General features: G+C 37.8%; 1 protein-coding gene and 1 long non-coding RNA gene across 3 annotated transcripts; both read left to right on the forward strand.

The window, feature by feature from the left end:
- Positions 1 to 16,332: 16,332 nt before the first annotated feature.
- Positions 16,333 to 18,318, forward strand: LOC141634147 (uncharacterized). The gene is made up of 4 exons (XR_012538897.1): positions 16,333 to 16,514; positions 17,490 to 17,633; positions 17,725 to 17,901; positions 17,994 to 18,318. It is a non-coding gene; the product is annotated as an uncharacterized LOC141634147 (long non-coding RNA).
- Positions 18,319 to 21,792: 3,474 nt separating this feature from the next.
- On the forward strand, positions 21,793 to 42,528 carry LOC141627449 (serine/threonine-protein phosphatase BSL3-like). 2 transcript variants are annotated; one of them, XM_074440721.1, is made up of 21 exons: positions 21,793 to 22,359; positions 25,284 to 25,344; positions 25,459 to 25,537; positions 25,632 to 25,711; positions 25,871 to 25,965; positions 26,079 to 26,178; positions 26,531 to 26,600; positions 27,345 to 27,446; positions 27,515 to 27,596; positions 27,993 to 28,172; positions 28,779 to 29,043; positions 29,149 to 29,386; positions 29,838 to 30,008; positions 36,216 to 36,454; positions 39,088 to 39,172; positions 39,280 to 39,378; positions 39,479 to 39,678; positions 39,766 to 39,841; positions 40,884 to 41,019; positions 41,126 to 41,265; positions 41,913 to 42,528. In XM_074440721.1, exons 1-21 carry the CDS (start codon positions 22,011 to 22,013, stop codon positions 41,994 to 41,996), a joined length of 2,931 nt encoding a protein of 976 aa, XP_074296822.1. In that variant the 5' UTR covers positions 21,793 to 22,010; the 3' UTR covers positions 41,997 to 42,528. The 2 variants fall into 2 exon arrangements, with proteins under 2 accessions (XP_074296822.1, XP_074296823.1); XM_074440722.1 differs by having other exon boundaries at positions 21,819 to 22,359; positions 29,158 to 29,386.
- Positions 42,529 to 72,089: the final 29,561 nt, after the last annotated feature.

The raw sequence follows: 72,089 nt of genomic DNA on the forward strand, positions 1-72,089 counted from the left end.
GCTTTACATATAACAATTACGAATAATTTCACAGATTATATTCCACGACAATAACCATCGATTTAGCATGATATCAGTGAATCAACTCCCATTAAACTATTAGCAGTTTAACAGTCACCAAGACTAACAAGATAAAAAAATCAACAATAGGGACAAACCGCACACACAATTTCCTATTACTACACATACAATCTTATCTTAAATATATATATATATAACTGCGTTGAAACGCTGTGGATGCGCCACGTGTCAACCCAGCCTTAAATACACTTATTAATTACAGCCGAAATTAAATACAAACATAATAAATGTTGTATAAATCTCAGCAAAATATTAATTATAGTTTAATAAATTTTATTATAAAATTTTATTAAATAATTACGATAATTTGATTCTAAATTTACTAAAAAGTTATTTTGATAAAAATTTTAAAATGTAAATAATTACGTTCATTGTGAAAAATGCTTTCAATTGAGTATATTCCCTTCATTCAACTCCACTTTGCAAGTTTGCTTTTTGCACGGGTATTAAGGAGCGGATTAAAAAAACTATTAAAAGTACATAGGGAAAGAGAATGGTGAGGTTAAAAATATTTAAAAAATATAAAGGTGAGGTTTTATGGTGGATTACTGTGGGGTATGGATGATATTTTTTGTAAATATAGATTTTCAATAAGGATAGAATGATCATTTTCTTAGCCAAATTAGGAAACATGTAAAGTGGAGTTGAATGGACGAAAAAGGAATACTTGCAAAGTGGAGTTGAATGGAGGGAGTAATTTTCATTATATTAATTGAAATATTTATTTTGATATGTAGAGATGCTTAAAGTGAGTGTCTCACAATGGTTTACATTACGTAAAAAAATATTTTGAAAAAGTTATAAAACTTAGACTATTAAATCCATTAATAAAATTATATTTGGAAGAGTCACTGTATATATTAAAAACACAACTTTAAAAAAACTACTAAGAGATAAGTTTTTATAGTCTGGGAATGAAAAAAATTATATTGGACAAATTGAATATATATGAGATTTTGATAGGTTTCAATAGTATGATAACAAGTATGTGTACGAGTGCGTATGTACATAGTGATCGCGAGTGCATTTGAATAATCAAAACAAAAGTAATGATTATTAAATAATATAGTATTATAAACGACATGAAAAAATAGAAAATACGTTACATTTTTCTTTAATATCTTTAATTAAATATGTATAAGTCAAATATAAAATATTGATTATGACTAACCAAATACTCCATATTACTTTTAGTTAAATATTTTATATGTTATCTTTTAATATACTTTGAACTTAAACATCAAATAATATTTGAGAAAGTTCAACCTATTATATTTACAGGTAATAAACTCTTAAACATCATTATATATAATTGTTTAAAAAAACAAAAGGTGCAAATTTCTCATAGATATGATTGACACATATCACATGCAAGACACAATTAAAACATTTGAATAAGTTGAGTTTGATCTCTATATGTTTGATAGATAAATGTCACATGTTATACATAAAAAATTAAAATTTACATAAAATTATGTTCACATCATTTTGAATAAATATTAATTGATTTGAGACATAAAGTATCGTGAAATGATATAATTTGAGAACTTATTGTTGATTGTTGTATTATTCGAATAAATTTTATTTTGATTAATATGATATTTCACCAGTCACAAATTTATTTATAAAAACATGATCATGCATAATTAACTATCACTTATTTTGTTTTAATTAAAACTCTTATGTATTTTATTTTAAAACATTGAAGTTAAAACTAAAAATATTAAATTTGAGAAAAAATTATTTATAAGAGAAAATATTGAAGGTCATATATGAATTATATAATTTTTTTCAATTATAATCATAAAATATTAAAATAGGTCGCGCGAAGCGCGGGATACTACCTAGTATCCTAATAAAAACAAGTTGAAACTACATTCAATTACCTTTTATACAACAATTGTCCAAATTAGAGTTCTTCCAGCCCCATATCATCCCTCAAATTGCCTCCTCCTTCACCTGAAATTCGGATTTATGAGGACAAGGAGAATGAAGTTAGCGATGGAGGAAGAAGGAAATGAGAACCGACATAGTACGGAGTAATATAGAGAAGCAAATGGGAAGAAACAACAGCTAGATTCCTAGAAAGTGTGTCCCGATATGTAGGATACAACATCATTACCCCACTAAATATAGATAAGTGGTTGTTGTCCCAATATACGGAGCTTCAATGGCCTGTATGTACTATGTAGGATACATGATCATTACCCAATATAAATGTAGATACAATGGCAGGAAACCAAAATGAATTTAGGAAATTGAAATAGAAATAGAAACAGGAATAGAAACAATATATGGAGCTTTTTCATTTACTATTACGGCTTTCCAAATGGCTTCACCAAAATAACAGTATTCCACAACACAAGAGACGCATAATCAAGGAGCACGCACATTGGAAAGATAGTTTCACCAAAAGGACTCCAAGTACGGCGGTTGAATATAACCATCCACAACAAAGTGGTAACAGTATAAAAGGGCGATTTTCAGATGACCTATGTCCTGCTTTGAGAACTACTCCACACAAATGCTAAAACCCAGAATAGTACGATAGTACATAATTTAACAAATGCTAAAAACCAGAGTACGGCAGTGTATCCTAGTTTTGCACCCTCTTATAGTAAGATAGTCTTGTTCTTTAACAAGATTTGAACCTATCTCAATTCAGACCTGTCCTTTTTAGGGCTTTCTAGCTGAAAACCAGAATTAAGAGATTATTGTTTAACTTGACTTGTGGAAATTGTAGCAACTTCGCCTAACAATAATTTAACAAATGCTAAAAACTGTAATCATAAGGAAGCTAGCCAATTTGAAAGACGTAATAGTAAATGAACAAGCTCCGTATATTGGGTAAAATTGAAATAGAAAAGAGAGTGACCAAAGGAGAAAGGAAACCAACATCAATGTGGAATGAAAGAAGGTAAGGCATGTCATTGCTTGAGTCAGTCTCTACTCCATAGTAACGAGACTCCCCTTTATCCCGTCCTACTTCATCCAACGCCATCTTCCTCCGCAATACTCAATACTCAATACTCAATATTGATAGATTGATACAGAGAGAGCAATAAACAAACAACTAAGTGAACAAATCAATACCTAAACTATCGTTTGCTCCTAAAAAATTCAATCGAAATTAAAACCCTAAAAAATTAAAACGAAATTGAAGAGAAATGAATACCTAAATCGAGGAACAAATATATGAAAACGACAATATTGAGGAACAAGCGATAGATTTGACTGGAAGGAATTGTTGCCGGTCTTCTTGGGATTGCGTTTGGTGGTGGCAATGTGCGGTGAGGCGAGTAGTGGGGTGTTAACTGATAGTGGTAAATGGTAAGTGATAATAACCCACGATATATGGGTGCTAAGTAACAAAATGAATTAAAAAAAGAATAAAAAAGATAATGGAAAATCCCAAAAAAGTTAAGAAACCGGTTTATATACAACCCGGTTTGTTAGCTTATTTTAAGAGACCACTTTTACAAAATCAACGGTTTCATATGTTGAGAGACCGGTTTGAGAATTTAACAGGTTTCTTATTAATGATCTCTTTGCTATTTTTTTTTAGTAGTGTCAAATGCCCAAGTAAACCCTTCCATACTTGACGAAAAAAATTTGGAGGTCATAAAATGATTAGAGTAATCAATACCGTCGCCACCGATATTATCGTTATACATCTGCGCACGCATTTCGATAAACTAGTTAATAATAAATTATTTTAATTATTTTATACGAAAACAAAACAAGTCGGAAAGAATTAAAAAAACAAAATAAAAAAACAATACAACGAATTGGGCCATTTACGGGATTTATTAGTAATAAATAATTAATTTTTACGAAACAAAACAAGACGGAAAAAATAAGTTAAAAAAAATACGAAACTGGGCCTTGGATGAAGAAATTTTTCGTCTTAGCCTGGATTTGGACGAAAAATTCCTTCGCCCAGAATGGGCCTTGGACGAAGAAATTTTTTGTCCAAATCCAGGCCCAGACTAAAAATTTCTTCATCCAAGGCCCATTCTGGACGAAGGAATTTTTCGTCTAGGCCTAGGTTTGAACGAAAAATTTCTTCGTCCAGCCCATTTGTCATATATATATATATATATATATATATATATATATATATATATATATATATATATATATATATATATATATATATATATATATATATATATATATATAGGCAAGATCCGGTGAGTTTGCCACTTTTCGTGAGTTACCCCCGCATTTATATACCATTGGATCTAACAAGATCAAGGGCTGAGGTTAGACCCAAAAAAAAATACACACACTCATTTTTTTCTCTCTCTTCCCCTCATGCTACGTTTTCCCTGCTTCTTCATTCTTTCCCTCTTTTTTCTTATTTTCTTCATATTCTTTTTTCTCTATCCTATTTTCTTTATTCTTTCTCTCTTTTTCCTAATTTCTTCAATTTAATAACATTATTCAATCAAATCATCACAGAAACTGGAGTAATTCAAGTCGAAAACACAAATTAATTCATTATTTTCGTTCTATTTGATTTATACATGCATCAATTGTCAATTTTTGCTCAAAATTTGCAGAAACCCTAGCTCGAATCGACAAAACAAAGGTAAGAGTAGATTATATAAGTCAATATATGTTATTTTGCGAGTTATTTCAATTGCTACTCCGTTAGTATGCTTGTTTATCATACCGTTGACATTTGATTGATGATTTATTATCATAATGCTGAAAATTTGTTGGTAACCTAGATTAGCACACCAACTGTTTGTTAAAATGTCTAGTTGAATTTAGAAACTCAATTATTGTAATGAAAAAACGTGGTTATTTAAATGCAGAAACGCGGTTATTTTAATGTACAAACTCGATTATTGTAATGTACAATCTCAGTTATTGTAATGTACAAACTCACTTATTGTGGTGTAGAAACACTGGTATTTATAGTTATTGTAATGTAGAAACTCAATTATTGTAATGAATAAATTGTGTTATTGTATTGAGATGAAACTCAAATATATTCAAATTTCTTGTTCACTCGTTAGTTGTTGTAACATTACATCTCGATTATTGTATTACTTAAACCTAGTTATTCTATTATTAAAACTCAGATATTGTATCTCGTAGTTACTTCTTGGATGTTATGGTAAGTAATATTCTGTTTTTTGGTGATTTGCAGGTTGAGTCACGATATACGCGGATAATTGACGTTTAAAGGAAAAAGATGTATATACTTGGTCATTTTTTGTTAACTTTCATCTTGTTTAATTGATTAACTTAGTTATTCTAATGTAGAGAAACTCAGTTATTGTAATGTAGAAACTCTGATATTTGTAGTTATTCAAATGTACAAACTCAATTATTGTAATGTAGAAACTCAGTTATTGCAATGTAAAACTTTGATATTTGTAATTATTGTAATGCAGAAATTCGGTTATTGTAATGAGTAAATCGTGTTATTGTATTGAGATGAAACTCAAATATAATCAAATTTCTATCTTGTGTTTGTTTTCATATTGTTTAATTTAATAACTAGTTATTTTTATTCAATTAGTAATTGAGATTGGTTAATGCAATAGCAAAATCAGAAAAATGAAATAATAATATATAACAAGGTTAAAAAAACCACTTACTTTCATTATAAAACTTTCCAACCCATTACATTTAAACATCTCCAACAAAGTATATCTAAGCATCATTATCATTACATCTAAGCATTTCAAATAATACATCTAACAATGGTAACATCACAAATATTACATATATTTATCTCCGATACTACGTCTAAAAGTATTTCTTCCAACGAAAATCGCGCCTTGTCGTTGTTTTCACCATTTGTCCGCCAATATTTCTTCCCGACGAGAACCATATTTTGCCTATTGATGAAGGCTGAATCCGCAAAAAATAAAAGCTCCCTGAAAGATCTAAAAGCAAAAAAAGGAGGTAAGTTATAAATAATTATTATATAAGCCCACAACACTAACTCCAAATTGAAATAACTAAGTTAAAACAATACAATAACTAAGTTTGAATAATAGAATAACTCGGTTAAAGCAATACAATAACTATTATTAATAGAATATATTCTAACATATATAGCAAACAAGAAATAACTAGAAAATACAATAACTGAATTAGAATAATACAATAACTCGGTTAAAGTAATACAATAACTGTTATTTACAGATTAACACAATAAACAAGAAATAACTACAAAATACAATAACTGAGTTTGAATAATACAATAACTTGGTTAAAGCAATACAATAACTAACAGCAGCAGACAAAGTTCGTGGTGGTAACACTCTAAAACAAAAACCCTAAAAATTATCAAAGATACAAAATAACACAATTGAATAAGAAGAAACTTATCAAACAACTTACAAACAACATGAAAATGCACAAGATCGTTTAGAATTCTCATATCAAACTCAAAACCCTATAAATTATTGGGGAAAAAAATGAGAAAACAAGCAATTTAACAACAAAACATAAGTGCAGACGGACAAACAATGAATCAACAAAAATGAAAAGGATATTAGATAAGAACAATAATGGAAACGCACCAGTCAGATCTAGAAAAAAAATTAGTACTTACCTATAATGAAATTGAAGAGACATACGAAGATGAAGCGAAATAGACAACGAAATCTCCTTAATTGATGACAAATTTGAACGAAGATGATGAAGATTGAGTTTGTAGCCTGCAATTTGAACGAAATTGAACGAGTTTGATGAAGATGGAATTTGACAAATTTGAACGAGATGACGTACGTCGTTCTGTTTTTTTGTTCTGTCTTTTAGGGAGAGAGAGTGATTCTCTAATAATGAGGGGAATGAGAGAAAACTGAGTATTTATAGGTTGGGCAAGATTTAATCTCAGCCATCCATTTTAGATGAGATCAATGGTCTAGGTTTAGAGGGGTAACTCACCAACAATGACCCAACTCATATGATCCTACTTCTATATATATATATATATATATATATATATATATATATATATATATATATATATATATATATATATATATATATATATATTTTATCGAATCCATTTTTGACTAATTCCGTCAACAAATCTATCCTAATTCCGTCTCAAATCAAGGCATCTATCCTAATTCGGGAATCGATCGCTATTAAAACATAAACTTGAAACAAAATTAAATCGTACACTAACCTTGTTACTAGCTTCATTGTTGAAATTGTTCTCGTTCATGTTGTTAATTGCAAAACCTGCTTTTTTTTTTTTAGAAACCGTCTTTTTTTTGGAGAGATTTTAGTGAGACGGAAATTGAGTTGTGTTAATTGCAAAACCCGCTCTTCTTTTTAGAGAGATTTTAGTGAGACGGAAATTGAGTTGTGTTATAGAGGGCAAACATGGAAATTTACATTAAATATCGACGATAATTAGTAAAAGTGTCGACGATCTTTAGCACGCCCCAACTAACCTACTAAACATCGTCGCCCCAATACAAAACCACTATCTGAGAACTGGTAACTCATCTTCCCAGAAAGAAACCAACCATTAACCCCACTAATCTTATCTTTATTAATTCAGGAGCATTTCCTGCAATTCTGTGCGTCTACGTCACCAAATCAAGTTTTTAATTTCATTTCTTTTTTAGAAAAACAGTAATGGTGGGCCCGAAGCACAATTGAATGAATTTCTTTGTGCTTTCCAATCTTTATACGCTGATTGTTCATACGCTAATTACTATATTTTTAATAATTTTAATTTTAACAATATTTAGTAACTCATATAATATATACATTTATAATATACATTAATCCAGCCTACATTAATATAAATACGATTCCAATGCACCAAAAATATAAATACGATTCCGAAACTATATCGTCCCAACCAATTGAAAATGGAGGCAATTTAAAATAATATACAATCCAAAGTTCAATTACAGTAAGTTACAACAATTGGTAAAAGGAAATAATTAAAATGAGATAATATTACAATAAATGGTAAAAATTACATTTATTAAGAAGCTACGAATCCAGTATAACATATCAACAAATCTGAATAACATAATTGAAAATTATTACTAATTATAAAATTCCACATTTAAAAACAATAAATTAGGGGCGAAAATAAAAATGTGAAAATATGTTTAATCAGATGATAATAATTAAATGTAGTAAATCATAAAACATTTTTTTTTAATATATAAAAAAGAAAATGAGGTAAAAAAACCTCATTTTCCTTTGAAAAATAATAAAATTTTAATTTAGGTAATTTTATAAAAAATCTAGATAAAGAGTCAATGATCACCAAGAATTTACTCGGAGTAAAAATACGGCAAATAGTAACCGCAAACATTCCGCTATCCGAAACCGGCTATGACAGGCTACCAAGTATTTTCTTCTATAACAAGTAAATTTTATGGCCATGGTATCTTCATAATTAATTGCTTCCAAAATTTGAATTTGCAAATTAATTAAAAAAAAAGAGTACAATTCAGAGTGGGAGAAGCCGAAAAGGAACATCAGCAAGAATAAATATGGAAATCTCACATCAATTCAATCAAATCTGGAAATAGGGCATATCAGTCGTTATGATAAAAGAAAAATAATAAAATTGTACAAACACTTTATCATATTTTAAATTGGTTTTACAATAATACATTTAAATATGAAAACAATGCAAACTACAAGTTAAAAAAAAAAGTTATCAGAATAGTAAATTAAGGAAAAATATCATAAAATTGTACAAATTTCCATTAAAGAATATGTACTAAGGTATGCAACTTGAACAGATTAGAATGTCCTATTCGGAGGATGTTCGCATCTAAAAACTTGCCTTAAAAAATAATTTCTTCATAGGATATACGTCGGGTCGGGTTAGACCCATGTGGGTCCGGTAGGGTTAAACCAAGGTGGGTCGGTCGGGCCAGGTCGGACTTGCTTTGGACGAGTTAGGTCTGAACAAGTGGGTCGGTTTGGATTAGATCTATGTGGAGTGGTCAGGCCCATTTGGGCCGGGTTGGGTTAGATCAAACTAATGTGGGTCGGGTTAGGTTAGATCAGACCCCTATTAGGTTAGGGTTAGGTGAGATCCAATAGGTTCAGGTGGCTCGACTGCTTTAGGTAAGAAAGACCAAGATTAAAAATAATTTTTTTTTTTAATGATTTCAATAAAACCAAAATACAAATAAAATAACCTATTTATTAATTAAAATGTCCATATTTGATTAAAAAATTCAACAATTTACTAATCAACAGAGTCACCTTAGATTTGCTTATTGTGCATTAAATAGACAGAAAAATAAAACAAGTTGTTGGAAATAGGGGCTTTGTGAGGCTTCTCCTTTTTTCCAATTGTCCCACATTGGTGAGGAAAAGAGAGTTTCATGTGTTTATATATGTCCTCTTACCTTACACTATCACTAGTGGGTCAAGGGAGGCTTTCGTGGAAGCCTTGCGAGGTGCTTAATTCAGCTCGCACACGCGCGCGCACCGTGCCCGAGCCCGAGCCCGGCCCGGATCCGGATTCGTGATTCGGGATTTAAGATTTGGCAATCGCCTGCGGCGGGCTGTGCCTATCTTTTTGGGCCGCATCCGAGTGGAGTGCTTATGTTTTGTTGAAACAGATCTATTGAAACATTAGTGAAATAAGTCGATCTTTGTTAGTGGGTGAGTTATTCTCTCCCCTTTCTCTCGTTGGTAGCGTTTATGGAGGAGCAGTTTTGGCTCCTAAAACCGCTCTGAATACAAAGAAGACTATTCCACACCTTTTCACACGAAAAATCATACTCTCCTCTATTCTTCTCTTCTCATCTATCTTACAATTTAAGTCTTGGTTTTAATATCGTTCCAAGTCTCACGATTCAAGCCCGAGTGGGTGGAAATGCGTGGAGATTGTAGTGTTATCCTTGGGGAACTACCTGGCGCTAGGCGATCGCCACCACGGTCGTCTTAGGAGAAATAGTTTTCAAGGCGGTGGCTTCTACCACGACACTACTTACGGTTTTATTTTCGATCGCTTATAATTCATCTTCATCCGGTATTTCTATTCTCCTTCTATTTACGCATCTTTCGAATAACAATTTGAAAACTATTTGTTGTCGCAACATGTCATTATTTCAAAATTGTTCTGAATCGCGAAACTAGAGTCGTTGGATGGCCACAATTATAAGCGTTGGTCCCATAAATTATTGATGTATTTTGAGCAGTTAGAAATTGATTATGTTTTATTTAATGACCCGCCTAAACCTATCACCCCCACTGATGTTGAGACGACCCCTCCTGCTGCTAAAGATGTTAAGTCCAGTGAAGAGGATATTGCAAAATTTGTGAAGGACAACAAAACTGCTAGGTGGCATATTCTGAATAATATGACAAATACCATATTCGACTTATTTGCTGTAAATAAGTCTGCTAAATTTATTTGGGAGTCTTCAGAAACTAAGTATGGGGCTGATGATGCGGGGAAAAAGAAGTATGTTGTGGGAAAATGGTTGGGATTTCAAATGGCTGACGGGATATCTATCATGGATCAAGTCCATGTCTATGAAAACTTATGTGCTGATGTTGTCAATGAGGGTATGAAACTTGATGATATCTTTGTAGCCAATGTCCTGTTAGAGAAATTCCCTCCCTCCTGGTCTGATTACCGAAACCAACTTAAGCACAAAAAGAAAGACATGTCTCTTAAGGAACTTATAGGACATATGAGGACCGAAGAGGCTAATCGCCTTAAAGACCTTCCTGCTAGTCAATCTGAGACTGTTCCAGTTGTTGCTGCTGTTAAAGCTAATCTGGTTGAGTCTGGTGGTCCGTCTTATGCTGAGAAATATAAGGGTAAGGGTAAGGCCAAGGTTGGTCAGGGTAAGAACCAGGGTCCTGCTAAGAAGAATGGTCCAGGGAAGCATACCAAACCGGTTCCTAAGATTCAGAAAGCTGCTAAGGGTCCTATTGTCTGCTATGTTTGCGGAAAACCTGGGCACAAAGCCTACCAATGCTCTGAGAAGAAATCTGTTGAGGCCAATGTTGTTGTGACTGATGATGTTATTGCAGCTGTGGTTGTGGAAGCTAATATGGTGGGTAATATTGCTGAATGGGTCTTGGATACTGGAGCTTCGAGACACCTCTCTGTCTTTGATAGGGGTTTATTTGAGTTCGAGGAAGTTGCTGATGGGGAATGCGTCTACATGGGTAATTCTTCATCTGCAAAGATCACAGGCAAAGGCCAGATCTTTCTCAAACTCACCTCGGGGAAAACACTTGCTCTCAGTAATGTTTTATTTGTACCCTCATTGCGTCGAAACCTTGTCTTTGGTGCCTTGTTAAACAAAGCTGATTTGAAACTTGTTTTTGAGGCTGACAAGGTGGTAATGTCGCGTAATGGGGAATTTGTGGGCAAGGGTTATCTTTCTGGGGGTCTTTTTGTATTGAACACTGATTCTGCTATTAATAATATTGCATCTTCTTCTGCTTATATCGCTGAGTCTATTGATGTTTGGCATGGTAGATGAGGTCATGTGAATGTTGACTACATTAAAAAAACTTGGAGCTATGAGTTTAATTCCAAGTTTGTCGAGTCAAGAATTCTCTAAATGTGCTAGCTGTGTTGAGGCTAAGTTTACAAAGAAACCTATTAAACCTGTGACTACTAGGAACACGAGTCTTCTTGAGTTAATTCACACCGACCTAGCTGACTTCAAAAATGTTCCAAGTAGAGGTGGCAAGAATTATTATGTTACGTTTATAGATGATTGTTCTAGATACACCCGTGTCTATTTGCTTAAGACTAAAAATGAAGCAGAACAATCTTTTATAAACTTTAAGAATGAAGTTGAGAACCAACTTGACAGGAAAATTAAAAGGGTAAGGTCTGATAGAGGTGGTGAGTATAAATCCAGTTATCTAGCTGACTTTTGTGCTGCAAACGGTTTAATACATGAGACTAGTCCACCCTACTTACCCCAATCCAATGGTGTAGCTGAACGTAAAAATAGAACCTTAAAAGAAATGATGAATGCTATGCTTTTAAGTTCTGGCCTATCTGACGATATGTGGGGGGAAGCAATTCTTTCAGCTTGTCACATTCTTAACCGTGTACCTCATAAGAAAATCGACAAGACACCCTACGAGATTTGGAAGGGCTATCCTCCTAACCTGAGCTTCCTTAGGGTATGAGGGTGTTTAGCTAAAGTGGGTTTACCTGATTTTAGGAGACCTACCGTTGGACCTAAGACCTATGATTGTGTGTTTATAGGTTATGCTTAAAACAGCTCTGCTTATAGATTTATGTCTTTGAGTGACCGTTCAATATCTGAGGCTAGAGATGCCGAATTTTTTGAGCATGTTTTTCCTTTTCAGAAAACTGTTGTACCATCTCCTAATTTATCTGTTGCATCTCCTGATTTGTCTTCACATGCTAGTGCTAGCACTTTTATTGATGTTTCTGTTGAACCTAGAAGAAGTAAAAGACCTAGATGCCCAAAGAACTTTGGTGATGATTATGATACAACTATGTTGTCTGAACTTGGATACACTGTTTGTGCTAGTAATGAGTTTATTTCAGCCTTTTTAATAGAAGATGACCCAAAAACCTATAGTGAGGCAATGAAATCCATTGATGCTAATTTTTGGAAAGATGCTATTAAAAGTGAACTTGACTCTATTGTGTCAAATCAGACTTGGGAGTTGACTGATTTACCTAAAGGTAGTAAACCCATTACAAGTAAATGGATCTTTAAAAAGAAAATGAGACCTGACGGTACAATAGAGAGTTTCAAAGTTAGACTTGTAGTTAGAGGCTTTACACAAAAGAAGGGTATTGATTATTTTGATACTTACTCTCCTGTGACCAAAATTTCGACTATTAGGACTCTTGTCGCCTTAGCTGCTATTCATAACCTTGTTATACATCAGATGGATGTTAAAACTGCCTTTTTGAATGGTGAACTAAGGGAAAAGATCTATATGTCTCAACCTGAAGGTTTTGTGATCTGATTGAGGGTCAAGAGAGTAAAGTGTGTAAAGTGTGTAAACTGAACAAGTCACTTTATGGACTGAAACAAGCACCTAAACAGTGGTATGAGAAATTTAACAGCACTTTAATAAGTAATGGCTATGTGGTTAACAATTCTGATTCATGTGTTTATTCAAAAAAGATGGAATCTGATTGTGTAATTATATGCCTATATGTTGATGACATGTTAATACTTGGTAATAATTTAGAGGTCATAATTAGAACCAAATATCTTTTGTCATCACAATTTGAGATGAAGAACTTAGGAGAAGCTGATGTTATCCTAGGAGTTAAAGTCATCCGAAACCCCAATGGAATCTGTCTAAGTCAATCTCATTATGTTGAAAAAGTGTTGAGAAAGTTTAACTGCTTTAATGATGTGCCTGCTAGAACACCCTATGATCCTAGTATACCATTGTGTAAAAACTTGGGCAAGAGTGTTTCCCAAGAAGAGTGCTAAAATATTAGGTAGTGTGATGTTTTTAATGAACTGTACTCGACCAGATATTGCTTATGCAGTTAGTAGACTGAGTCGTTATACACATAACCCTAGTAATGAACACTGGAATGCTCTTCGTCGTTTACTAAAGTACCTAAAAGGAACAGTTGACTTATGTTTGCATTATAGCAAATTTCCTGCTGTGTTAGAGGGATATTGTGATGCGAACTGGGTTTCAGGTAACGATGAGATCTGTTCTACTAGTGGTTATGTCTTTACCATGGGTGGAGGTGCTATATCGTGGAAGTCCTCTAAAAAGACTTGTATCGCACGCTCTACCATGGAATCTGAGTTCATAGCTCTTGAGTTGGCAGGACAAGAGGCTGAATGGTTGAGAAACCTTTTAGGCGATATACCAAAGTGTGGGGCGGACGGCTAACACCGGTCTCCCTACACTGTGACTCGCAGGCTGCTATTGGTGTTGCAAAGAATAGTGTCTACAATTCAAAGAAGAGACACATTCGAATAAGGCACGCTGCAGTTAGACAACTCCAAGACAACGGAGTGATTGCTTTGGACTATGTGAAGTCCAAAAGCAATCTTGTTGATCCCTTTACTAAAGGGCTGGCTAGGAGACTAGTCGTTGATACGTCGAGGGGAATGGGGCTTAAGTCCTTAGGTCAAGAGTGAGACTTGACTAGGTCTAAAGCTTCTATTCCTATGGCGTTGTATGATTCATAGCCTTTATGGTGGTCCTATTGAGACGCACTTGATGGATCATACACCAGGTTGGACTTAGTCCTTAATGACTCATGTGAGAAGTGCTATTGAGAAGCACTTGAGTCACCTACGTAGGTGTAACGATCATTAGACTATGAGAAGTCTTATGAACACATCTATTAGTACCGAGGTAAACGCATAGCTCTAAAAGAGCGTGTTCACTTTCGCGGAACGATCTTAATCTGAAGGTATGATATGTGTTGTGGGGGGTATCGACCGAAGCTCACCTTGGAATTCAAATCGCAAGATATTCTCTCGCTGTAAGTAAGTTGTTTCCTCATTGCACTAAAGTATCAATTCAAATCGAAAGATATTGATACCTAAGTATCCAATCCTTCCTATACCCAGAATTCTTTTCTTCTTGTCTCTGGCGCCCCTAGTGGGGGATTGTTGGAAATAGGGGCTTTGTGAGGCTTCTCCTTTTTTCCAATTGTCCCACATTGGTGAGGAAAAGAGAGTTTCATGTGTTTATATATGTCCTCTTACCTTACACTATCACTAGTGGGTCAAGGGAGGCTTTTGTGGAAGCCTTACGAGGTGCTTAATTCAGCTCGCACACGCGCGCGCGCCGTGCCGAGCCGGCCCGGCCGGATCCGGATTCGTGATTCGGGATTTGAGATTTGCAATCGCTGCGCGGGTCGTGCCTATCTTTTTGGGCCGCATCCGAGTGGAGTGCTTCTTTTGTTGAAAGCAGATCTATTGGGTCGTTAGTGGAATAAGTCGATCTTTGTTAGTGGGTGAGTTATTCTCTCCCCTTTCTCTCGTTGATAGCGTTTATGGAGGAGCGCTTTTGGCTCCTAAAACCGCTCTTCTGTGTATAAATACAAAGCGACTATTCCACACCTTTTTCACACAGAAAATTATACTCTCCTCTATTCTTCTCTTCTCATCTATCTTACAATTTAAGTCTTTACCGGTTTTAATATCGTTCCAAGTCTCACAGTTCCGAGTGGGCGGAACTGCGTGGAGATTGTAGTGTTATCCTTGGGGAACTACCGGCACTAGCTGATCGCCACCACGGTCGTACCGGAGAAATAGTTTTCAAGGCAATGGCTTCTACCACGGCACTACTTACGGGTTTTATTTTCTGATCGCTTATAATTCATCTTCATATGGTATTTCTATTCTCCTTCTGTTTCTGCATCTTTCGAATAACACAAGTAACAAAATTTATTACAAATTATTAATCAACAATAATACCTCAGATCTGATTATTAAGAGCATTAAAATCGCCATAAAATCAAAAAAAGTGTAAAAATCACATATAATTTCAAAAGACACTAAAAAATACAACTAAATCACCTTGCATGTTATTAAGAATAAAAAAAAGGCCGAGTATAGGATTTTACCAACATGGTCTTCATCTCGATTTCCTTGCACATTTCATTTTCTTTGTATTTATCTTTATCCCTTCATCTTCATCTAACACGATCAAATACATGGTTTGAGATTTGTGAACAAATTCATGGAATAGATCTGATTATTTGTTTAAAACAAAGTGATGGCGTTTTCATGAGAGTTTGTTGAGGGATGATACAAGAGGCGGCTATTGAAGGGATGAGACAAGAGGCGGACTATGTTGGTGGAGGGATAGATCAGAAATGCGGAGTAAGTGAGAGGAGTAGAGGCGAATATTGTAGGGTTTGATTAAGAGGATGAGTGAGGCGGCTTTCATGAGGCGGAGATTGAGACGACGAGTTATAAGGAAGTAGGGTTTGTAAGTGAGCCTTTATATTTTATGCTTAAGACTTGGGTTTATGTGGGTTGACTGGTGTATGAGCTATTTTTTTATTGCTTCTATTTGTTTGTTTGACCCATCTGACACGATCCGACATTTATGTGTTTGGTTCATTTGAAGGACATCCTATCGAGCTCAGCAAAAGTGTTATAAACATGTGTTAACAGCCACTATATAACATGGGTTAACACGGGTTTACAATTATCATTATTATAAAAGAAATAGAGTATAAAATATTCATATATATCTATTAACATTTTTTTATATTAAAACATTATATTAATGTCCCTAAAAACATACCCGTGTAAATAGGTCGGTTTCAAATTAAAAAAAATCATTTTCTTGTCTTCAAGAAAAATAGGTCGTCGGTTTCATTGCAAATGTTGTGGGTTTCTCTGTGTGCAGCTTCATAGCAATTTAAAGAAGCAAACTCAAGTTCTTACAAAAGTTAACCTCTTTATCCATCACACCAATGTCGACCAAGGAGAAAATCATCAAGCCAGGTCTGATTTCGATACATCTTTTCTTCTATTTTCGATATGCATGAGGTTGATTAGTTGTAATTTGTTTGTTATGTGAGAAATTTCATCCATATTATACTTCAATTTTCTATTTTCAATAACAATCTTGACACAAAGTTCGGATTCCTTATCTTTCTTCTCCTCTTCCCAAATCCACTCACCACCCATGTCCCAAAACTTGATGATCGTTTGATAAAGCGATTAATTCTACAGCTGTCCGATAGTCCGGGGTTTTGGGGAAAACGGGTGACGGGTGTGATGCAAGCGCCTTGAGAGAGAGGAGCAGTGGAATCAAGGCATTTGGGAAACTAATCAAACGTACAAGAGCTTTCTGGGAAACAAGGGGTATCAACGAAGGGGACTGGTTGGTATTCAATTCTTGGAAGTAACTCTCGTCGGATTCCTTATCTTTCTTCTCCTCCTCATTCTGCATTTGCTACACACCTTTTTAATCATGCTATTGGCGTCCCCCATTTATTTCTGAATTCTGATAGAGAACAAGGCCGATTAGGATTTTCTAGAATTGATATTCCGGTTTGTTATTTCATCAATTGAACTCTCGTCGTCGCAGCCCTTCTATTTTTATCTTCAATCAGCTATTTATTGCCATGTCTATGAGTAAAGCCAACCCCCCTGTCTGTAATGTCATTACTCTCTATTATCAGCCAGCTTCAACTGTCCGGTCACTACTGCCCCGATATGCATTCCATTGGTATTCTTGCCAAGTGTTATTGCTCCTTGGGCCGTCTTGATTCTGCCTTATCTCTTCTGGGTAGGAACCTTAAGCTTGGCTATCTACCTAATATTGTATTGTCGTTGTCACTACCTTACTCAATGGCCTAATTGATTCTCATAAGTTGGACTACGCTCTCAAATTATTAGATAAAACCGTCAACCTTGAGATGTTGTAAATAGATTTAATTAAGAAGCTACATAATGTGGTTCCTTTTATCACAGATCTTTTTGCCATACCACCACGATGATCATTTCAGCCTTGCTGTGGTAAATATGGTTGCTAAGTGTCTCAGTCCGAGTGTTCAGTACTTGGACAAATATTCACTATGCAACTCCGAAAGTAGCTATAATATTGCTGAAACAGTGGTATGTTTTAATTTATGACTAATTAACTATACATCTTTAATCTCTGAGTTTTTAAAATATATTACGTGTTGACTTATTGTATCTTTTGAAGCATGATGAAATGAGTACCTTTCTCGAGGCAATAAACCATCCCAAAGCGAGTGAAGTCTCGAGATAGTTGAGTTTGATTGGATGGTTAATGAGAACAAGGACCCTAGAGTTTACGTTATACTCCGTATATTTTATGAAGCAATTTGATGGAAGCCCCAACCTTACTCTGTTAAAAGAGGTATCTTTTTGTTTTTCCGATGACACAATACTAATGACATTTGTTAATTACAGGAGTTGCAATAGCCATATTAATAGTATATATTTTTGTAGTCCCTCGGAAGGCGTCTATATCGGGCATCGGTTTGTGCAGGACTTTTACATGTGACATGAACAATATTAGAAGCCACGTCCTAGAGAAAGTCGTTGAATTCACTCACGGAAAGCAGAATACGATAACTGGTAGAGAAACAAAAGAAAAGTAATCGACAAGAGTTGGTAGCTGCAACAAAAAGTCACGAAGAGGAATGAAGATATGATGTCAATCAAGCGTGTCTATTTATTAAATTATTTTGCTCAAGTGTATAACGTTGTTGTTTGGTTTTATGTCATGAACACTAATGTTTTTCTTCAAACACTTCTTTATAGTTTTGTCAAATGATAGAACTAGCTTTTTTTTTTTTTAACTTAGAAGGTTGTGTTTTTAAAGTAAAACTAATAGTAATACTCCGTACTAAATATTCTAAGTTAAGATGTTGAGTGCACTACTTAATACTCCGTACAAGTTTTGGAGTTAAAAAGATCATGAAACATAAGCTGAACTGCTGAAGAAGATGCTTAGTATCTTATGTATTACGTATAAGATATATTTCTAACTCAGCAAGTCATGTGTACATATTCAACTAGACGAACTACTACAATGCTACATGACATGGAGAATAATGAAGTCATATATCAAATGCCGCAACATGAGTAAAAATAAAAGTGTCAATTTCAATTTTAAATGTATGGTTCTTTACATAGACTAAGAAGATGAAGGTTTCATACGAGGATTAAGCTTTTAATTCAATATGTTTTCATCACATATTTAATACCCGGTTTTGAAATTAAAAAACTTCAATAGTCAACAAGTACATGTAATAAGAAATGTGGTACTTCATACAAAATATTTTTTTTTTGAAAAAACGAAATCGAAATAAATTAATATCCAAATGAGATGTTGATTTGGAGTAAAAGGTTCCAAACTCCAATTGTGATGCTGAGTTAGAACTTCGATTCTCCGATTAAAGTGACCATTGATTCTCTTGCTTCTTCTTTTTGTGATAGAATCGTGTAGTATCATCCAACACTTTTGGCACACTTTCTCATCACTTGCCAACTCAGGTTTTTGATATGCTTCAGTGGTGACAGTCGTGGAACCTATTTGGTTTTTAAAGTAAATTAGTAGATTGTCTTTGATATGCTTTAGTGGTATCGTGGAACATATTTGGTTTTCAAAGTAGAAAATTAGTAGACTGTTAAGTTTGTAAAGTAAATGTTTAAGTTTTCAAAGTAAAAGTATTTCACCCGAGTGTAAAACTAATTTAACATATAAGTATATAACGCTGAGTTTTAGACCTAAAAGGTTAGTTTTTCATATAAACTAGAATGTACTAAATTTAAGTTGTCGACATAGTTTTAACGTAAAACGCTAAGTTTCAAGATTTCACAAGTTAAAACTAAGCTAAAAAATGTCCAATTCTCAACTTTGACTTTAGTTTTCTCTGTGTTTAGCCTATATTTAAGAGTGCATAACGTGTTAAATGACTTTAGAACTTAAAAAGTTCAGCTTTCTACATAAAACTATCCAATTCTTAGCTATGTTAGCCGGCAAATATTAACTCAAGAAAATAAGTAGAACATTAAGTTTTTAAAGTAAAAGTTCACATTTTCAAAGTAAAAGTATTTCACCTTGAGCTTAGAACTTAAAAGACTGAGTTTTCAGTTTAGTACATAAAAGCTAGCCAATTCTTACCCATATTAGGAGGCAAGTATTAAATCAAGAAGATAAATAGAACTTAACTTTATAAAGTAAAAGTTAAAGTTCTTACAGTAAAAGTATTTCATTCTACTCTAAAATGGATTTAACGGATAACCTTGAGTTTGAGACCTAAAAGGGAAGGTTTTCACATAAAACTAGAAAGTACTATTGTAAGCAAGTTTTCAATATAAACGACTAGGTTTCAAGATCACACAAATTACAATTAAGCTAATTAAAAGGACAAGTTCTCAACTTTAATCGTTGTGTATAAGTGTATTCACCCTATAATTAAGAGTGACATAACATGTAATTTGACTTTCGAATTTAAAAACGTCAATTTTGTACATAAAACTAGCCAACTCTGAACTATGTTACTCAGTCGTCCATTATTATATATATGAAGAAAGTAGAATGTGAAGTTTCTAAAGTAAAAGTGGTAGTTTTCAATTCAATGAAATCAATAAACAACCAATTAAACAAGCAGATTGTTAACTGAACCTATTGATTGATAGACGCCTGCTTCACTTCAACTTGGCTTTCATCATTCTTCATGGGCATTGATTGATCAACATTAACACTTTGTAGTTCCTGGACCTCACACATCGTCTTCTCCAATCTGATATTTTACCTACAAATATGCTTAATCTTCCTTTAGATGCTTCTGATCTACAAATTGGATTATTGAGTAATTCACTTGTTGCAACCAGATGATGAAAATCTCAATTTTTCCCCCCCTTCTCTCACGCGCTTAGTCGCTTATCAAAACTGCTCAAAAGTAGGAAAAGCAAGGCTCTGTTTGGCAAAACTACTCCGAAAAAGGTAATTGAAACACGAAAAGGTAATAAAAACCGAAAAACTAATCAAACTCGAAAAGGTAACTAATAAGGTAATTTGAAAAGTAGGAGTGATAAGAATCGTTTATATAAAAATGTGTTTGACAAACTAGCTGAAAATGTAGCTGATTTTGGTAAAATGACGTAAAAGGATATGAAAATTATTTAATATTATAGAATAAAGGGGTACAAAATGAAAAATAAGTCTACTTGATGTAGCATTTCATTTCAGGTACCTTATTTGACAAAATAAGCTACTTGCCAAACACCTGCAAAAAAATCAGGTAGCTGAAATTTTGGTCAAATAAACTACTTTGGTCAAATAAGTTACCTGAAGTGTCGTGCCAAACGGACGGCTCCGTTTGGCAAGGCATTTCAGGTACCTGATTTGGTCAAAGTAACTTATTTAACCAAAATTTCAGGTACCTTATTTTTTTTGTAGGCGTTTGGCAAATAGCTTATTTAACTAAATAAGCTACCTGAAATGAAATGCTACCTAGGGTAACATTTGAGATTTCAGGTACCTGATTTGGTTTGATTTTCCGTTTTTACCCTTTAAATCTATACTATTAAATAATTATCATATCATTTTACGTCATTTCATCAAAATCAGTTACCTTTTCAGTTAGTTTGCCAAACATTTTTTTATATAATCAGCTACCTTATCAGTTCATAATTTTCAGCTACCTATATCAGTTACATTTTCAGGTTTCAGTTACCTTTTCAGTTTTTAGCTACCTTTTCAGTTAATTTACCAAAGAGAGCCTATTCCTCTATTTCTATTCTACTAAAACATTGTTAGTGAAGGGTACGAAATAAATCAGATTTATTTTCGATCAAAAGTACTATGTAAAATCCTCGGTTTTCCTCTTCCTCTATCCCATAGGTAGAGCGTTTGAATCAATAGAGAACCTTTTATTCTGCATGAATCGATTACATTCCAATTCCTTCCCGATACCTCCCAAGGAAAATCCCGAATTGGATCATCCAAAATTGACGGGTTAGTGTGAGCTTATCCATGCGGTTATGCACTCTTCGAATAGGAATCCATTCTCTTATTGGGCCCGTCCTATATTATAGAACGGTCATATAGGAGAGTATTATTATTATTATTATTATTATTATTATTTTTTTTTTTTTTTTTTTTATTATAAAATGCGCGCAGCTTTCATTATAATAAAAATAATAATAATAATAATAATTCACAAAACTAAGTCTAGTAAAAATGTAAGCGGCCACCCGAGCTCCCGCATCCTGAGATATCGAGAATTAGGGAACTAATCAAATCAAATTAGGGAACTAATCAACCAACGATCTAACCTAGGGTTTCTGGAATCTTTTCTACATTAAATTATTCAAAAATTTGGTAATGAATTTGATAGTAAATCAGTGAATTTACACTGATTCGAAATGCATGATTATCAAATCGGCGATCTTCCGGGGTAATTTAAGTTTTCGAAATTTGTTTATAGTTTTAATATAACAGGAATCTTGAAGATGGAGGTTGATTCTTCATCTTCATCAATGGAGAACGAGAAAGATTCTACTTCGACTACGACTACGACAATGACGACAAATTCGTTGTCGTCTTCTCCGGCGGTGGGGGAGGTGGTGTTGGGGCCGAGGTGTGCGCCGCCGTATACGGTGGTGAATGCGGTGATAGAGAAGGAGGAGGATGGTCCAGGGCCGCGGTGTGGGCATACATTGACGGCGGTACCGGCAGTTGGTGAGCAAGGGAGTAGTGGTTATATTGGACCAAGGTTGATTCTTTTCGGTGGCGCTACCGCTCTTGAAGGGAATTCTGCGGCTGCTGGTACTCCGTCGTCTGCTGGAAGTGCTGGCATTAGTACGTTACTTGCTTATGTGATCGTATTTCTGCTTTTTTGGTTGGATTTTGGGTTGTAGGTTTAAATGCTATTCAAAACCCTAATTTTGATGTGTAGTTTGTGGAAGGAAATCAAAGTTAGGGTTAGTTTATGTATTGGATTTGTTTTGTGAATGATGCAACATTTCTACTTGTTAGGAATAACGCAACTAGTTTATAGAAGAGTAATTCTACTGGGTTTCGGGTTTGGTTAGATAGTAAAGTTGAATGAATATACGTTTAGTTGCTGTTCAAAACCCTAGTTTTAATGTGTAGTTTGTAGAAGAGGAAATCAAAGTTTGGGTTGGTTTGTGTTTATGTTTTGGATTTATTTTGTGACTCATGCAGGGTTTCCACTAGTCAGGAATAAGGCCGCGTTGTCATTGAGTGGTTAATTGCTATTCTTGTTGCTGTACAGGATCTTTGATGTAAATAAGGAAGTTACATAAACTAGTTCTTTGGGTAATCTAGTGTTCAGTTCAGTTTAGATCTTAGGAACCGGACGGAATTGTCAGTTCTAGCTATTATGATGTTTCTACTCTTGGATGAATTTAGAAGTGTTGGCATGAGTACGTTATACTTGCTCATTTTTCGTATTTCTTGTTTTTGCTATGATTTTCGTTTTGATGTTTAGTTTGTAGAAGAGGAAATGGTGGTTAGGGTTGGTTTTTGTCTTGTGACTGATGCTGGGTTTCTACTACTCAGGAGTAAGGCTGTGTTGTCGGGATATCAAGTGGTTTATTGCTATTCTTGTTGCTACACAGGAATTTTGGTATAAATAAGGAAGTTGCATAAATGTTATTTAGTTCTTTGAGTAATCTAGCCTGCACACTTTAGATCTTAGGAACTGGGCGGAATTGATAGTCGTAACTATTATGTTGTTACGGCTCTTGGATGAATTTAGAAGTGGTGGTATTAGTACATTACTTGCTTATTTGCTCACATTTCTGTTTTCCCCCCTTCTGCTAGGATTTTGGTTTGTTGTAGGTTTAAATGCTGTTGAAAACCCTAGTTTTGATGTGTAGTTTGTAGAAGAGGAAATCGAAATTAGGGTTGGTCTGTGACTCTGTGTTTTGGAATTGTTTTGTGACTGATGCAAGCTTTCTACTAGTCAAGATCAAGGCTTTGCTGTCGGATATTCACTGGGTTATTGCTATTCTTGTTGATGTACACGAATTTTGGTGTAAATAAGGAAGTTGCATTAATGTTATTATTTATTGGAGTAATCTAGTGTTCAGTTTAGATCTTAGGAACTGAACGGAGTTGGTAAATATAAGTATTATGATGTTTCAACTCTTTGATGATTTAGAAGTGCTAGCATTAGTTACTTGCTCATTTGTTAACATTTCTGCTTTTTGCTAGGATTTTTTGTTTGTTGTAGGTTTAGTTACTGTTCAAAACCCTAATTTTAATGTTTACTTTGTAGAAGAGGATATCAAAGTTAGGGTTGGTTTGTGTTTTGGTTTTGTTTTGTGAATGATGCAGGTTTTCTAATAGTAGGAGTAAGGCTTTGTTGTCGTATATGGACTGTTTTTTGTTATTCTCGTGGGTACAGAAAATCAAATAGCGAAGTTGCTTAAATATGTGTTTAGTTCTTCACCTCTTCTAGTAATCTTGTGGGTTTTTGTTTCTAAAAATTGAGTAAATCGACTGTGGTTTTGTTATTCTTGCTAGTGTACTGGGGTTTTATTATTCTTACTGCTGTATAGAGGTTTTGGTTGCGATAATGAAGTTGCTTAAATATGTGTTTAGTTCTATGCGTAATCTTGCGGTGAGGTCAACATCTATGTTAGGGACTGGACGAAAGTGGTAGTTTTTGCTATTGTGACGCTTTGACTCTTTGAATGAATTAATTAGAGGTCACGGGTTTAAGTCCTTGAAGCAGCCTCTTGCCAAAATGACAAGGGAAGGCTTGCCCCTATTACACCCTTGTGGTGGGACCCTTCGCCGGACCCTCGCCTTGCGCCATCGTGCACCGGGCAGCCCTTTTTATGCACCAAAGATTGTGATTCTTTTTCCAAAATTGAGTATTTTAGCACTTAGGGTGTTCTACTGATGAGGATTTTAGAGTCTATTGACCAGTGGTTGCAGATCCACTCCTTAACTAATCTGGTTGTAATATTTATGCCGTGGCGCTGGTAAGGGTTTAATAACCCTATTATCTTTCGTTTGTGTGTAAAGTTTGCATTTTTGATATGTGTGTGCTTTTCTTTTGTTGGTATAGTCTTGTGTTGAACTCTTGATCTGTCTAACAGCCAACACAGTCTGAGTGAGGGAATGGGCCTCCAGTTTGGAGGCGCCATCTCAGCCCAGAATTACATATATTGTATGGTGCCTGTAGCTGACAGTAATGTGTTGCGTAGCACAATGGTCATTGGTGCTCGTCGCGAATGATCCATCCTGGGATTGACTAGCTACTTTCTGCGCTGCTTTTATTCCCACCCATGTGTTTGATGTTTATCTCTGTCGTGTTAGAGTATTTTGATAATTTTTCTGTTAAATATTGTTTTTTAGTTTCACAATGTGTGCTAAAATTTTAAAAAAATAGGGAGGTGAATTAGTTGTAATAATACCCATATAGGCCTTTTATGAAATAATGACACATACATAATTAATCAATAAAATTCTATCGATAAAATTATGTGCATTTTGAGAATATCAGTCTCAATATGGGCGAGAATTTTATTTTTTTTAACTCGTAATATGTAGTGGTTGGATGTGTAGCTTAAAACTAAATTAGGACGTCTAGTTATTCTAGCATCGGTACTTTTACGTATTTTAGGGCCTAGTTTCCACATTTTAGCACAGGGCCTTCTGAAAGTGTAAGACAACCCTGGTCGACCTTAACATCAGAAGTTGTTATTGAGAGTCTATTGTGATTGAAATTGCATTTCTTTCTATTGCAGGGCTTGCAGGTGCTACAGCTGATATTCACTGTTATGATGTGTTAACAAATAGATGGTCTAGGTAAGCTAAGTTCCCTAAATTCTCTTTTAAAATAATCTTCGTTGACTGCTGGTTGTTTGATTATTTATTGGAAAAGAAAATAAGATAAGAGCGATCGTATGAACCAATCTGTAGGATTACTCCAATCGGGGAGCCTCCCACACCAAGAGCAGCTCATGTTGCCACTGCTGTTGGTACCATGGTGGTTATTCAGGTTGGTAATTGTAGCAGCTTGAATCAATATGATGATGTCTGCTAGTCACTGATACAGTCGATGTGTGAATACTGACTGCGACAGCATCTAACAGGGTGGGATTGGTCCTGCTGGTTTGTCTGCTGAGGACCTACATGTTCTTGACCTTACACAGCAAAAACCACGATGGCATAGGTTTGCTGCCTTCGGTATTTACTATTAATTTTATTTTTCTAAGGGGATAAACATTTTTACTTTTTCGTTGTGGGTTAGGTGGTTGATATGGGGAGTTTATGCTTGTTGGCCGGGACATGTTGGTATCTTATATAACTAACATTGTTATCACTTAAATAGGGTGGTTGTTCAATGCCCTGGGCCTGGTCCACGTTATGGGCATGTAATGGCCCTTGTGGGACAAAGATACCTTATGTGCATTGGCGGTAATGATGGTGAGTTTATTAACTATTGTTTGTTTTTCTTTGAGGTATTTGTTTAATGTGCTCTATGTCAAGTGATCGCTGTAACCTGATACGGATGGATGTCAAAATGGTTGGTTCTGTAGGAAAGCGGCCTCTGGCTGATGTTTGGGCACTGGATACTGCAGCAAAACCTTATGAATGGAGGAAATTGGAACCTGAAGGTGAAGGCCCACCTCCATTCATGTAAGATTCCTCTGCATTCTGATGAAATGTTCTGTTATTGTTTTTATTATTCATCTCTTTTCATCAGGCTGGTACATTTCTTAAGAATTGCGGAAATATTTTTTCAGTCCTAATTTAATAGTTGCTGATAGATTGCTTCACATTTTCTTACTTCTTTCAGAGAGGGCAACTCTGCGGCTCTGTTTTCTTAGGTTTATTTATCTGTTGTTCAATCCGTATCATTTTACTTTTATGATGCTGAGCTGTACAGAGTTACTGCGATACTCTCTTGTTTTGTCTAACTATTCGTTGCTGTTTACTTTGGTCTGTGGAGACTTCTGTGTTGACATGGGTCTGTTCTTACATTGGTCAGGTATGCAACCGCAAGTGCACGTTCTGATGGTCTTCTTCTACTCTGCGGAGGGAGGGACGCAAACAGTGTGGTGAGCTACTTCAGAGCTGGTTTATGTTTCTTCTTATCACCACTCTTTGGCATAGTATTAAATTAAATCTACAGCCCGACTCCGAAACCTAACCGTTTTATAAAGTATTTGAAGATCACATCGACCACATCTTGTCGCTTTTTAAGGCGATATTGGCTTCATTTAGCGGGATTAGGCTGCAACTGGCGACCGCAACAGAAAGTTCATATGATCTCTTTTTTTTTTTCCACAGTGAAGATCAAAACATGTGATTCTCGAATATATGGAGTAATAATAATTTATGCAAGGATGTGATGTTTGCATATGACATTATGACCTCCTGTCTTCTATTTTACCAGTTTCTCTTAAAGGCTTACACTAGGCTAGCTGTAAATATTGCAAATTTTACTCAACTTGAAGAGACAACCTTTTTTACATGAATTTCTTTTCTTGCATATAATCACATCACATGTCGTGTTGTTTTATCCGACACATTAGGCTTTGCTATTGTTTTATAAGTCCTTCTGAAATTGGTAAATGCTTATAAATGGTTGTGGATCTTTTATAATTATGTGAGGGTGAAAGCTGTATTTATGCGTTTTCGATGTGTTTGTGTCAAACGCTATTTTGGCTGGTTTGGGTAAATCATGTTTCGTAAAACACTAGTTGAATATTTCAATTGAGGCATCATACTTCTTAAAGTGTTGAGTTTTGTGCTTGATTTATATCTTAATGTTGATTTTTTGTTTCCATGTTTTTGTACAGCCATTGGCAAGTGCATATGGTCTTGCTAAGCATAGAGATGGCAGGTGGGAATGGGCAATAGCTCCTGGAGTTTCACCGTCGTCTAGATATCAACATGCTGCGGTGGGTTTCATCTTCAGCAGAGGATCTAATTATGTACGCACCCAGTTTTTAACGACAGTTATTTACAGGTATTTGTCAATGCACGGCTGCATGTTTCCGGTGGTGCACTTGGTGGAGGGCGTATAGTGGAAGATTCATCCAGCGTAGCAGGTACATTTTATCGTAGTTGCTAGTTTACTCTGGTTTAAAATTATTGTGTTGCTTTTGATGAGTGAGAGTTGTTAGGTCTCAATCGTGTTATTTATTTATGAGTGGTTATGTCTAAAGGATTAAAGCGGGTAAGTTCTAAACCATATGTTGTTTGTGAACCTTTCACACTAGTACTGGTTTAAGCTGTGGAAGAGATAAAGCATTGTCCACTTTGTCTTATTTGCCGAAATTACTTGATTTGGCAATTGTCCATGTTTCTGTTAGAAATTATGAACTGCGTTGTCGTCCATGTGTCTTCTGTGCTTTCATCAACAGATTGTTTTCTCTACCCGTTCAATTTTGGTACTGTTTTGTTCTCATTAAAACAGGTGCATTTTTTTTCCATTTCCATTGCAGTATTGGATACCGCAGCGGGAGTTTGGTGTGATACAAAATCAGTGGTCACTACCCCAAGGACGGGTCGTTACAGTGCTGATGCTTCTGGTGGAGACGCTTCAGTTGAGTTAACAAGGCGGTGCAGACACGCAGCTGCTGCAGTAGGCGACTTGATATTCATTTATGGCGGTTTACGTGGTGGTGAGACATTATTTATTTAACTATACGCATCAGGATCAAACAGACAGAGAAGTTACTGATTGTGCTGGATTGTACATTTTATCGAGCTGAACTTGAATTTTCGTTCTTGATCGCTAAACTTGTAGATTTTACTAAATTTACTCCAATATTGGGACCTATATGAAAATGTATGTTGAGGTTGTAAGTGTTACAGAATCGATATATATCAGCTTTTTTATAGCGAGATATTGTAGTGATAGGCTGTGTTACCGAATTCTCCAAGAACCCGGTGAATTGCAAATGTATTCCAGCATATTCTATAATGATGCTAACTTGATGTCTAGATATCAAACACTATTTAAGAGCGTATCCTGCATCGGATGTGGCTTATTGTATCTTATCAGTTAACCATGGCGATAAGTTGGAATTACAACCTGAACTAAACTGAATAAAACCGAACTAAAATATTAATCTATGAATAGAACTGATAAGAAAGTAACAGCATAAGATTAGAATGAAAACAATTCATGTGAAAAGGTCTTGGAAAGTTTATACCCTTTTGTGAGGTGGGATGGTGGAAGCTGCATGCCTTGAATGTTTAAGTGACTTAAAGATTGATTGATGCAGGGGTGCTTCTTGATGGTTTACTAGTAGCTGAAGATCTTGCAGCTGCTGAAACCACAACTGCAGCTTCACATGCGGCAGCGGCAGCGGCAGCTGCTTCCAACACACCACCAGGAAGATATAGTTTTGCTGACGACAGAACAACAGAGAGTGATTCCGAAGCAGTTCCTGATGGTGCGGTTGTGCTTGGGAACCCTGTTGCTCCTCCAGTAAATGGTGATATGTACACTGATATAAGCCATGAAAATGCCATGATGCAAGGAACACGGTAAGCTTCTTGTCAAATATACATCGATAAGTCCGCATTACATCAGTGTTGCAATGTTTATACTTGCAAATTAAGAGAAAAACTGACAATAAGAAGTACTTGAAGGAGGCTCAGCAAAGGGGTTGAGTATTTGGTTGAAGCATCAGCAGCAGAGGCAGAGGCTATCATTTCTACATTAGCTGCTGCTAAAGCTCGGCAAGTTAATGGTGAAGTAGAAGTGCCTAATAGGGACCGTGGTTTTGAGGCCGAATCTAGTGGGAAGCAAATACCAAGTATGATCAAGCCTGATGCTTCTGCACAGCTCAGTACCCCGCCTCCTGGGGTCCGGCTCCATCACCGAGCTGTTAGTAGAATCTTCTGCTTAGCATTAAATAATGTATTCTGGGTCAAATGCAGCAGTCTGTAGCATTTGGCATATAAACGTTACTTAGCATTTAAAGAGAAAAACTCTTGTTAGTCTTCTTGACCATTGGTTTATGGTCAGATTGTGAGGTCTCAAAGATCAAGACAAAATGGTAAGGTTTAGAAAAAAAGAGAGGGTAGTTGTGATCCACAAGTTTTAAACCCGTACTAGTCTGACAAATACCTTCATGGCAAGAATATGGTAGCTTCCTACACATGTTCTTTATGGAGTTCAATAGTTGAACTAGATTATTTAAGGAGTTGGTACTTAACAACAACAAAGCCCTTGGTCCCAATATAGTTTGGGGTCGGCTGTCGAATAATTTTTTTTTTCCAATTTCGGCAGAGCTGTGTGCATGACTTACTGTTTTATATTCTTCTTGCATTTGCAGGTTGTTGTAGCTGCAGAAACCGGTGGTGCGTTAGGTGGCATGGCCAGATCATTTTCTATTGACCAGTTTGAGAATGAAGGTCGGCGTGTCAGTTATGGAACACCAGAAAATGCTACGGCAGCTAGGAAACTGTTAGATCGGCAGATGTCGATCAATAGCATTCCGAAAAAGGTTTGTAGATCTTATCATGATGTTGTAGTGTCGAAAATGTATTTCAGCAATTACCTACCACTAGGCACTAGTCTTAAGCCCGTGCAAACTTGCACAGGTTTACTTATTTAAAATTTAAATTCAAATATAGTTTTAAAAAAATATATACATATAGTATTTTTGTACCATATACTCTCTTACTTCAAATGAATTTCATACGTTTGATTCAAAATATATCTCACATATATTAAAAAAATGTATGAAATTCATTTGAATTGATAAGACTAATAGGGAAAAATATAGCTAACAATTTCCGTCACTTAAAATTCTCTTTTCTATGTTTGATTAATTTGATCATATTAATATTCACGTTATTCGTAATTGATTCGAATTGTAATAATGTATGAATTTCGTTAATTATGTATTCTTAATTATTTAGATAATTTAATTTTAATTATAATAATATATTAGTTTTCTTAGTTATGTCTTTGTTACTTTATTAAGTTAATAAATCAGTTTTTTTGTTTTATTAATGTATCTGATTTTTATTTTTAAATTTGTAAATTATTTTTTTATTTGTCACTCCATATTTTATCATAACATCGGTAAGGGTTAATTAATCCGATAATGTTAATCATATAAATTTATGATTCAAGTTATCAATACTACAACAACAACAACAACAACAACAACAACAACAACAGAGCCTTAATCCCAAAATAATTTGGGGTCGGCTGACATGAATCATCCTTTAGAACCGTCCATGGGTGAACGCACCCCTCAAAATGCGAATAGAAAAGGGAAAAATGGAAAACAAAAGGGAGAGCGAAATGTAATACAAAGTCCAGGTAAACTTACAGGTTTTAAAATCGAATTCCGGATTTCTTTTATAAAAATTTAAAATTTAAATCGAGAATAAAGATTAAAACGATTTTGAAAACTGAAAATGAATTAAGGATCCGGAATGCCTTAAAAGTAAACCAAGTAAAATATATAAGAAAGTGGTTGATATAAAAGGTGTAATAAAGGAAAGAAGGACAAATAATTTTTTTTAAAAATTAAATAAAAACACTAAATATGTAAAAAAAAAACATCAAATACTAAAAATCCACATGTATCATTTCCCTCCATTATGCCCTCTCCGTCACCATACTCTCTCTCAAGCCCCATAAATCACTCTCAACCATGTCTGTCTCGGTCTCCCTCGACCCCTAGGGACCTTTTCTGTTCTCCAAGTCTCCGGCCTCGGTGCGTCCATAGGTCTCCTTCTCACATGGCCAAACCATCTTAGTCGATTTTCCATCATCTTGTCCTCTATTGGCGCCACTTTTACCTTTTCCCTAATCACCTCATTCCTTAATCTATCTTTCCTTGTATGTCCGCACATCCACTTCAACATACGCATCTCCACAACACTCATCTTTTGAATGTGACAATGTTTCATGGCCTAACACTCGAAACCGTAAAGTAAGGGAGGCCTAACTGCCGTGCGATAAAATTTTTCGTTTAATCTTTGGGGCATATCTTTATCGCATAAAACCCTGAAGCACTCTATTCCATTTCAACCATACCGCTTTAATTCTGTGAGCCACATCTCCGTCTAACTCCCCATCTTTTTGAATAATAGATCCTAGATATCTGAAAAAATATGACCCCTTAACAACATTCCCATCGAAAATAATACTCCCCGCCTCAGTCGATCTCGACCCCATCGACTCCCGCCAGACACCTCAAATACTCGGTCTTACTCCTGCTCAACCTAAACCCACGAGTCTCTAAATTATGCCTCCACAATTCCAACTTTCTCTCCACCCCCTCTTTCGTCTCATCAATCAACACAATATCATTCGCAAACATCATACACCAACTTGCACTAGCCCCCTCATACATGTCCTTTATGAGGTCAATATGTTTTCGAGACACACCCTTTCTCGCCAAAGCCCACCAAAGTACTTCTCTTGGTACCCTATCATATGCCTTTTCCAAATCAATAAAACCATATGCAAGTCCTTCTTCTTGTCCCGATGGTGTTCCATCAACTGTCTTATGATAAAAATCGCATCCATAGTCGATCTCCCGGGCATAAATCCAAATTGGTTATCCGAGATGTCTACACATCTCTTAAGCCTTTGCTCGATTATCCACTTCCATAACTTCATCGTATGACTCATAAGTTTAAATCCTCGATAATTGGAATACTCTTGAACATCACCTTTGTTCTTGTACAAAGGGACAAGAGTGTTTCTCCTCCAAGCTAATGGCATCTTGTTGCTCCTCCAAATCTTGTTGAAGAGCATGGTTACCCATTCGATTCCTTTCTCCCCAAAGCACCTCCAAACTTCTATGGGTATACTATACGGTCCCTCTGCTTTCTTTGACCCCATCTTCCTTAACGCCTTTCTAACTTCACTCTTTTGTATTCTACGCACAAATTCCCGATTAACCATGCTTTGTGTTACTTCTACATCCCCAAAACGTTGCTCCTAATATCCATTGAATAAAGTATCAAAGTAAGAACTCCATCTAGCCTTTATTTCGTTATCCTGAACCAGAACCTTGTCGTCCATATCTTTCACACATCTAACTCTCCCAATATCCGTCTTTCGGTCTCTTATGCGAGCCAGTTTATAGATATCCTTCTCTCCTTCTCTTGTGTCCAACCTCGCATACACTTCTTTGTTAACTTTTGTCCTCGCATCCCGTACTGCCTTTTTAGCGGCTCGTCTAGCCTCCTTGTACTTTTCAAAGTTCTCATGCATTTCCCAAAAACCTTATAGCATTCATGTTTTGTCTTTATTGCTTGTCTCACCTCATCGTTCCACCAAGATGTGTCCTTACTTGATGGTCTATTTCCTTTAGATTCTCCTAACACCTCCCTCGCCAAATCCTTTACAACATGCTCCAATTTATCCCACGTTGCATCAATATCTTTCTCCTTGCAATCCGACCAAATATCACTACTTCCGATCTTATCCAAAAACGCTTGTTGGTTTTTCCCTTGTAGCTTCCACCACTTGATTCGTGCCTCACCGATTATCTTTCTCTTCCTCAAGTCTCTCTTACCCCGAAAATCAAGCACCACTAGTCTATGTTGTGTTGCCGCACTTTCCCCGGCAATGACCTTGTAATCGGTGTACTCTTTCCTCCACACATTCCTTACCAAAAGGAAGTCAATTTGACTAGCATTTCCTCCACTCCTATAAGTCACCAAATGAGAATGTCTTTTCTCGAACAAAGTGTTCATTATACCCAAGTCATATGCCAAAGCAAAATCTAATACTTCCTCCCAGTCACTATAATGTTCCCTCTTTCCCAAAACGGATTATTCAAGTAATGTTCCCCTTTCTATTTTTAGAAACTTTCACTCTTATTTTATTCATTTCTCTCTCCTATCACCAAACCCCACACAACTCTTTTACTCCTATTTTATTACTTTCCTTTATGTTTTGGCCCCACAATTCTTTATTTAACTACTAATAATTCATCCCTCTCTCCTACCACCAACCCCACACAACTCTTTTACTTATATTGTAATACTTTTCCTTAAGTATCGTGCCCATATCAAAGGGGAACATTATAACGACCGGGAGGGAGTATGTCACTTCCTGCTTCATTTCTCTCCTCGAACCCAAACCCCCATGAATGCCACCACCAATGATCAATTTCTCTCCAATAGGGACTCGTTCTACAACCTCTTCCAGATCTTCCTAGAAGGCTCGTCGAAAAGAAGCATCCAATCCTACTTGAGGTGTGTAAGCACTTATAACAGTCAAGCACCTCATCCCCGACTACAAGCTTAATGCTCATAATCCTGTCACTCTTTCTCGATACTTCTACCACATCATCGATGTAATCTTTATCAATGACATTACCCACTCCATTACGACTTTTGTCTTTACCCGTGTACCAAAGTTTATAACCCCAAGGCGCTATCACCCTTGCTTTATCTCCGACACACTTCGTCTCTTGTAGACACATTATATGCACTATCCTCCTTTTCATAACCTCCCCTACCTCGGCTAATCTCCCTGTTAAAGAGCCAACATTCCAAGTACCAAAACGTAAACTACTACCCTTCCTAAAGTCATGCCCTGATTTCTTTACCCACTCTTGACCATGCTTCCTGGATCCAAACCTATTTGACACCACACCCATACTTCGAGGTGGCGCGCCGCTTTCGGGCGACGACCTAACAACCCTTCCATAATTTTCACTACACCCGGGTCTAGAAGATGTAGCGCACCCTTGCCTATTTGACACCACCCCCATGTGTAAAGATGGCGCGTCGCTTCGGACGATGACCTAGCAACCCTCACATACTTTTCACTACACCCGGGTCTAAAAAGTACGCGCTTCGGAGGAGACGCCTCAACGATGTTCAAATTCCGATTAATGTCCATAAAATGTGACTAAGTTTTTATGCTGGCTGCCACAGACCTACGCAACCCTCCTCCTTTATCCGGGCGGGACCGGCAGTGAATGCCCGAAAACACTCACATGTGGAGTTATTCAAGTTATCAATGAGATAAAAATTTGGTCATTTATACTGAATTAATTAACCTAAGAGGAGTGAAGTTCAATTGAGTCCACCATATTTTTTGAGTCCTCTTCTCAAGCCACACATTACCTATGTAACTTTTGACTTTTAATGATTTACTGAGTGTAACTTTAATGCTTTACGAGTGTAACTTTGATTTATGAGTGTAACTTTGATGCTTTACAACTGTAACTTTGATTTATGAGTGCAACTTCGATTTACGAGGGTAACTTTGATTATGAGCGTAACTATGGTATTTTATGAGTGTAACTTTGGCCTTTTACGAGTGTAACTTTATACCACACTCTCCCCCGCAACCACCAACCACCACCACCAACTTGCCAGCCATCCACGACCCAACCACTACCACCTTGCTGGCCCCACCAATCACCACACCCAACCACCGGAGCACCACTAGCCCCACACCCCCTCTATCTCCAAACCCACCTTCTTCCGTTCTCCTTTCTCGCCTAACCACCACCACCCCCCCAACCACCACAACTAACCCACCCACCTCACCTTTGCCCCAAAACCGCAGCAACCACCACCACCACCACGAGCCAACAACCAGCAACGACAACCGCGGACGAGCGACGGATTTTAGAGGAAAGCCGGGATTTTCAAAATTTGAATTTTGAAAAGAGGATGGCGCGGGACAAGTGACGAAGAGAGGACGGCGACGTGTGAGTGGTGGCCGACGAGGGGATGTATGAGGTGAGTGGTGGTTGGTGGTCGCTCGCCTACGGGCTAGGGGAAGACGAAAGGATGAAGAAGAAGAAAAGGGAAGAGGAGGAATAAGAAAGGAGAGAGAAAGGCGGTGGTGGGGAGGTCGCTTGACGTAAGTACACGTGAAGAGGCCGGCGTCGGAGGTGTTGGTGTGGTGGTGATTGTGGTGGTAGTGGTGACGGTGGTGGGTGGTGTTGTGTGTATGGTGGGAGGAAGAGAGAGAGAGGTGAGAGAATGGGTGAGGGAGAATGTGAATGATTTAGGGAGTAATTTTTTTCTTTTAAGCATTTATTTTGGTCCACAAAAGTTCCTCTAATCTAAGCCCTCCATTCCTCCTCCTAGATCTAATCCTAACCCTTCATTCTCTTCTTCCAATATGAGGACTCATGGACTCAATGGTTTGGGGTGGACTCAATTGATCTCTTCTCAAACTAGGATACAATATATCATATCATTTATTAACAACAATCCTATCATATACTCCTAAACAAATTAATTGCTCAAAGAAAAGAACGTGGGTTAGGCTCTTTTCCTAATGGTATGTTTTTTCCTTAATTTATGATAGCCTATCATAATCCCTTAAAAGATTTAGCTTTTATAGATAGAGGATGAATCCTGTATTTGGCGTACATCTTATCATCTTATTGACAGCACACTGCATCTTGAATTTCCTTTTGGTTCATTTCACGCAGAATGAACCTGACTTTTGATTTTTTTTGAAAGCTCTATGCTGCTTGGAATTTATTCAATATTTACAGTTTTGTTCTATGCTTGGACATTGCTCCTCTTTGCAAATTTTTGACGTCCATATGCTTGGAATTTCAGTTTTATTCTTACTTTGCAGTTCGAACACTGTAACACGATGGGCACTATAATACTCCCTATATATTTGGTTGTGCCTTGAGATTGTATTGGATTTTACTCTCCAAAAGTTTCAGATATCATACCATTGCCTTTTGTCGTAGGTTATTGCACATCTTTTGAAGCCTCGTGGCTGGAAGCCTTCTGTTTGCCGCCAATTTTTCATGGACTGCAATGATATAGCAGAACTCTGTGATAGTTCTGAACGGATTTTCGCTAGTGAACCAAGTGTCATTCAACTGCGGGCTCCTATAAAAATCTTTGGTGATTTACATGGACAATTTGGGGATCTTATGCGACTTTTTGATGAATATGGGGCTCCATCTACAGCTGGAGATATATCGTAAGTGATGACTTTGCTTTTGCGTCTCACTGTATCCGGTTGAAATGTAGTTTTGTAAAACAAGAAGCGGCCTTGTTAAGAACAAACTCAGTGGTTGTGACAAAATTCTATGACCTCTTAAAACTGTAAAAAAAAGTGTAACAATTCAACAAAATCAAGTTGAACAAGATATTGAAATCTACCTGGTGTGTCCTCATATAGCTATATTTAATTATAATTAGGATAAATTGATAACTTATACCTCCTATAATACACTTTTTTAAATTTTATACCTAGAATAAATTTTTTTCAAAACTTATACCAAATATCTCTATTTCTTTTATACTTCATACCAAATTTCGGAAATTGACGATTCTACCCTTATTATTAACCAATCACCACCCATTCCCAACCAAATTAGTCCCCTTTCCCAGATTAGCCCAACTCCCCCCGAACCATCTCCTCCCTCCAACAACACCACCATTGGTGCCTCCATCACCGCACACCACCATCCTATCCCACCTTCCATCACCATTAACATCAAACACCACCATTTTCATCCCTCTTATCAATCTCCACCACTGCTAAAACCACGACCATCTTCCATTACCACCACTCATAATCATTGCCACCATCAACCACAACCGCCATCGACCACCTCACCTTACACCAGACCGTATAAAACCAACAAAATAATTAAAATAAAACATAATAACCTGAGGAAATTTACGAAGAGGAGAGTTATTAAACTTGCAATGGTTACCAAATTTATAAAACGAATTGTAAATGTAATCGTTTTTGAATGAGAATTTGATTGTGGTGGAGTTGAATTAGGGAACAAAAATTGTGTTTTTCGGAGTGGAGAGAAGGATATGTGAGATCGTCTTTAATGAAATTATGGGAATTTGATTGTGGTGGAGGCAGATTAAGGATGGCAGTGTTCATCATTGTTGATGGTGGAGTAGATGTCAGAGTGGTGGTAGTATGCAAGGTTAGTGCTGATGACGTGGGAGGATCGGGTTCGGCGACAAATGTTGTGAGGTAAGTTTTGTGGTGGGATGACGGATGGGGTGATTTTGGTGGAATTGTGGGGATACGGGGTGCTGGATTTAATGGGGGGTTGGGAAGGGGTGGTGAATTGGTGATAAGTTAAATAGTTAGGGTAATATGGTCAATTTCAGAAATTTGGCATGATGTATAAAAGAAATAGAGATATTTGGTATAAGTTTTGAAAAAAAATCATTCTAGGTATAAAATTTGAAAAAGTGGATTATAGGAGGTATAAGTTATCAATTTACCCCAATTATCATTAACCAGTAAATATTTGCTACTTTGTATGGGACCTTTTATTTTTATCATCTTGTAGGAATTATTATAATATTATTTATCAAACTACATCTTATTTTCCATTGACAATGAAGCCAAAAGCTTATTCTCTTCCCGAGTGAGTAAGTTTTACTCTATCCGTCCCAGTTATTTCTTAACGTATTCTATTTATGAGTGTCCCAATAAATTCTATACATTTCCGTTCTAAGCATATCTTTAGCTTGTCACATAACCTAAGATCCCTTGCAAATCCCATGTGCAAGTGAGCCCTGTAGAAGTAGAAGAGGAAAAGTAAGGGTAATTTTGTACATTTGCTTCATAGCTTGGACTTTGTGCAATAAGCAAACGTAAGGAATCCAATGGGACAGTGAGAGTACTATAAAAGATGAGCAAATAAAGCTAAATTCCGCACCAATTTTTTTCCACTTTATATTATTATGATATATATACCAGCTAGGTTGCACTAAAACGGACACGGACACGGACACGGATATGGACACAACACGTACACGTGACACGACATCCCGTGAAATTAAGGACACGGGACACGTTATTTAAATTTAATAAAATATTATTTTATAATTATAAACTTTCGATTTTATTTTTATAAAAGTATTTGATATTAAATTTAAATAAGTGAAAGTAAAACTTGCCCTTGATTATAACTCATTTTCATTTTCATCCAAACGCATCTTCTAATCGACAACTCATTTCTCGTTTAAAGAACATCATATACCCCAAATGATATTCAAATGTCATGGACACGAGTCGGACACGACCTAAATACCATGGACACGCGTCGGACACGTGCCCGAATAAATGTAGAAAGTTAGACACGGCTTTATAGGTGTCCGACACGTTTCGGTCTGTGTCCGAGGAGTGTCGGTGTCGGACACGGGACGACTGATTATGAGAAGTGTCCGTGCAACCTAGTATCCAATGCTATTTTCACTATGGGTCTTGTGCAAGTAGTCCATCTATGTTTTCATGGCTAAGGCTGTGTTAGCCAGCGTCCTTACCTATGCTGTAGGCAAGGCTATTTGAGGCATTTGGTAATGTTGTAGAGAAGTAATCCTTGCTAGAATTGCATGAATAGCCTGTTTAACAACATTAACCCCATTCTCCAAAAGTTTTCACCCTAGCGAAGTTAGGCGAAGGATGTATCTAGCCCTATTCTTTTGTTAACATAGAAAGAGGTTGTAGATGCTGCTACTCTTCATACACCGTAACAAAGTGCATATATGTTACTATGTTAGTGAGCTATTTTGTTTTATGAATGGGTTTCTGTTTTGTATTTTCTATGCTGATACTACTACAAAACATGTCAGATACATAGATTATCTTTTCCTAGGAGACTATGTTGACCGGGGTCAACATAGCTTGGAAACCATTTCGCTTCTACTTGCTTTGAAGGTAATGATATTTCATGGTCATCTCTCTTACCTTTTTCACTCATCTTTTAGCGTTTGGATATAACAGATGTTTACCTGTACACATGTTATCTGTTGTGCTCCTTTCAGGTTGAATATCCACACAATGTGCATCTAATTCGAGGGAATCATGAAGCTGCAGATATCAACGCTCTTTTTGGCTTCAGGATTGAATGCATTGAGCGTATGGTATGCTACATAAACATACATATTGAGCTAATAAAGTACTGTGAATTTGCTTGATGGTTATATCCGGGCAGACTAGGATGTTAATTTGGGTTCTGAACAGGGTGAAAGAGATGGAATCTGGGCATGGCATCGGTTTAACCGATTGTTCAATTGGCTTCCCTTGGCTGCCCTTATTGAGAAGAAAATTATATGTATGCATGGTGGGATTGGGCGATCAATTAACCATGTGGACCAGATTGAGAGCATTCAGCGTCCCATTACAATGGACGCCGGCTCTATCGTTCTCATGGATTTGTTATGGTTAGATCCATTTGTGTCTATTGTTCAATTTTCTTCTTTGACAGATTTAATCTGTAGAGGGCATAAGAGAAATCTGAATCCGTGCAGGTCAGATCCAACAGAAAATGACAGTGTAGAAGGACTTCGCCCAAATGCTAGAGGTCCAGGTTTAGTAACGTTTGGGGTGAGTGATCTATCATGTGAACAGCTATCTCTTCTCTACTCACGCCATGCCAGTTGCATGCTGAGGCTATTACCTCTATTCAAATCTAATATTGTGGGTGCTTTCATGGTAGTTTAAGTTTGAGAGTTGGTCTGAAATCGTTTGTCACAGCTTGATCTTGGTCACTGCGATGCTTATTGCTAATGTTGATGCCGTCTCAAATGCGGCCACAATAGTTTATTTAGATGGAATTTATATAAACGTCTTTTGTTTTCGGCTTTTTGGAAAAGGAGGGGGTAGTCTGCATATGATATTGAGATATTCTCTTTTTCCACAATCAGCAGCTTAGCTTGGATAGGGATAAACATGAGGGAGGGAAAGTAGCGAGAGAGGTTGGAGATTCATTGGGTATAATGTGACTCTCATTTTCTCTTCCCTCTACCATGTATATCTAATTGAGGGGTGTATTCTCTCTTTCACTCTAAATCCTCTTCTATTGCATTCCTTCTTTGCTTAGCTTGTTTCCATTTAAATTAGTATCCAGTATCCAAACAAAGTCTTAAATTTCCCTCATTACTCATAAATGTGACGGTTATTCTCGGCGTGAGGCAGTGTGAGCTTTGTGCCGTCGGTTATCTAAGGACGTTTAAGAAAGCTACATATTGCTTTAGACTTGTTTGACTTTGTTCGTGATCATATGGCAACACAGGATTTGGGCGTCTTCAATATTATTAAGGGAAATGATAAATACAACCCAATGGGTTGTATTTAAGCATTTAATATCCTTCTAAATTTGGTATTAATTTAGAAATTTGGGAATAAATTACATGAATCAATGTAATCTTTGCTTGATGTTCATGCTCTTGTTCCTTTTCATTAGACTGGTTTGATTTAGTTGGCGATTGTACCTCATCATAGGGTTTTGGCGTTCTCAATGGTTTTAATGGGCGGCGGCAGCATCTTTGTTTGATGTACTTTTCCTTTTTTTTTTTTTGGGTAAGCTGTTTATTGTCTATCTTAGTTTAGTGCAATGTTTGACAGTGAGCGTTGTCTTATATTGCAGCCAGATCGTGTTATGGAATTTTGCAACAATAATGACCTTCAGTTGATAGTACGTGCACATGAATGTGTCATGGACGGTTTTGAACGCTTTGCTCAAGGGCATTTAATTACATTATTTTCGGCCACCAATTACTGCGGTATGTGCAAGCTATCCTCTCTAAAGTTTCTTTGTTTGTAATCTTGTGCAAGTGCTCTCTGAAATCAACCAGCGTGTTAAAAGCATTGAACCTTTCTATTTTTTAGGTACTGCAAATAATGCAGGTGCTATCCTGGTGTTGGGTAGGGATCTTGTGGTGGTTCCAAAACTCATTCATCCTCTGCCGCCAGCCATTTCATCTCCAGAAACATCACCAGAGCACCATATAGAAGATACATGGATGCAGGTATGGTGTTTCACACTTTGCTCGTTTTGCTCGGTGCTATATGCTCTTTCGTTTTATTTGGCACATAGAGTACAGAGCAACTTTACCCTGTATGAAAATGGACACTGCGCCTTGTAGGGTAAAGGTGGTAGTTGTACTCATCCCGACCGCCTGTGCTAACAAGAAGTTTTGGGAGATAGTCTCACACTAACATGTAGTAGCATAGGGTGAGACATATCATATGTGAGATGGGTTCTACATTCCTACAAGTTAGAGACACAATATCCATAATCAGTTGGTCTCTCTTCAGACGGGCCATTTTGGTCTTAAATAATAAGATGAGATTTTGTAACCATTTTACAGCCAAATGTGACCACTATTGAAAAACAAGTTACCATAAGCGGTAACATTGGCTGTACCAATGTATGTGATTATATTTAACCATAAAATGGTCACATGTGCCTGTCTGAAGCTTCAAACGAAAAGTGGCCGTTTGAAACAAGAATTTGCGTAGTGCCAATCTGTGGTATAAAATGCATACTCTGCTACTTCACAAAAAGCATAGACAGTTTAATGAGTCATTTTGCATATTTTTGTCTTTTTCCAAAGCTAAAGATAGGTGAGTCAGGAAGCTCCAGTGTCAGATTAACTAGCATTGTTATTTGCAGGAACTAAATGTAAATCGACCGCCTACACCAACTAGAGGTTGTCCTCAAGTTGCTAATGACAAGGGTTCCCTTGCTTGGATTTAATAGAAACTGTATGGTTAGCTCTACTCATCTCGTATCAAAATTTGAACCCAGAGTTGGGCATTTCGTATAGCCAGCTGCTGTATATAGAATATCCAAACTCATCAACTTCTCAGAAATTGAAGATTGAGGACTGCCTTATAGGTTGACCACACGTGTGAAGGTCTTTGGTGAGGGAAAGTATGGGTGTGGGATTGAAAGCCTTATGGAGCACAGCACGAGTCGACCTTTGTACATTGATCAGATACACGGGTAGAAGTCAAGAGTGGGTATATCTTAGGTCAATAGTTCCGAGTATTCATTTGGTCAGTGCGCTTTAATTGCCCCCCTCCCCCTTTTTTGTAGGGTGTAATCTTAATTCTTATACAAGTCGAGTTTGCGCTTATGATGAGGCAACATTATTTATCTTTCGCGAGATGTCTCTGTATAATAGAGTTGATGCATTGTGTAATATTGTTATTCTCTTACTTCTTTGCCACCCCTGTAATTTTTTCATTTAGTGTGTTGGAAGAGTGAAAAATCACTGATTTTTTTTTGGCGATGGTCTTATTTAGAGCATTAGTGGCTTACACTTGGGACAGACATGTAATTGTCGTCTTAACGTCATTTCTTCCTGTTCTTTCTCTATACTTGCCGTTATTTCTCTGTACTTGTTGATAAGCAAGAAATCCCAGAATGGTGAGCTGGTCATTTGTACTGGGGCAGTTCGGCACTTACCCGAGTTACCTCGGAATGGCAAAATCTGGTATGATCTCTGAATTATTCTTTAAAACGGTGTCATGATTATTGAGTATGAATCTTTGTCAAAAAAGAATATCGAGTATGAATGACCCGTCCAATAATAAATAACCTGTACATATTACAATTTTATTTTAACTATAGTTCATTTTTGTTTACGTAATGATAATTGACATTGTTATTTATCATGTTCTCAGATTAAATCTTACAGTAATATAAATAGGATCATTTATGGTGTTGTAGCCTTCACAAATGGGAAACTAGGAGTAAGGACCTAATCAGTGGGAGGATTGAGTACTATTGTACAACTCCTTTTACCTTTTTTATTCTTTGTGAAGAGTGCTTTAATCAAAGGTAAACAAATTATCTGGACGGAGAGTGATAAAGATGAAATATGACTAAATAATCATTTTTATTTTTAAAATATTATGAAAACATAGCGGTTTTACGGTTTACATATAACTAAAGGTCTAGAAAATACAGGAAAAGAAAAACATTTCTTCATTTGGGTCAATAGTTGTCATTGTTAGAATTTTGTAACAGAATAAAACAATGATGATTATTCAAATCAAAATGTCTTGTTTGTGATGGATACTATATGTCACAAGCTTAAGATGGATAATGCCACTTGCATATTGTAAGAGGGGTACTATCCGTCTTCAACTTGTGACGGATAGTGCCTGTCTTCAATGAGAATTTGTGTATTCTGATTATCAATTGATAAAGAGAAAGCTACTATTAGTAAGTTTTGCTTAAGACGGAGTATCCGTCTTAAATTTTAAAACATACCCCCTCCAAATAACAATGTTTGCCCATTTCTCTAATATATGAAAGGAGTATTTTATTGAAATGGGGCAAACATAGGTGTTGGGAGGGAGTATCAAATACTAGCTCATGGGGGGTAATAAAGATAATATCTTTGGCATTTCCTAGACAACTTACCATATAATTTGGTATGTATTACCCGTCTTAAGTTTAAGACGGACAATACCATATTTTATGAGAATTTTTGAGGGGTCGTGTTAAATAGCGTCGACATATTTACTAAATATCGTTGACAATTAAACACCCCTTTCCAACAATGCCCCCATAACTTCCCCCTTTTCACCCTCTAAAATCTTTCTAAAAAAGACGATTTTGAAAAAAAAAAAAAAAACCCAAACAAAAATAGACGGTTTTTCCAAAAAAATAAATAAATCGTAATTTAGTTTGCGTAATTTACGATTAAAACGATTTAAATCATGTCGACGAATGACGGTAACAACGATAAGCTAGTAACGAATTTGAAGAGGTATGTTTACGTTTTAATTACGTTTGAAGTTTATGATTTGTTGTTCGGATTAGAGTAGAACGGATTAACGATTATCGATCCTCGCACCCAAAACTAATCTTAGACGGAAATTAGTTATTTATTTTTTAAAACAAAAAAAAAATGTCGAAAATGGGCCTGGCCAAAAAAATCGTTCAGGCCAATTTCCCTTTTTTAAAAATTTATTTTATTTTTTTTTACACAAAAATCGGTCTTCTAGATGTCGTGAAATATATTAATTAAATATTACTAATTAACCCTAATTACGATAATTAATAGTTAAATATACGGAATTTCCATTATTAAATATCGTTTTTAAATATTTTTTTCTAAATTCCATTTGTTTAATATGTTTACGTCTCGAAATTCGTGCAGGATTACAACGAGGATTTCGGTAGCAACGGTGTCGATTACTCGGAACATTTCATTACCAACAGAATATTCTCTTCAAGTAAAGAAGGGTTTAATTGGGCATATCAGACCACACTTGGACTCAATTTTGGCATTAAAAGAGCAAGCAACAAGAGATAGGGTCGTAACACGGAGCTTCGCGTGGATTACTTTTATGTCGTAGAGGTGGAAGGTGGAAGACGTCCCAATAATAATGATGGGGACACGTTAATGAGGGCTAACACGTCTTTCCAGTGGCATGATTGCAAATTCAAAATAAAAATTGTCGAAGTATAAGCCAACCCTCCACAACGGGTACTTATCATGGGTCGAGTCGGAGTTTATACTCATGCTTTGGTGGCGTATTGTGACGGCGATAACTATTACACTAAGTTTGATGATGATGAGTTGGCGTATATCGATGCCCAAGTTAGAGCTCAGCTCATGTACCACCGGCTGTGATTAGTGCGGGATTACATCAGCGGAATCCAGAAAAATCACAACCCGCAAGGCGACAAATCTGCATCCGTGTTCAGAAAGTGAGGGCTGAGGAAAGAGAAGGAAGAAACCCGGTACAACAGATGTTAGCACTTGCGGTTCATCATAAGTATGTGCACTTTTGGGTTACCGATCAGTCGACTAGTCAGCTGACCCACGTGTTCATGGCTCATCCGGAAGCCGTTAAGATGTTTCGATCATACTATTAAGTGGTGTAATACTACGTATTCTGATAGCTGGGTACTCGGTCGAGTACAACCCACTCGACCGAGCAAAGTAGACTTGTGTTTGGTCAGACTTCTACCTAGGGGTCACTCAACCGAGTCAGTGAGGCACTCGGTCGAGTATTGCGTACTCAGCCGAGTGCCCGGTCTGGGGTCGTGTTTTAAGCAGTTTGATGGGAGTTATATAATCACATAATCCGTTTTCGTTAATCATTTCTAACCCTAAAACATTTCTCTACACTCTTCCTAATCACTCTAATTATCAACCTAGCAAGGATCTAGCTTTTGTCGTCGGATTTCACCTTACGTTGTTGTAAGTCTCGATCTCTATTCTTATGTTTATACTAGACCTAACCCTAATTTTGGGGGAACTAGGGGAATTGGTAACTGGGCACTAGATTGATTATTGAGAGGTAGTAGTAATTGTATGTGATTATTATTTGTAGGTGACTGTTTCATGGAGGATTGCTATTTCGATTGCTTGTGTGTGCTTGGATTGCGAAAAGGTAGGATTTTCCCGCACAATATGATTAAACCGTTGTTGTATTGATTGATTATTTGTGATTATTGTGATATCGTATTTGTGATTGATGGAGCTGTTGGTTGGATATTGTGAGTCACGTCGGGAGATGGTTTCACCCCTATGTTCGCCCCTTGTGGCTCCCGTCACAAGGGGGATGTGCACATTAATGATATGGGTTCGCTCGTTGCGATGAGCGAGGCTTTAGGTGGCAAGGCTGCGGTCTACCACTGGCGGTGTTGGTACTTGTTGCGATGGGTAACCTGGCACGGTTACTCGTTGCAATGAGAGCCATTTGTGGATCTTGTAGTTTGGAGGTGGTGGATATTGTTGCGTTACCTTGTGTTGCTTATTCTTGTGATTGTTGTTGTTTGTGTAATCATACTGACCCCTTCAATTGTTGTCAAAACTATGGTGATCCATTGGGGAATGGTGAGCAGTGAGTCTAGCAGGTGATGATGTTGAGCTTGCACGCGGGATTGGACAGGACAGAGACGATGCATATTAGTTTCATAGCTTCCGCCGAGTCTTAGATATTCTTATACTTTGGATTTACAGTTGTATTTCTCTTGTTTTGGTTTATGTAATCGACTAAACTTTAATTATCTTAATAATTGTTTCATTATGGTCTACTTGATATGTACTACCTAGGGCAACCGAGATGGTAACACTTCCATTTGCTAAGTTAGGCCTTGGTAAGGCACTTTGGTAGATGGGGGTGTTACAAAGTGGGATCAGAGAGACGATCTTGGAACCTAAACCAATGAACCAAATGAACGTAGGGTGTCTAATACAATGAACCCGGGTAGAGATTGTTTGGAGCTACCACAAAGATTTGGGAGACGTCCTAAAATTGCACTATGACCCTTACGATCTCAAGCCGATCACTGTGGGGTAGAATGTATGTTATGTGCTTTATGTTTTGCAAGTTGTATAATGTGTTAGTTCATGTGGAAGATGTATATGTGTATAGATGTAGATAGGTGTGGTATTGTATGATTTTGTGAGCAATATGGTTGGTAAGAGTATGTTGATTAATATGGCGAATAGTATCAATTGTGATGTGTTTTATACGTGCTTCAAATGGGCAAGATGTGATGAGTATTATTGGTGGGAAATTGTGAGCATAAGTTGGTAAAAGTGATGATGCGAGTTGTTGAAGCATCGAATATGTGAAGTGAGGCGGTTATTGTCATGTATATTAAATGTTTTCTTTAAAATATATGTTGGTATGATAAAAGTTCATCTAGGAAACTGGTTTTAGGAGTGTTCGGTTGTTATTGTTTACATCTTTAATGTTTATGGTTATTTCATAACAATAATCCATCCTATTGGTGGTATGCAATAATCACTCCATCCTAACAATAATCCTAATTAAATCCAACCTAAGCACCATATATTCTAATAACGAATCAGCTGATACCTTTTTAAGTTTATGTTTGAATATTTGATAGTTTTTGAACAACCTAGCTGGCATATGTGATGAATCAAGTACTTGGTTTATTTGATACACATAAACATAAAAAAATATAAGTTGGTTCGTTATTAGAAGGTATGGTGCTTAGGTTGGATTTAATTGAGATTATTGATAGGATGGAGTGATTATTGCATGCCACCAATAGGATGGATTATTGTTATGAAATAACCCTAATGTTTAAGTTGTTTTATTAAGAAAATTTGATTTGTATGAAGACCGATTGTGGAAGGGTTGTTTTAAAACTGTCATAAATAGAGTTCCAGAAATTATATTGATGTGATTCCAATTGGAAATGATAGCTTGTTCTCTTACGATTCTAACGGTGGGTCACACGCCCAAAATGACCAAGAAACGAGCGAAATACGACTGTTGTACGAAAACTGGACATTGCTGAGAACTGCGTAGGGCACTCGATCAAGTGGACCTTTGTACTCGACCGAGTACCCCGTACTCGATCGAGTGGACCCCACACTCGACCAGGTGCCCCGTACTCGATCTAGTTAACCTTTTAACTCGACCGAGTAACCCTAATATCTGCTTTACATGCTTCTTATCTCCCACACTCGGTCGAGTAGATTGAGCACTCGACCTAGTGACCCTTGTTATGGTCTTATGCTTACCTTTTTACCTCCTTGTATGTCATAATGTTTACAAAGATGTTATTTTGCTTTTTAAAGCCTTGTTTTACATATATATTGGTCTTAATGCATGAGTTAGACGGATCTTATAATGCGGAGAGTACCACCTTGTGATTAGTATGGTTTGTGAGAGAGATGCTTGGTCATGGGTGATCGTGACGGATAGAGGTGAAGTCGATGAGTTTATTGAGGCAAGGATCTTTTTTATAGTGATTGGTTTACTGAACATAATGCTAATTTTTTTTTGACAACAATAAATAGCATAGCTTACAAAGGAGCTTCCTGAGAAAGATTATGAGCTATCCTATTCACTCCCCTAGGACAGAAATTAAGAGAGCAACAATGGAAATTAGACGCAATAGACTTAATATCCTCGATTATGCTCCTAAAAGGCGCGAACGCCTTTTTCGCTCCAGCAACCTGCATAACCAAGTTAAGACAGTCCGTAACAAGCCTAACATGAAGGTACCCCTCGTCCAAGGCCCATTTAAGCGCCATGATAGCAGCATGTCCTTCGGCATGCAGGGGAGAAGTAGCGAACGAGCGAGCAAGATCGGATTTCCTTAAAATCCCATTGCCATCCAACAAGCACCACCCCATACCAGAACTTCTATCAGCCCTCCAAGCTGCATCACACTTGACAGTACAAACATTCCCGCACACAGGTCCACCAACAATCCAGTAGGGAAAAGAGCTTCTAATCCTCTTTGCTAAAAAAAGATCTGGAGATAGGTCCAATAGAGGCTCCTGAATGAGGCTATCTAACGTACTATGCGTAGCCTCATTCATAGTTTCAATATCGTCAAGAATAGACTTAATAGCACCCATGGGCCAAGGGCGTCGATTCCTGAAAACCATTTCATTCCTGCAATACCAAATCCCCCAAAGAGTAGCTATAAGAGGATAAATGAGGGAATTAGGGTCCGGACTCATTAGAAAATAAGTAATCCAGTTAATGACCCACAACCTAACATCAATATCGACTCCCTTTGTTAGTCTAAGACCTAAAGGGCAGCCAAACCATAGAGCTTTTGCAAAGATGTAGTCTCTGAAGAGGTGCGAAATAGATTTCACATAAGGATTTAGATCATCACATAGAGTACAGGAGGAACGCCAGTTCAATTTTCTCTTCAGGAATTCAGACCCCACAGGAAGGGCATTAGCCATAAGTTTCCATAGAAACACCCTTAGTTTATAAGAAATAGGTAACTTCCAGAGCTTTGATTTACAAAAGGCAACAATGGGTGGAGGCATTCCAGAGGAGTCAGCTACCGAGGTAGATTCATTAGAAAGGGCCGTAGCAGCAACATGATATCCCGACTTGACAGTGAAAACACCATGTTTAGAGAATTTCCAGTAGAAAGAGTCATCCGTAGGTTGGCACGGAATATAAGTTGCGAGGATTTTCTTAGTAACGGCCTTTCCTAGATCAAAACCTAGAGAGGAGAGATCCCATCTCCTATGATTATCATGGAGGTCACCAAGGAGGAGCGTAGTATCAGTAGGTGCATCAATAATATCCCCGCAAAGATCTTGAAGACTATTACCCTCAATCCATTTATCTTTCCACGCATTAAGACGAGAGGAAGAGCCAATAGTCCAAGCAATGTTGTTGTAGATAAGATCAGAGCCCCAGACCAGTCTTTTAAGGGCCCATGACGACGCATGAGGAGCCTTCCAACATTTCTGGAAGAGGGTATCATCTTGATGACCAAGTTTGGGACCAATAACTTTACTAATAAGACTCCTTGGAACACTTAGAATTCTCCAAGCAGACTTGGCAAGGAGCGCTTGGTTAAAGCAACCAATATTGCAAAGTCCAAGACCCCCTTCTCCAACAGGCTTACTAAGGAAATCTTTACTACACCAATGAATAGACTTATTCATTCTAGTTCCACTCCACCAAAAATGCACCATCAGAGACCGAAGCTTTGATGATACACTTACCGGTATACGAAATACCGATAGAGAGAAAAGAGATAGTGAAGAGAGAACAGAACGGATAAGAGTCAATTTACCAGCCGTAGAGAGAAGAATGCTATTCCACGAGGATAGCCTTCGCTTAGTTTTGTCAACAAGAAATTTAAAAAGATCCCTCTTAGAAGACCCAATACTCGTTGGTAGTCCAAGATAGTTGCCAAGATCGTTTCTAGAAGCAAATTTGTACTCAGACAAGCATTTCTTGGCCGTCATAAGGGAGCAGTTTGGACTAAAGAGAATAGATGACTTATCTTTATTAAGACATTGCCCAGAAGCAAGACAGTATTCATCAATAATGTTCATAAGAAAATCCATGTCCCCATAGTCACCACGAATAAAAAATAGAGAATCATTTGCGAACAATAAGTGGGAGATTTTTGGTCCGTTTTTGCATATTTTGACACCCTTAATGAGGTTGGCCTCCTGAGCATAGGGAATCATTTGAGATAGGAGTTTCGTGCACAGTGCAAAAATATACGGGGATAATGGACCCCCCCTGCCTGATCCCACAGCAAGGGTCAACTTTTTCCGGAGGAGCACCATTAATCAGAACATAAGTAACAGATTCAATAGTGCTCATAATAAGGTGAACCATAGAGTCCGACAAATTTATCCTAGAGAGCACCCCTCTTATGAAATTCCAGTTCAATATATCATAAGCTTTACTCATATCTGCCTTTAAAGCCATCATACCCTTCTTCCCGTACCTCCTATGATTAATAATGATAAGGCTAAAGTCGTATCACCAATATCAAAATAAATCTATCTCAGAACTAACAAAATAGCTAGTGGTAAGACAGGTATCGAATCCACAGGGAGGCGGTAATAATCAGTTTGCTAATATTTAGATCGTCTGAAGGTAACCGTTTTCTTGGGGGTTTTGATTTGTTTGTTATCTATCAACTAAATAACAAGTAAATAAAAGGTGTATAACAATAACATTAAAGGTCTAGGATTTCCGGTTCGCTAGGTTAATTATACGAGGTTCTTATTCAATTGCTAGGTCAATCGAATTATCTAAGGTCACAAGATTGATTAACTCGTTTATGTCCTTTAGATCAAATCTAACATGCAATCGCTATTATTAGACACAATCTATTTGATTATCGCAGCTTATATAAATTCTAACCCTGTCGGTGAAAGTATTAATTCGCTACACTAATTATCAATTCAGGCCTAAATCAATTAACTAGAATAAGAACAATAATCAAACGATAATTCATGCGATATTACTAGCAATCAATTAATATTCCCCTTTCTAAGTAACCTAGATCCCCTTCATCCTAGATGAAGAATTTAGCTACTCATGTTGAATCTAACAATAACAATAACTATGATTGAAAACATGATTAAAGATATGAAATAACAAGTAATTGAAAGCATAAAACTTGAATGAACTAATTAACGAGGAATGATTAGTACCGTAATAATCAACAAGGAAAGATTAAGAGCAAAATATCAAAGCTAAAGCAAGTTTCCAGCCGTCCAAAAGTAATAAAAAGCGTATCCTAATAAATCCTACGAGTTTAGAATTTATATTACAGTAACACGTGTTTTAGGAAATTACGGAAATTAATCCGTCAAATAGGATCCTCGATCGAGCCTGAGGCTACTCGATCGAGCCTACTTGCACTCGATCGAGGAACCAACATCCCAGTTCATTCTCTTCTTTCCTTCTCTTCTTATCTTCTAGTCCCCTCGTTTCTCGTGCCATGCTTCGTGTATTCTACTATGCAATATCTGCAATGCTCATCTTAGCTCGATTCACCTCGTAATGCGTCATTTCTGCATTAAAATATAAAACAGTGGCAGTATCGACAATTCACTATAAAAGGGCATATAAATGACATAAAGGCACGAAAACGGTGTATAAAACATCATGAAAGGAGTTATAAAAGTGTGTATATAAAAGTGATACATCAAATAACATGAAGAAGCTCTTGGGCAATAACAATATTATCAGCAATACTCCTATTTGGGACAAAGGCACTTTAAAATGGACTAACAAGGTCATCCATAACCGCTTTTAATCTATTAGCAATACACTTTGTAACCTATTTTATAATAACATTGCAGAGGCTAATGGGCCTAAAATCCCTAACTCTCTCCGGGCAATCATTTTTCGGTATAAGAACAATAAACGTTTTATTAAATTCTTTATGCACATTACCCGAGTTGAGAGTGTACATGGCTCCATTAATGACATCCTCCTTAAAAATGGACCAATACTTATGGTAGAAGGCCGCCGGTATACCATCGGGACCTGGTGACTTTAAGGGTCCCAATTGGAAAACGGCTTGACTAACTTCATTTTTCGAATAAACTCGACCCAATTTGGCACTATCTTCTGCGCCCATTACACTTAAGATTTTCAAATAAATAGCCGTATTTATGAAAGTAATCATCAAAACATTCAGGCTCGGCTTCAGAGTTAAAGATAGAGGCGAAGTGTTTATCGAACAAACCACCAATCTCCTTTATATCAAATGTCAACTCGTTAGTCTCCTTCCTAATGCCCAAGATAGTATTAGCACCAGAGCGCCCTTTCACACAATTGAAAAAATATTTAGTGCACGTATCACCCTCACAATTCCATTTCATTTTGGCACGTTGACGCCAATAAGCACCACCAGCAAGTGAAAACTCCATAAGCTTTTTATGACATGATTCGTAATTAACAATATCACCACCTTTCTCAATATCCAGTTGGTAGGACTCAAGATCCTGATCAAATGCACTCCACTTTAGTCCCCATTCATCTTTTTTGTTACAAGCCCAAACTCTGAACGCATTATTTATTCGACGTAATTTGGACAAAAGGATATGAGGAGCATCACCCGTCTCATTTCTTTCCCAACTTTCTTTAACAAGACTACTGCATTCACCATGATCGAAGCACCATGCCTCTAACCTATAAACTTTCTTCTTGGTATTGAGAACCATATTTGTATCAAGGATTATAGGCGCGTGATCCGAAATTTGAATAGGCAAGTGTTTGATAAAAGTATAAGGGAATAGTGAAAGCCAGTCATTTGAAGCAAGACCCTTATAAAGTCTTTCGTAAATTCGGTGCGGATTCTCCCTATTATTGCATCAAGTGAATCTAGGTCCCTTAAAAGGAATATCCATCAGACAATGAGTATTCTTCCAGTAAGAGAACAAGTCAACTCCTCTAATCAACTTGTCACCACCTAACTTATCAGAAGAATACTCGACTTGATTGAAGTCTCCGATAAGCAAAAAGGGTTTATCGAGAGAATTTATAAGGCAAGAGAATGATTCCCATACATCACCCCTTTTAGAATGATTAGGTTCACCATACACACGACACAAATACTACATACTACCCTTACATTGATTAACCAAGAGGTTAATGATATTACAAGTGATAAAGATACATTCTAATTTACAGCTACTTTTCCAGCCAACCCAGAGGCCCCCCTTAAGGCCATCGGCATCACATCCAGCAGACTGAAGGAAGCGCATTGGTCGTAAGAGCATATTAACTGATTGTACATCACATTTTGTTTCAGAAAGGAAAATGAAATCTAGATTATTTTTAAAAGACCTACATATAGCTCTAATTTTAGGAATATAAGGATTAAGTGGGTCCTTAAGATCCCTACAGTTCCAAGCCAATCCTTTTATGAAAAACAAATGGGTGATAACCACTGCATCCGGGCCATCCATCATCATTGCCCGCACCAGCCTTTAACCTACCCAACACACCTCATACAGAAGAACCCCCACAAGCAAAGGATCTAGAAGAACCACCACCACCATATCATCAAAGACAACCAAAAACCCAAAAACCTACCATACAAAGCAAAAAAAGCCTATAACCCCATACTCATCATACTGAGACAGAGAACCATAAAAAACGAAAGCCACCAAAAGGACCAGCAGAGAACCCAAGATCATCAGAATCACATAGGATAAAACTCCACAGAACTTCAATCCTCAAAGACTCGACCCACACCTAGCATCGACACTCCATCATTTAACAAGGGCCAGATTGATGGCCCAACAACAATGACCCAACTAAAAAACAAAACATCATACACTCCCAAATCACCTTACGATACCTCCCAGGACCACCACTAAAAAAGCAACCAGACCAAATCAAGGTCGAGGCACCACGACATAAAAGTAACCAGGGGAATGAGACTGTTAGGTGGGGGAAATAGGGGGATCACCATAACAGTCCCAAAAGCAGTGGAGTCACACTTAACCAACACAGAGCGAAATAACCATAAACCAAAGACCCCAATCCGGGGGTGGGGGAAGTGGGGAGGATCACCCCAAGATTGGGAACCAACACAGCGGCGACAGGACAAGGTACCGTACAGATGGGAACTTCAAGAAGGTGACTTACCCCAGATAAGCGAGATTGAAGTCATAAACTTCATCCTCATAACTAACAGCAAACCCACTCAGCTAACAAAAACACATGGAGGTCGACAAACATAATGCTAATTGTTAGGAAAGTGATTTTTGTGTAAGTATGACATTGTTAATATGTGAATTGGAGTAATTATACAATATGTTAGAAATATGTTGACATGGAAGAATTATGTCATTTAATAAATTTAGTATGGCATGTCTAAAGATATGGATACACTTGAATGATAGCATGAATTGGTAGCCTACATGATGACATGAGTAGCTAACAGTGAATTTATTAGCAACTATATTCGTGTTTATAATGTGAAGATCAGATGTGATCGAAACATGTTTACTAATATGTGAGAATTTATGCATATAAGTGACAATTTTATTTTGTATGAATTAATACCAAACATGTTAGTAATTGTGGACAAGGCCCTCGGGAACTGCGTCCGCGGGATCCACACTAGGCATAATCGACTCGAGGTTCTTTCGAATCGAATTAAGACAAATTAGAGTCGCCACCAAGTTTTTTGGGAACTTGGAACCGTTCAAGTCAACTTTACACCTTTCATCAAAAAGCATAAAGCCAATCGACTACGAGTGATTAAAGATAAAGACTTGTACCCTATATCACTCGATTTGAATGACTCTCGTAATCCAATGGTATTTAGACGGATCCACAAATCATAGATCTTGAGTAAGGGGTGAGGGTACGTGTTAGGAAGCCCGTAAGGACACCTAACCCCGCCCGTCAATAACGGCCTCTACTAAGTCAAGTGTCGGATTTCAAACAAGGTCATAGCTACTACGATATATGATATGCAAACATCGTTTTCAAAACCCTAACATGTGAAGTTTCTATGTCGATTTAGATGCAACTAAACTAACTTGGTCAAAGTTGTAATTTAGCATGTGGGTTGATTGATCTAACAACATACAAAATAAAGCAAACAAGGCTTGATGGGAATGGGGGAGCCGTTGGGATCTATCCTATTACAACCCAGGCATTTCATGCCGACACAACGATAAATTAAAGATACAAATCGATCTAAAATACAACGCTATACACAAAACCGTACAAGACGCATTATACGGCCATTCGGCCTAGGAAAACGTGCACAAAGGGGTGGCCCAAGGCTTACATGACTCACGGCCTTGGGTCACTCCTCGAAATGTGTGCTTTCACTTAATCTCATCGAATTAGACATAGGGCTACGCACCAAAGCATGCATTAGCATAAATCGGGCAATGTTGCTTTAAACAACATGCGATTTACTACGCTCTTACATGCATTGAGGCACAACCATCTAACCAAACAAGACTAAGGTTTTTGAAAGAGGTTTTGACTCGATAAGAGAAAACTAACTTGAAAATTACAAACAAACTACCAAACACGACTCGATAAACAAAGTAATTACAAGATACGAAATAACGAGATAAAGATGAGAAATAACGAGAAAAGGGACTACAAGGACACGGCCAAACACGGCCTACACGATCTAGCATACCCTAATCCTTAGGTTAGATTCATTAGGTTAGATAGATGATTGCGAAACGGGATAGGAAACAAGTTAGAAAACGAGTTAGAAACAACGTTGATCGATTGGAAGGATGTCGCGCAAAGTTGTATTCTACACGGCCTAAGGGGTCAAATTAGGTCAAGTTAGCTAATTAAATTAACTCATCGAGTGTTAATAAGAAGGTGATAATCATGCACTCTTATACTAGCGAGAAATTATGTGAAAGAGAGAGATGTATTCAATTAAGTTACAGAATCGTCAGTTGATTTTTAAAGCTATGTCGATGTACCCTAAAGTGTCTAATTAGGTTATTAAATTGATCTAATGTCATCTAAACGAGTTATATATTATCAATCAGAGGTCATACTAACATGTAAATGGTCCAGGGGTAGGTCGAATCACACGAGAGAAGAGAGGGGTCAAAAGCGAAGAACGAAGTCAGAAATCGTTTTATTAATGCCCTACTTTGAACACGAGGATATGTAAATTAGACGGGGGTGTACGACCGACTAATGTAGCGGTTTCTTTCCCATCTCAAGTCAACGCGGGTGTTCATGGTGGTACTTTAACTCATACTCGGACTAAACTATTTTCATAGTTAATAAGAACAAACGATAAACAAAAACGATAAACAAACAAAAACGAACTATAAAAAAACAAACATAAAAAACGAAATAAAAGGGAGAAAGAGGAGGATTTGATGCACCCTCAACCTACATGTATCGTTGACACCGTCTTGGGTCGTAATCGATCGTAGATTTTATCTCGAGAGGCCGTCGTCGACGAAGAAACAAAGCAAACAACACGTGTTTTGCAAATCTGGACAGCAACTTTCAAACAGCGATTTCTCCCTCGTTTCACGGTGAAAATTCGATTTAAAAGATGTTTTGAAAACTAGAAAGAGAGTAGAACAGATATCTTAAAATAATCCCTGCTCGTTTTGAGTTATTGGGTACGAAAAACGAGCACAAACAGAACTGGACAGACAGGGAAAAGCCGCGAAAACAGAGTGTATAACACTCTGTTTTTCGAGGGAATTCGTGTACTCTCAAGGGTAATTTGGCTCGTAAATCTTTGTCTAATGTGTAGATGGATGTTGTATGGTTAATTTGGAACAAGAAACTCGAATTTTGATGGAGGTTTGAAGGGAGAACGAACGGTTTCAAAGAGGACACACAAACTGATTCTCAGTTTGTAAGTCGGTTTTGTGGAGGGTTTTTGGGAGGCAATTAGGGTTTGTTTCTGGGGTTTAAAGCTTGTGAGTGATGGTAGGATGTGTGGAGAACTTATAGGAGTGAATGTATGGTGAAGGGGGGGTATTTATAAGGAGTTTCGAAGGGTAGAAGTAGGGCAACAAGCAGTCGGGCCTGTTTCGCATAGCTGCTGTCCATCAGCTATTTCGTGAGGTTTTTAGGGTTTGTATGGGGGGTTTTCTTGGTGGTTAAGCTAAGGTAATATGGTATGGATGTCGGGTAAGAGTCTTAGTTCATGGGCATGGGTTTTAGTGGTGATTTGATACGGGTTTTGGGCTGCCAAAGCAGGGCATACGGGATTGGAAAGGGATGTCTTGGGGCTTCGGTTTGGAGGACTTAAGGGCTGATTTCGTGGTGGGCTAGGTGCTGAGTTGTTGTGGGTAATGTGGAGCACGGGTTGGTAGTGATGGGTTGCGGGTTTGGACCAAGTTTGAGTCGGTTTAGAAAGGCTTTCGATGGGCTATGCAAACACGGGTAAGGGAGAGAGTTGGGCTGTTTTGTGTATGTTTGGGACGAGATTTGGAACGTGGGTATGGGGGTTTGAACTGGGGTTGGATGAGTTGAAGCCTAGGTTGGTTAGTGAACTCGAGATTCGTGCCAATTCGTAAAGAAAACGGGCTCAAAAACCGAGCTATAATGGAGCTCCAAAACGTGTGATCAAAACGAGTTTTCGATTTTCAAATTCGATTTTTCAAATCGATTAACACATTAAAATAAATGATTTTTCAAATCAAATACACTCATAAAATGATTTTTCAAATCAATTATTTATTTTATTTTCAATAAAATAAACTTGAGAAAATAAATTCAAAATAAAGTAAAATGAATTCACCTTAAAAAAACATTTAATTTAAATATCATTTAAATTAATAAAATACTCCGTCGACAACGCTCATTCTACATCGTAAAACGAACCCAAATAATGACAATGACAACTAATAAATACATGTGTCCTATCATCATCGGGTGTTTGTCGGGTTCTCTATAAATTCCAATATCGACGGATACGGGTATCTACAGAGCCCCCACTTTGACTGAGGCTTGGACAAGGCGAAAGTCAAAGTATACCCCAGTCCCTCTCGACACCGAGCATTCTCATGGGTCGTTTATAGTCCATTAGACTTGCGTATATAAGCTCGCTTGACCATAAGAAGAGATCATACCCGAAACTTCGTCGGGGATTAACTCTTGCTTCATTCGTCGAATTGTCATCGTTATCGTCGACCCATAAATTGCATATATGGTGGGTTGAGCCTTATCCTCGGCGCCTACGTATCCGTTTTCTCGACGGAATCAAACCCGCTTCGTAGTTCGGCAACTCCGACACATGCCCAAAGTTTATCATCTGTGGCGTATGTCCAAAATTCATCATCTCACGACATTTGCCCAAAATTTATCATCTCTTTGCGCTTGTCTGAAAGGGACGGACTTTCCGGGGTTGCCGCCGCTTTCGTCATTTGCTTTCAGCTACGGAATTCTTCCATTTCATATTCTTGTATCGAATTGAATTCTTGGTGGATGTCATCCTTTACATCTTGATAATGGTCTCGAAGCCAACGGCTTGAGCCCCTGATTTAATGGCTCTAAAGTCGAAGACTTTAGAGCCCCCGATGAAGCATATCCTGCTATAATTGAAACACAAAACGTACTAGCAATAATCATCACATAAGCACATTTGGATCATCGATCTTGAAGTTGGATCATTTGAAATACTGGGTCATCGACCCGAAAATTGAATTTGAAAATTTTGAATAATTGGGCCATCGACCCGAAGTTTAAATTTGACAGCACTTGGTAGGTTGGGCCATCGACCCTTCAAAAATTGAATTTGAAAATTTTGAATGATTGGGCCATCGACCCGAAAATTGAATTTTGAAAATTTTGAATGATTGGGCCATCGACCCGAAAATTGAATTTTGAAAATTTTGAATGATTGGGCCATCGACCCGCAAAGATTCTACTACTTGGATCATCTATCCACAATTCGCAAAAAGTTTTTGAAATTTTGGAATTTTGAAATATCTTTTTTTTTTTGAAATCGAACCTTGATGGGTGAGCATGAAATACGACTCTCCGTAAGACCCGTAAACAACGTGGGCGTAGCCCGCTACCGTAAAACAAAAAAGGAAAATAAAACCGTAAGTGTGCACGGGTTTTAATTCAATTATTGACTTGTTGGGGGGTAGAAATGTAAATTGGCCATTCCGGCGCCAAAAGATGGCAAATGGGAACCACAAGGCCGTCGAACTTGGGACGGAGATATCGTATGGCATGGTCATGCTCCCGAGGGCACATAGGAATCAAGATCACTTGGCATTGACAAGGTGGATTTAACTCACGGAGCAACAACGTTAGCTTCGCCTAGACACTAAACACAGACTGATTTTATGAGAACACTTAGACATTACACATCACTCTTGTTGGGAACATTTTATCACTCTTCTCCTCGCCTCCTTTCTTTTCAGCGATTTTTCATTATTTCTTGCCACCGCCTTCTTTCTTTTCAGCGGGTTTTTACTATTTTTCTTCCACGCCTTCATTATTTTCAGCGGGTTTTTCATATTTTCTGTTCCTAACACAAACCCACATCTATGTGACTCAGCATCTTTGCCTAAACCGTTAGATAAAGCTCATTCTGAGACTTGATACTATTCATCCGAACCTAAATCCTTATCCTAGCCTACATCGAGTGCTAAGATCGACTCAAACAAAGGTGGCTTTATTTGGACTTGGTTAGGACCCGTAAGAAACCGACAAGATGACAACTTGGTTGATGAGTGGATTGAATCCCTTATTCTGAAGGACTGCCTACGTATTCGCGTGGAGCGAAATCAAATCCGACGTAGTTCGATCAGGGTGCATTAAATTGACATTTTGATTGTGTGTACACACTCGAAGGTTTCACCTAAGGTATCATGTCATATCCCATTCTAGCCTGTAAAGTACCGTTAAATCCCGTGTTTGGGGTTAGGTGTAAAAGGCTTGGATCTTCTGGGATGTGGAGCTTGGTAATAACAAGTTGGAATGGTTAACCATCATTCTGAAGGTTTGTTTTATGGTGCTAAGGCCAAGGGCTATGGCTGCTGATGTGGTTAGAATGGGTGTCTCGGGTTTGATGAACCACGAGTGCAAATGGGTTGAAAAACAATGTGGGTTCAAATCTCCATATCTGGACCCTAAAGGTTGGGTGTAACAACACAAGCGGAATGATTCTCAAAATTCCTGACTATCCCCTTGTAACCGTCTCAGGAAGGACTTAGAGGGTAAAGAGGTCACTACTTACCCTTTTGGGTTTCGCCCATTGAACTTCAACTATGGGTACTTGACTTGACTTCTGGCCTCTGTAACTTCGACATTCAACCAAAAGCATTCTGCAATAACTTCAACATCTTTTTTTTTTCTTTTTTTCTTTTTTTTTTCTTTTTCTTTCATCACTTTTCTTTTTTCATTTTTCTTCTCTTTCATTCTTTTTTTTTTCACCTTTTCATTCTTTTTCATCTTTTTTCTCTCTTTGAAAATGATCTTCTATTCATTCTCTTAGTCATAAATGGATACACCTTGAAAACTGGGCTTCGCTGACTAACAATTCCTTGTTAGAACGGGTTGATATCTTCTCTCTTCGAGATGGGATGATTTTGTTGGGGAAAGGCTTGCCTTCCGTCATCGATATGGAAAACAAGGAGCTAGTCCGGGTTCGTCCTAGAATCATCTAAAAGCTTGTCATAAGCCTGGTTTTGATGAAGGTTTTCTACCGCCAGACATGGAATAGGTAAAGGAATCAAACACGGGATCCTAGTGTACCTTACATTTTGAAACGTGACATATTTCTACCCCAGGGATGCCTTTGAGTGTGTTGTGCATTTTATCATGCTTTCGGAATGATGAGGATTGGAAACAAGACATATTTGGAAACGAAACTGCAACTTTTATTGGAATGACAAATGCTTAACAGACTCAAAGGAACGATTCCTAGGACACACCCTAGGTCATCGCGGAACAAACGACTCAACTTCAGGAAAAGAAAGTCCTAGACTCGACTCGACTAAGATAAGAAAACAGATCCCGACTCATAATTTCAAATCTGGTCATGAGCTTTCCCTTGTTCAGTTGTCAGGTTAGATGCTCGGCTCTTGTCCTTGATCCCTGTGTTGGTCGACCTCCATCCCGAGGTAGTCCTCTGAGGATCTACGCCAGTGATGAAAGTTGGTGAATCGAATTGTCTTTTATTAACTTCGTTAATGAGAGGAGTAAATTCTAGAGCGAGACTCCCGATTTGAATTTCATTCTTCGGGTTTGGCAAGAATTCACAGCAATCCACAAATATTTTCCCGATAAACACTCCTTTCAAGTGACATGGGCGGATAATATGGGAATAATCGACATTGTCTTCGACAGAAACAAAGTTGGCGTGATCGCCAAATGGATTGGTGATGTTATTGGGTTTTATGGCTGGGATTGGGAGCGTTCCATTCTCAATCATGTCTTGAATTTCGTGTTTCATTCGATAGCACCTTTCAGTATCATGGCCTTTCCCTTGATGAAAGGCACAGTAGGCATTTGGTTTATACCATTTACCTTGTTGATCAGCGGGAGGGTCCGGAGTTGGACCAATAGGCTTCAGCTTTCCTTGGGCTGTGAGCCTTTGGAGAGCGTATGTATAAGTGCATCCGATATCAGTGAATGCCCTAGGTGTTTGGCGCTGCGACTTCTTCGATTTCCCTTCTAAGAGATTGATGGCTTCATCAATATGGGTCGTTGCTGGGGCCTTAGCCTTAGACGATGAGGCCCCTTGGTACCCTTTCGGCCTTTCAGCCTCTGCCCTTATGACATCATCTTCTACCTTTATCCCGATTCTTATCAATTCTTTGAAAGAACCAAAATTCTGGTATTTCAGAGCATTACGGTAGACAGGTCGTAGATTCTTTACGAACTTATCTACCATTTCAACTTCATCAGGCTTCTTGGCTAGTTTCACGCTTTCAGCGCGCCATCTTGCAAGGAATTCAGTAAAGCCTTCTTTTTCTTTCTATGTCATCACCTCCAGTGTTCTTATGTTGGTTTGAATCTCGACATTGTCAGCATAGTGCTTACAGAACTCCACCGTAATATCTTCGAAAGTAGGGAAGTTCTTAAGGTCCAGATTATAGAACCACGCCTTCGGGTGTTCATCTAGAGATTGAGCGAAAATTTCAGCGAGCATGTCAGCAGGTACTCCCTTCAGTGCTAAGTACCCCTTATAGGCCTTAACATGGTGGACTGGATCTTCTGTGCCCTTAAACTTTGGGATATCAGTGAGTACCATGTTTGTGGGCAACTTATCTGAATCGGGGCATAGGCCCTAGCATTTTCATAGTGGATGTTCTTCCCCTGGGAGAGTTTCAGACGGTCTTCGATGAACTTGAACCGTTTCTCCAGATCAGTCAGCGGTGGGGTAGATGGAGGGGAATCTTCACCCAGCTTAGATTCGATTGCATCCATTCTGGTCATCATGAGGTTCACGGCCTCAGTGAGTTTGTTAACAACATCTTCCATTGCTTGAGGTCGGGTTTTTGGCGGCCTTTCTACAAGAAAACCCCGAACCGAGTCAATATTCAAATGTAAGAGCCCCTGCACACTTAAGGACACGACACCAACTTGACTCAAACAAAGACTCGACTTATGACCGACTAACCAAAAGGTTCGACTCACGGTTGGATTTAGACCTTGATTCATTTTGGACTCGACAAAACGACACGACCCGAACCATCATAATTTGGTTCTAAACCGGACTCGGTGTGACTAAACCCGTGATTGGACTAACATAGCCCATAGGTTCGCATGAAACATCCACAATGGCCTAGCTTGGACATTTCTGTGGACTATCCTAGACAAAAAGGTGGACCAACATGACTCGAATCCCAAGAGGTGAGCTTGGGCGACCCAACAAGGTCGTGTTCTAGACTCTTAGAACGAAACATGCCTAGCCAAACACGGCCAGGACCCGGACACGACTCGACGCATTTCATGCTTGGTTAAGGTTCGAGAAATATCTTGGATTGGATTTGAAAAAAACGAATAATCGATTTAAAAATGAGATTTGAAATGGGCAGCATGCCGGCTATAAAAGTTTATTTTGGGCCGAAAAATCTAGTCCTACTTGGGCAGCATTCCGCGTTTTTAAAACCATGCTAATTTTGAAAGTAAGTTGTTCAAAAGTTCGGTTTTGAAATGGACATGGAAAATTTGAAAAGACTCGGGAAATTCATTTCGCACATTGTCATTCTCATGTTATAAGGATGTATGCTCCTAGACATCTCTAAGTCTCGGCAAGTCTTCTACAAGAAGGTCTATGCCCTCCATCCTTTTGCGGTCTTATAGAGCAAGGGCCTTTAGGTAGAGTACCTAGAAGAGCATCCCCACCATCAAGAACCACGCGAGGCGGAGCGGAAGCAAGCAATGTGCGAGTTCCTGGCATAGTGGGACGTCGCCCCCCACGCATCACAAAGAAACGCTGGGACGGCCCGGGAAAATCCTTAAGGGTTTATGCATGAATCGTAGCACTATGAGTAATGTTTTACTTTCCAATACTTTCTTTTCAAGTTTCACCTCGGAGGAAAAGACCCTAGAAACAAAGTGTAACTAGTCCTCTTTTCCCCAGCGGAGTCGCCAAACTGTGGACAAGGCCCTCGGGAACTGCATCCGCGGGATCCACACTAGGCATAATCGACTCGAGGTTCTTTCGAATCGAATTAAGACAAATTAGAGTTGCCACCAAGTTTTTTGGGAACTTGGAACCGTTCAAGTCAACTTTACACCTTTCATCGAAAAGCATAAAGCCAATCGACTACGAGTGATTAAAGATAAAGACTTGTACCCTATATCACTCGATTTGAATGACTCTCGTAATCCAATGGTATTTAGACGGATCCACAAACCATAGATCTTGAGTAAGGGGTGAGGGTACGTGTTAGGAAGCCCGTAAGGACACCTAACCCCGCCCGTCAATAACGGCCTCTACTAAGTCAAGTGTCGGATTTCAAACAAGGTCATAGCTACTACGATATATGATATGCAAACATCGTTTTCAAAACCCTAACATGTGAAGTTTCTATGTCGATTTAGATGCAACTAAACTAACTTGGTCAAAGTTGTAATTTAGCATGTGGGTTGATTGATCTAACAACATACAAAATAAAGCAAACAAGGCTTGATGAGAATGGGGATGCCGTTGGGATCTATCCTATTACAACCCAGGCATTTCATGCCGACACAACGATAAATTAAAGATACAACTCGATCTAAAATAGAACGCTATACACAAAACCGTACAAGACGCATTATACGGCCATTCGGCCTAGGAAAACGGGCACAAAGGGGTGGCCCACGGCTTACATGACTCACGGCCTTGGGTCACTCCTCGAAATGTGTGCTTTCACTTAATCTCATCGAATTAGACATAGGGCTACGCACCAAAGCATGCATTAGCATAAATCGGGCCATATTGCTTTAAACAACATGCGATTTACTACGCTCTTACATGCATTGAGGCACAACCATCTAACCAAACAAGACTAAGGTTTTTGAAAGAGGTTTTGACTCGATAAGAGAAAACTAACTTGAAAATTACAAACAAACTACCAAACACGACTCGATAAACAAAGTAATTACAAGATACGAAATAACGAGATAAAGATGAGAAATAACGAGAAAAGGGACTACAAGGACACGGCCAAACACGGCCTACACGATCTAGCATACCCTAATCCTTAGGTTAGATTCATTAGGTTAGATAGATGATTGCGAAACGGGATAGGAAACAAGTTAGAAAACGAGTTAGAAACAACGTTGATCGATTGGAAGGATGTCGCGCAAAGGTGTATTCTACACGGCCTAAGGGGTCAAATTAGGTCAAGTTCGCTAATTAAATTAACTCATCGAGTGTTAATAAGAAGGTGCTAATCACGCACTCTTATACTAGCGAGAAATTATGTGAAAGAGAGAGATGTATTCAATTAAGTTCTGAGAATCGTCGTTGATTTTTAAAGCTACGTCGATGTAACCTAAAGTGTCTAATTAGGTTATTAAATTGATCTAATGTCATCTAAACGAGTTATATGTTATCAATCAGAGGTCATAATAACATGTAAATGGTCCAGGGGTAGGTCGAATCACACGAGAGAAGAGAGGGGTCAAAAGCGAAGAACGAAGTCAGAAATCGTTTTATTAATGCCCTACCTTGAACACGAGGATATGTAAATGAGACGGGGGTGTACGACCGACTGATGTAGCGGTTTCTTTCCCATCTCAAGTCAACGCGGGTGTTCATGGTGGTACTTTAACTCATACTCGGACTAAACTAGTTTCATAGTTAATAAGAACAAACGATAAACAAAAACGATAAACAAACAAAAACGAACTATAAAAAAACAAACATAAAAAACGAAATAAAAGGGAGAAAGAGGAGGATTTGATGCACCCTTAAACTACATGTATCGTTGACACTATTTTGGGTCGTAATCGATCGTAGATTTTATCTCGAGAGGCCGTCGTCGACGAAGAAACAAAGCAAACAACACGTTTTTTGCAAATCTGGACAGCAACTTTCAAACAGCGATTTCTCCCTCTTTTCACGGTGAAAATTCAATTTAAAAGATGTTTTGAAAACTAGAAAGAGAGGAGAACAGAGATCTTAAAACAATCCCTGATCTTTTTGAGTTATTGGGCACGAAAAACGAGCACAAACAGAACTGGACAGACAGGGAAAAGCCGCGAAAACAGAGTGTATAACACTCTGTTTTTCGAGGGAATTCGTGTACTCTCAAGGGCAATTTGGCTCGTAAATCTTTGTCTAATGTGTAGATGGATGTTGTATGGTTAATTTGGAACAAGAAACTCGAATTTTGATGGAGGTTTGAAGGGAGAACGAACGGTTTCAAAGAGGACACACAAACTGATTCTCAGTTTGTAAGTCGGTTTTGTGGAGGGTTTTTGGGAGGCAATTAGGGTTTGTTTCTGGGGTTTAAAGCTTGTGAGTGACGGTAGGATGTGTGGAGAACTTAGAGGAGTGAATGTATGGTGAAGGGGGGGGGGGGGGGGGTATTTATAAGGAGTTTCGAAGGGTAGAAGTAGGGCAACAAGCAGTCGGGCCTGTTTCGCATAGCTGCTGTCCATCAGCTATTTCGTGAGGTTTTTAGGGTTTGAATGGGGGGTTTTCTTGGTCGTTAAGCTAAGGTAATATGGTATGGATGTCGGGTAAGAGTCTTAGTTCATGGGCATGGGTTTTAGTGGTGATTTGATACGGGTTTTGGGCTGCCAAAGCAGGGCATACGGGATTGGAAAGGGATGTCTTGGGGCTTCTGTTTGGAGGGCTTAAGGGCTGATTTCGTGGTGGGCTAGGTGCTGGGTTGTTGTGGGTAATGTGGAGCACGGGTTGGTAGTGATGGGTTGCGGGTTTGGACCAAGTTTGAGTCGGTTTAGAAAGGCTTTCGATGGGCTATGCAAACACGGGTAATGGAGAGAGTTGGGCTGTTTTGTGTATGGTTGGGACGAGATTTGGAACGTGGGTATGGGGGTTTGAACTGGGGTTGGATGAGTTGAAGCCTAGGTCGGTTAGTGAACTCGAGATTCGTGCCAATTCGTAAAGAAAACGGGCTCAAAAACCGAGCTATAATGGAGCTCCAAAACGTGTGATCAAAACGAGTTTTCGATTTTCAAATTCGATTTTTCAAATCGATTAACACATTAAAATAAATGATTTTTCAAATCAAATACACTCATAAAATGATTTTTCAAATCAATTATTTATTTTATTTTCAATAAAATAAACTTGAGAAAATAAATTCAAAATAAAGTAAAATGAATTCACCTTAAAAAAACATTTAATTTAAATATCATTTAAATTAATAAAATACTCCGTCGACAACGCTCATTCTACAACGTAAAATGAACCCAAATAATGACAGTGACAACTAATAAATACATGTGTCCTATCATCATCGGGTGTTTGTCGGGTTCTCTATAAATTCCAATATCGACGGATACGGGTATCTACAGTAATTATGATGCAAATGACAGTTGTGCTAGAATGTATTAAGGTGTTGTAAGCAAATTGGCTTCTATGTTATAAGTTGTTTGTTATATTGTATGTTAGCTTATGAAAAATTGTAAATTTTGCGTAAGAACTGTCGTAGTATGGAAAATTTCGGATTAACGAATGTTGGGAGGTCCAGGTCGACCGACTTGGGACTTGGGTTGATCGACCTAGATTTGGGTTGACTAACCTCAGGCGCGGGTCTATCTGTAATACTCCGTATTTAATAATTATATAATAATAATATTTTATTATATTTAGCGAGTTTGGCTTGAGATGGAATAATAATAATAATATTAATAATAATAATAATAATGATGATAATAATAATAACAACTTATATGTATATGCATACATACTATACTCATCCTATACATATACCCCCCTTATCCTTATCCACCCATACTACCTTATCCCATTTCATTTCCCACCACATAAATTATAGAGAAAATCCTAGAGAGAAAGAAGTGAGAAAAAGAGAAGAGAAGGAAGAGAATAAAGATCGTCTTTTGCCCCTCCGCCTCGAGATCGTAAGGTAAACCGCCTCACCTTAGCTTCTATATTATTTTATATGACCCGCCTCAACCTTGACCACCTTGGGACTGACCTTGATCGACCCTTAGCCACCGTTGACCGTCCTAAAACCGTGTTTGACCGAGTAGATCTTGGCTTGTGTGGGTTGTATGACTCGGTTTAGGGCTGGGTTTTAACCACCGTTGTGGGCCTGACCTAGGGTGGTTTTTGGCGGTGGTTGTAGGGGGATGTGAGGGGAGTGTAGTGGTGGTCTTAAGTGGCAGAGTTGATGATGGTTAGTGGTCGAAAAAGGGGCTGCAAAGGCGGTACACGGGTTGAGGTACTTTTTTTTAGTATGTCGTGTTGTTGTGTTATGGCTGGTTGTTGTCGTGGTGGCTGGGTGGGTTTTTGGTGCCGGCTAAGGTTAGGGTCAAGGTGAAGGGTGATGGCAAGGTCGGCCGTGGCCAGTGGTGGCCACAGTTGGTGGGTTGTGTGGTGGAAGTTGAAGGGTGTCGGGTGCGGGGTTATTGTTGTTGCCGTTTGTGGTTGTCATTGTCGTGGCCGGCTGCCACTGTTACGGTGGCTGTGGTGGTTGCTGGTGGCGGCAGAAGAAGGCCACTGTGGTTGTGGTGGCAGTGGTGGCTCACAGTGGTCCTAGGAGGGAGTTCGGGGGTGAGTCTTAAGTGGGGTTTTTGAATAGCTTGAGACAGGCATTTGATTAGTCGTATACGTATTTGTATAAATATATTAGTGTAATTGACAGGGCAGTCGTATACCTATCAAAAATAACCAACAGGCTCTAACTAATATAGCTAGGGAAGTCTGGTCGATTTCCACAGGGAGATGGGAAAATGTCAACTTTGTCTAAGTTCGTCACGGTAACCGATTTGGGGGGTTTTAATCGAGTTGTTCTAAACTAATGAGAATGAGAAAGAGAAAAAGGCAGGAGAATAAAGATTAAGCAGACAAGGAAAAAGTAGCTAAGACAGTCGATTCACCATGATCATTCAGTCAAGCAATCTAGGTCTCAGGTCAATGCAAGTATGGTCAAAGGGGCAGTGAATATCTCCTTCCAGTCTCAATTCTCCCTAAAGCACAAATAGCTTAGCTTCCGCCCTCACCACGGTGCCCTAATGTTCGCTACGAGTCTTACCCTTTCTAACCTTCCGGTCCAGGTCAAGGTTTACTATGATTTAAATGCCTAATTGCGTCGACTCAATTAGACAGATACATTTAAGTGCAACGATTAACAACAAGGACTACACAAGCATTAACCTAATAATTCAATTACTCTTCCTTCATAATCATGGATTCCCTTGCCTTAGCAAAAGGGAATTAGCTACACATTACTATAAAATCAACAACGATAATATATAGATAATGGAAATTAAACATGTTAATAATGAAAACAGGGGGATTGAATAAACCAATAATAAAAGAAATAAAAGTAAAGGAGAATTTAATAAGCAATTACGATTAAGAAATAAAGGGAGTAATAATACCGATTACAATTCCGAATCCGAGTAGAAAAGAGTAGTAGAAGAGTAAAGTGAAAGAAGAAGTGGAAAAAGATGAATTAGCAGTGAATGAGGAAGAGTTATGCAGTCTACTCCTTTTTGTAGCACACGAAATTCTCCCCCTTAAACCTAATCCAAAGCTTAATTACAAAAACCCATACGAAAATAGACGGAAAAATACAAATATAAATTAAAGCAAACCACTCGATCGAGTAATTAAGCAGCAATCCCTTCGATCGAGGGGAAATAAACCACTCGATCGAGTAACTCCTTGTAATGCCTTCTCGATCGAGTAGATATGTTACTCGATCGTGTAATCTTCATGATATAAAGCATTCGATCGACTTGAAAAGTAGTCGATCGAGCTATTTTGGCACGTTTAGGCACTAAGACACCTTCCGAAACCAGCTCACGCGTTCTCAAAGTGATAGACTCTAAGCTCCGATTCCTTGTTCTCCATAAATGCATGCAAATGGAACGAGTTTAGGCTCGATTTATCTTCTCTTCGGTCTATTCCTGCAATTTACACAAAACGAACCAAAGTAGACTATTCGGGGGTATTTGTAGCTAGATGCCACGTAAAATAGTATAGAAATGCGTGTAAAAAGGAGGTAAAAACCTTATATAAAATACACGCATCAAATCTCCCCAAACCAAACCTTTGCTTGTCCCCAAGCAAACTATGAATGCAACTAAGAAAAAACAGTGGAACGGGACCAACGCATCAGCTAAAAATCATCCACCAAAACCAGTTTAATGCAACAACTAACAAAGTGGCAAATGATAAGTGCAAACGAGTTAAATCAATGTTTCAAACTTACTGAACCGTCGACCTTGCAAGACTCAAAGATATCGGACTCTCACGGGTCGCTCATCACTCAAATTCAGGCACCAGGTGAGTATATACGTGAAAGATAGAAAGAAGTAAAGACACTCACCGAACTCGGCCTATAAGAACATGCATGCAGTTAACATGAATAAAGTCTCTACAACCGTACATACGCATTCCAACCATACTAATGACCAAGACACATGCCGAGGACTTACATTTGGGTAAGTGAGGTAATGGGTAAGAAGGGGCTAAGATGAATTTGGATATGTGGAGTTAGTAGCCAAACTAGCAGCACGGATCCAAATTATGAAACTGCATCCCAACTTTGTACTCAATATAATAATACAGAACGGTACAAATTCAATGCACTCAACTCACAATACACCATAAACTTTTTAACTTCCCATAAAATATAAATAGGCCATGGGAGTGAAAATCATCCATACAATTTTTTCGTCTTTCGCATATGATTTTTCTTCCTTTCAACTCTTTTTTCATATTTCCAATTTTTTTGTTTCCATTCTTTTTTTCATTTTTCATTCATTTTCTTTCAGCATTTCCTTCTTTTCATTCCCTTCGATTCTTCCACCAACTTCTGAAATCAGATATATAACCAGACTGCAGTGAAGCATTCCAAACAGCTAGTAGGACAAAAAGGGCAATTTGGCTATGTGAGGCTCATGGATAGAATAAAATAAAGGGAACTGCCTCTCCTAACATGTGTCACCATCCACAGACCGAATGCATACAGGTATTAAGAAGACTAGACTCATGCTTATGCAAATTAATGTTACATGCTTTACAGAGAGTACTACTCACATCCTAAATAAAACCGGTCATGAATGTCACCAGTTTGTAGAGCTCTAACCTCAGAATGTAATGTAGCTTGCCAATATATGAGTCAAGTCAATTCGTTCAGATAAGAGAGAAACAAAAACTCGTTGATAATGCACATTATCATGCCAACTAAATGTCAAGAATATGCAAGGCAGAGGTAAGGATTTAATGTAGCGTCAAAGTTCAAACGTTCCGACTCAAATTAAACGTGAAATTTTTTGAAATTTTTGTTAATTTTTGAATTTAAGAACGACAATGCATGCGGAAGTAAATAAACGTGCAAACAGAAATGCAAGAAAACATGCAGACAATGATATGGATGCATACCTCCCTAAACCAAACCGTACAATGCCCTCATTGTACCAAAAATAGGGAAAGAAATGCAAACTAAGGAGAAAAGGATAAGTGGAGTCGGAAAACTTACAAAACGTCATGAAGAGGGACCTCCCCAAACCGACCATGAACATGGGAGGTCAAAGGAAACCTAGCAGTAGCTCAACAGACAAAAAGAAGCAGCTGGAAGACGAATCAACTCGATCGAGTAGCTTGGAACAGCTCGATCGAGTGAATTGGTGTCAAAAGGGTTCGATCGAGTGAAATTATTACTCGATCGAGTGGGCTTGAATTTGCAGCTTGTCGATCGAGTACATATGTTACTCGATCGAGTGATTCTCAACTCAAATGTGCTCGATCAAGTAGAAAAACTACTCGATCGAGTAAATTGCACCTGCAAAACACGAGTAAAGAGCAAGGGAAATACAAAGGGTGCATAAAACAGCGTTTAAAGTTCAACAAAAAGCTAAATGTGAAGGAAAAAGTTCAACAAAAATACAACAAAACAGTCCGGGTTGCCTCCTGGAGAGCGCAGGTTTAAGAGGTCCCACACGACCTTTTCTAGCATCAATTAACTGGCGCGTCAAGCTCGTCGAAGTACAGGACTTCAACACGATTGTCTGCTTCATTTGCCTCGTGATAATACTTCACATACTGCCCATTCACCTTGAAACGATTTCCCTCGGGGCTTTCTAGTTCAACGGATCTAAATTTAGTAACAGCTGCCACTGTATAGGGACCACTCCACCTGGACTTCAGCTTGCCAGGAAATAATCGCAGTCGGGCATTAAACAGCAACACCTTTTGCCCAACGTGAAATTCCCGAGGTAGAATTCTTTTGTCATGCCATCTCTTCGTCTTTTCCTTGTAAATGCGTGAGCTATCATAGGCATTGAGCCTAAACTCTTCCAGTTCATCTAGCTGCAAAAGACGATTCTGACCACACAACTTAGGATCAAAGTTAAGCTCACGAATTGCCCACCAAGCCTTACATTCCAACTTAACAGGTAAATGACATGATTTCCCATAAACTAACCGATAAGGTGATGCACCAATCGG

This window comes from Silene latifolia, chromosome Y (genome assembly GCF_048544455.1).
Source record: "Silene latifolia isolate original U9 population chromosome Y, ASM4854445v1, whole genome shotgun sequence".
Lineage (NCBI taxonomy): Eukaryota > Viridiplantae > Streptophyta > Magnoliopsida > Caryophyllales > Caryophyllaceae > Silene > Silene latifolia.

Excerpts from the sequence above, each read along its gene's own strand:
- LOC141627449 (XM_074440721.1), top strand. The coding sequence starts at position 22,011 with ATGGAGGTTGATTCTTCATCTTCATCAATGGAGAACGAGAAAGATTCT. Across the intron at positions 28,173-28,778 it reads TTATGGCGGTTTACGTGGTG|GGGTGCTTCTTGATGGTTTA; the intron begins GTGAGACATTAT and ends TGATTGATGCAG. Across the intron at positions 29,387-29,837 it reads TCCGGCTCCATCACCGAGCT|GTTGTTGTAGCTGCAGAAAC; the intron begins GTTAGTAGAATC and ends TTGCATTTGCAG.